The following is a 72,089-nucleotide window of genomic DNA, read 5'->3' on the forward strand; positions in this document are numbered from 1 at the left end:
AAAATCCAATACCAACTGTCATAATCATTGGGATATAAAAAGTTTCATCAACTGCAACAGTACTTATGTTATTTATATATTAATTTGTGGCTGTAATCAAAAATATGTGGGCCGAACAACCAGGAAACTGCGGGTTAGATTCCTAGAACACCGAAGGAATATTTTAAATCACACCTTGACACATAGTGTCTCGAAGCATTTCTTTGACCATCACAAGGGGGATCCAGGAAGCCTAAAAGTAATAGGAGTGGAACACATACCAGTTACCAGCAGAGGGGGGGATCGCTTTAAGAAATTATGTAAACAAGAAATTTATTGGATGCATAAAATAGGCTCTCTGTACCCTGAAGGGTTAAATGAAGCAATAGAACTAAACGTGCTTCTATAATATATATACATCAATATAATTCCCTTGGTTTGCTCTTCTCCTGTTTCTATCTTTTCCTTCTCCTCCACTAATAATTGGCAACAGAATAATAGTTTCTTTTATAACGATACATAATGTATAACTTTAAAACATCCCCTTCGATATGGGATTTAGACTGGTTTTATTATCTCAGATTCCCTTCTTCAGACAGCCCCTTCCTGGCCGCTGATTGACACCGGAACACGTGATTTATTCATGTGACCGACGCCAGCCACGTGACCAGGAAGGAAACAATAAATATTGTTTGGTGACGGCCCTGGTCATGTGACCACAATCAAAAAGACATGAGACAGTTTTTCTGTTTGAATATTAGGTCTAATTTCACTTTGTTAAATATATACAAAGATCCTCTCTTTCGTTATCATTGAAACGGGGCTCTCCAGCTTGGTTGAATGTTGGGATTATATTATTGAAATTGGTTGTGTGATTGATACACGTTACGTGACAGCGAAGAATTATGGGATATATTTCGTGGACACGTGATCGGCAAAGGTCACATGAGCCGGAAGTAAATATACAAAATAATGTTTAAGACACTAACGGTTATGTAACCATAATGGGAATATAGGATGACCCCTTATTTTGAGAAACAGGCTCATCATAATTCTATAAAAACTGTATATGGAAAACCTTCCTTTTTGATAAGTCTTCCAGGAGAGTCAGATGGTGAGATCGAGTCATGTGACTCGGTCACGTGACCGGTACTAGTCACGTGACCGGGATGAAATTCATGACCGGGATGGAAGTCATGTGACCCGGTCACGTGACCGGTGCAAGTCACGTGACCGGGATGAAAGATAAAATAGGAAGTATGCCTTCCAGTCCTCATTGGTTATATCCTCGGTCTATTAACATTTACAGCCAATTACAGGCGTAGGTTCCCATGTTACTATGGTAACATGAAACAAACAATGTTACCTATTGGTTAAAAACCGAAGTATATCTAGCTTGTTTTATATGTATAATGGAATATAATATTAGAATATGAAAAGGTCCATCAAATAAATATATTTAATCGGTCTGCCTCCGTTAGTTTATAATCGTGTGTTTATCTTTAACTGAAGTGATTGGATTGATTATCAGTACATGTGTTATGAATCCTCCTCATTAGATAGGGTATTTAAACCCCATTCATACACCACAAGGCATCCTTCGATAAAGCTGCACTTCGTTTTGGGGAGCAGCGAAACGCGTCAGGACCCCCTGCCATACACCACTTCTTGCTACAATTTTACCTTGGAGACCATCCACGTGTGTCTGAACCAACCTTCGGATCCACAAACAGTCCGCTGTGCATTAATAAGAGGACGATTCCAGCAATTCACCATTCTCAATGAGGACATTACAAGCATAACATGGATTCTCATGTATGGAAGCCTTTCCACCTCTAAAGTGGTGATCGGTAAATATATACTAACCGAACTGTGCTGAGATATATATACAAAACATATCCTCCATGGACTAGTGGACACTCTTGGGTACATTATATAGGAACAGACACCTAATGGTCTAACGATTCATAGAGAATTTTATTGAAAGTGGTGTATATGTATATCATTTAATTGTGAGGAGAGCCATAATTGTTTTTAATGGTTATATTGTTTTTAATAGAATAAATTGTTATATTTTTAAGACAATAGTGTTCAGAATCCAATCACTTCATTAGTAGCGCTGCCATTTGTATATATTTCTTAGGTTTGCTGAACGTCTGTTCCAGTCCTGCTGTGTCCGGTCATTCCTGTCCTCAGAGTTCCTGAATCTTGGAGTTGTCATCTCATTCCAAGAAGTCTTCTGGTCTCCTATTGTCCGCAACAGTCGCCAGAGAATCTCGTGTGGTGTTCGTGAGCTGCGGCTCTGCCGTGTGCTGCGGCTCAGCCCGCTTAATTTTGTATTCTGTGTCGGAGCATTTGCGGAGGTTTCCGCTTCCACAAGTCCTCTCCGGAACTCGGCGGTGCCGGGTAGGAGAGTGGACAAGTGGGTATTTTGGTTGTCCTTTTCCCTGGCGGTTTTTTCGCACATATTCTAGTTTTATGTTGGCTTGTAGCCCCTGGCTTTGTTGCTTAGTTAGAGGGCCCCTTGTTATCACCCTGTCTCGGATTTCTCTTTGTCTCCCATTAAGACCTAAGGGGGCATCGGAGTTGGGCAGACGTAATCCGCCCTTCAAACGCGGCTGCCATGGGCTCAAGCAACCATAGTCTCGCAAGAGATTTCTGACAGCACGGGCGAGACAACGGAGTTAGGGCGCCAGGGGCTATTTCCGTTCCCGCTCCCTTTCCCAGCATTACGTTCCAGTGCTCAGGTCCTTGCTATAAGACCTCCCCAGACCAGAGTGCTGGAATCATAACAGACGCATAGAGTTATCTGAGGAAGGAAAACAGGCTGTGGACCAGTTGAAGGTGGCTATACTCAGTGCCCCTTCACTCGCACTTCCAAACTATACTAAGCCATTCAGCCTGTTTTGTCATGAGCAGGAGGGACATTCTTTGGAGTACTTACTCAAAAGTATGGAGGGAAACAGAAGCCAGTAGGGTACTTCAGTACCAAACTGGACCCAGTGATTTCAGCAGGGGCCACATGCGTAAAGGCAGTCGCGGCGGCAGCCCTGCTAGTTGCAAAGGCTGCCGACATTGTCCTGGGGAATCGTATATTTCTCATGGTTCCCCACGCTGTACAAACAGTCCTCCATAGCCTGACAACCAGACACCTCTCTGCTGCCAGACTAACCAAATATGAAATTTCTCTGCTTGCACCATCCAACATCACCATACTTCGGTGCAATGTGCTAAACCCAGCCACCCTTTTGCCACTCCATGACAAGGGGAGTGAGCAGAGTCCGGAGCATGATTGTGAGCAGGAGGTAGAACTCTTCTACACCCCTCCCAGTCCTGTTCTGGATGACCCCATTCCAAATGCAGAAATGACCCTCTATGTGGACGGGTCCAGACTACAAAAGCCAGAGGGAGGGTTTGCTGCAGGTTTCGCTATAGCAGATGACACCTCTGTTTTGTACTCTGAGACACTTGATCCTGGTGTACATTCTGCCCAAAGTGCAGAATTGATTGCCCTGATCAAGGCATGTGAACTGGCAGAGGGAAAGACTGTAAACATATATACAGACTCTCGCTATGTTTACGGAATTGTACATGATTTTGGTTTCCTGTGGGAACACAGAGGCTTCCTGACATCTAGTGGGAAAGTTGTAAAACATGCAGATCTAATCCAGGACCTTTTAGAGAATGTAAAGTTACCTAAAGCCATAGCCGTTATCAAGTGCCAGGCACATCAGCGAGCAAATGATCCTATCACTATGGGTAACAACCGAGCAGAAGAAGCAGCTCGGCAGGCAGCCTTGTTGCTACTCCAACAGTCCTCAAAAGATACAGAGAGTATGTCAATGGATACTCTCATGACCCTGCAAAAGCAGGCAGGTCCCCAAACACTTGGCAAGTGGCGGAAGGCCGGTTGCAAATAGATAAACGATATTTGGAAACATGAGGATGGTCGATTGTGTGCACCTCCATCCCTGTATCCTATTCTAGCTCATCTGTCCCATCTCCCTTCACATGTTTCTAAAGGGGGAATGATTGCTAGTGTCAATAAATTTTGGTTTGCACCGGGTTTTCCACAATTTGCAACAGATTGGTGTAAGAAATGTATGATTTGTGCTAAACACAATCCAGGCAAAACTACTAAGGTAGAGATGAAACACCTTGTAAAACCTGACTACCCGTTTCAAAGGCTGCAGATAGACTACATCCAACTACCAAAATGTGGTATCTATGAATATGCCCTTGTTTGTGTAGACATGTTCTCCTCATGGATAGAGGCATGGCCTGTTGCCAAGGCAACAGCTGCAATAACAGCAAAGAAACTGATATCTGAAATTGTGTGCAGGTATGGCCTACATGAAACGATTGAGTCAGATAGGGGGACTCACTTTACAGGACAGGTATTTGCAGAGGTATTGAAAGGGTTACAAATGAACCAGCACCTACACACTCCGTATCGCCCACAGGCGTCAGCGAAGGTTGAGAGAGCAAATAGCATATTAAAAAACAAAATGGCTAAGATCTGTGAGCAAACAAAACTTACATGGGTACAAGCTTTACCAGTAGCTCTTTTTGCAATCAGGCATACCCCAAAGGGATTACATGGACTTTCACCATTTGAGATACTGTTTGGCAGGCCACCGCTAACAGGCCTTTTCTTTCCACAGGAATTGCATGGACAGTATGCTTCTCTTACAGACTACGTTGTTCAGCTTCATAAGCAACTGACTAATTTGCATGGCAAAGTGTTTTCTTCTTTACCAGATCCACAAGACACATCTGGAACCCACCACCTACAACCTGGAGATTGGGTGGTAATAAAAAGACACGTCAGAAAACATCTGGAACCCTGATTTGATGGCCCATACCAGGTGCTATTGACCACTGCGACCTCCGTCAAGGGGCAGTGCAAGCCTAATTGGTTACATGCTTCGCACTATAAATACAATTAGAGTAGGCACTTTATAAATAACTTGGTTCACCACTTAAGCAAAAATAGAGTGTATTATAGCCAGTGATGCGCACGCTGGAAACACGGAGCTGAATTATAATAGTGGTGACACAATCTTATTACACCTGGGAGCTGTCCACTCCCAGATATGAATGTATCATTAGAAAATGGGAGGCTGCGCTAAATGAATATATTGTGACAGCAATAATAATTGGTATGTTAATGGTACAATTTATTATTAAACGATAATATCACTAATTCTTATAATCAATATATCATAAAATGCATGCAACATAAATGAAGCTTAATAAAAACATACAATAAGGGTATAAAAAGGGGGTTACCCAATTGGCCAGAGATGAAGGAAATCGGTAAATGGAAGAGTCCGTTCCAAATTGTTCCCCCAGATCGATCTGAGTCCGGTATATGTAAATATTTAGGAGGTAAGCAGTGTCCCATATGATAGCAATTACCGCTAGAGGAATTGATGCTCCTGGATTTTGGATGGTGAGCTCCTCATGCAATGCGGAGTGTAGAGGTTATCGGTCCAATCTGCTATTTGAGTCCTCCAATTGTATATGATGTCCCGGAATTTGTATGGGGTGGTTCGGTCTTCCAATTAGTAGTATCTGGCTATGGGTCCCTTGTGCACCTGACGCGTTTCGCTGCGTTCAGCTAGCAGCTTTTTCAAAGGTATCAATAGCTAGAATGTGAGGGGTTTATATACCCCTTCCAATATGGTGGCTGATTAACACCTGGTCCCAATGTTGTATAATAATTGAACAATAAGTAGATAAATATCAAAATAACATAAAGAAGACAAACCTACTTTACATATGATGTGGACCTGGGAACTATAATTCATTCATTTTTATTCATAGTTTTAATCATAGATAAAATGTATTTTATTATTGAGGGAAGAAACAGGAAATACAAATGTAATTGTCAGCCAATCATTACATTTGTTTATATATAATGTTGCTATGGAGACTCGTTTTAGGTGGTATTATTGGGTAGGGACAGGAATAAGAGTGACACATTGTCCACCCCTTGGAGATCCGATCATGTGATTATTCTGTGTCACATGATCGGAGCGCTCGTAACAGGAATGCGAGTGACAGGAATGAGGGTGACGTGTTATCCACCCCTTGTAAATCCGATCATGTGACTGTTTTGTGTCACGTGATCGGGGCGCTAGTGATAACCGCTATTAGGGGAAAGTATCGCGGGGAAGCCGCCGGGTGTCGTCATGTGTTGTAATCACATGACTGCCTGATGTCGTCATGTGACCGGGACTGTTTCTGCACCTCGTATCAGTGCGGAAGTGGTCTCGAGGGCTTCCGCCAACCAATGAATTTACTGTGCACAGGACAACCAAGGGCGGTGCCAATTATGGCACTTCCGCCCTTACTTTGCGTGGCATTCGTAAATAGTCACAAATATCCAGTTTCTGCCCTCAATGGCCGAATCATGTATTGTATATGATAATTATAGATAGATTGGATTTATGAGAAGAACCTGACATAAATATCCTGTGTGAAATTTCTTTTGGGGAATTGCTAATAACTACAAGAGGACAATTGATTTCAAAAGAATATATATGAGGATTAGAAACGTAGTGGTAGCAATGATAAATGATAAATACAGGTTATAACCTAAATGTCAAAAAATAAAGAATACATATATACATATACAAGTAATAAATATGAGAATGAGCAGCATGGAATCAATGAATTTGTCATTGATATAACCATTAATTTTAATAACAGTAAAATATTGAAATAATATAACATATCCTATAATGGCATATGCATAAAATCAAATTGGGAAATTTGGAAATTACGGTTGTTTTTCAATGTTTAACTGATTAGCGATTGACTATCAGAATATATTCTGTTTCATTTCATTTCAGTTCACGGCTGTAGCTACCTCTGTGTCGGCACTCGGCAGTCCGTCCATAATTGTATACCACCTACCCGTGGTTTTTTTTTCTTTCTTCTTTATACATACATACTACTACTACATCTCTTTATCAACCAGTCTATATTAGCAGCAGACACAGTACAGTACGGTAGTCCACGGCTGTAGCTACCTCTGTGTCGGCACTCGGCAGTCCGTCCATAATTGTATACCACCTACCCGTGTTTTTTTTTTCTTTCTTCTTTATACATACATACTACTACTACTACATCTCTTTATCAACCAGTCTATATTAGCAGCAGACACAGTACAGTACGGTAGTCCACGGCTGTAGCTACCTCTGTGTCGGCACTGGGCAGTCCGTCCATAATTGTATACCACCTACCCGTGGTTTTTTTTTCTTTCTTCTTTATACATACATACTACTACTACATCTCTTTATCAACCAGTCTATATTAGCAGCAGACACAGTACAGTACGGTAGTCCACGGCTGTAGCTACCTCTGTATCGGCACTGGGCAGTCCGTCCATAATTGTATACCACCTACCCGTGTTTTTTTTTTCTTTCTTCTTTATACATACATACTACTACTACTACATCTCTTCATCAACCAGTCTATATTAGCAGCAGACACAGTACAGTACGGTAGTCCACGGCTGTAGCTACCTCTGTGTCGGCACTGGGCAGTCCGTCCATAATTGTATACCACCTACCCGTGGTTTTTTTTTCTTTCTTCTTTATACATACATACTACTACTACATCTCTTTATCAACCAGTCTATATTAGCAGCAGACACAGTACAGTACGGTAGTCCACGGCTGTAGCTACCTCTGTGTCGGCACTCGGCAGTCCGTCCATAATTGTATACCACCTACCCGTGGTTTTTTTTTTTTTCTTCTTTATACATACATACTACTACTACTACATCTCTTTATCAACCAGTCTATATTAGCAGCAGACACAGTACAGTACGGTAGTCCACGGCTGTAGCTACCTCTGTGTCGGCACTGGGCAGTCCGTCCATAATTGTATACCACCTACCCGTGGTTTTTTTTTCTTTCTTCTTTATACATACATACTACTACTACATCTCTTTATCAACCAGTCTATATTAGCAGCAGACACAGTACAGTACGGTAGTCCACGGCTGTAGCTACCTCTGTGTCGGCACTCGGCAGTCCGTCCATAATTGTATACCACCTACCCGTGGTTTTTTTTTCTTTCTTCTTTATACATACATACTACTACTACATCTCTTTATCAACCAGTCTATATTAGCAGCAGACACAGTACAGTACGGTAGTCCACGGCTGTAGCTACCTCTGTGTCGGCACTCGGCAGTCCATCCATAATTGTATACTAGTATCCATCCATCTCCATTGTTTACCTGAGGTGCCTTTTAGTTGTGCCTATTAAAATATGGAGAACAAAAATGTTGAGGTTCCAAAATTAGGGAAAGATCAAGATCCACTTCCACCTCGTGCTGAAGCTGCTGCCACTAGTCATGGCCGAGACGATGAAATGCCAGCAACGTCGTCTGCCAAGGCCGATGCCCAATGTCATAGTACAGAGCATGTCAAATCCAAAACACCAAATATCAGTAAAAAAAGGACTCCAAAACCTAAAATAAAATTGTCGGAGGAGAAGCGTAAACTTGCCAATATGCCATTTACCACACGGAGTGGCAAGGAACGGCTGAGGCCCTGGCCTATGTTCATGGCTAGTGGTTCAGCTTCACATGAGGATGGAGGCACTCAGCCTCTCGCTAGAAAAATGAAAAGACTCAAGCTGGCAAAAGCAGTAGCACCGCAAAGAACTGTGCGTTCTTCGAAATCCCAAATCCACAAGGAGAGTCCAATTGTGTCGGTTGCGATGCCTGACCTTCCCAACACTGGACGTGAAGAGCATGCGCCTTCCACCATTTGCACGCCCCCTGCAAGTGCTGGAAGGAGCACCCGCAGTCCAGTTCCTGATAGTCAGATTGAAGATGTCAGTGTTGAAGTACACCAGGATGAGGAGGATATGGGTGTTGCTGGCGCTGGGGAGGAAATTGACCAGGAGGATTCTGATGGTGAGGTGGTTTGTTTAAGTCAGGCACCCGGGGAGACACCTGTTGTCCGTGGGAGGAATAGGGCCGTTGACATGCCTGGTGAAAATACCAAAAAAATCAGCTCTTCGGTGTGGAAGTATTTCACCAGAAATGCGGACAACAGGTGTCAAGCCGTGTGTTCCCTTTGTCAAGCTGTAATAAGTAGGGGTAAGGACGTTAACCACCTCGGAACATCCTCCCTTATACGTCACCTGCAGCGCATTCATAATAAGTCAGTGACAAGTTCAAAAACTTGGGCCGACAGCGGAAGCAGTCCACTGACCAGTAAATCCCTTCCTCTTGTAACCAAGCTCACGCAAACCACCCCACCAACTCCCTCAGTGTCAATTTCCTCCTTCCCCAGGAATGCCAATAGTCCTGCAGGCCATGTCACTGGCAATTCTGACGAGTCCTCTCCTGCCTGGGATTCCTCCGATGCATCCTTGCGTGTAACGCCTACTGCTGCTGGCGCTGCTGTTGTTGCTGCTGGGAGTCGATGGTCATCCCAGAGGGGAAGTCGTAAGCCCACTTGTACTACTTCCAGTAAGCAATTGACTGTCCAACAGTCCTTTGCGAGGAAGATGAAATATCACAGCAGTCATCCTGTTGCAAAGCGGATAACTGAGTCCTTGACAACTATGTTGGTGTTAGACGTGCGTCCGGTATCCGCCGTTAGTTCACAGGGAACTAGACAATTTATTGAGGCAGTGTGCCCCCGTTACCAAATACCATCTAGGTTCCACTTCTGTAGGCAGGCGATACCGAGAATGTACACGGACGTCAGAAAAAGACTCACCAGTGTCCTAAAAAATGCAGTTGTACCCAATGTCCACTTAACCACGGACATGTGGACAAGTGGAGCAGGGCAGGGTCAGGACTATATGACTGTGACAGCCCACTGGGTAGATGTATGGACTCCCGCCGCAAGAACAGCAGCGGCGGCACCAGTAGCAGCATCTCGCAAACGCCAACTCTTTCCTAGGCAGGCTACGCTTTGTATCACCGCTTTCCAGAATACGCACACAGCTGAAAACCTCTTACGGCAACTGAGGAAGATCATCGCAGAATGGCTTACCCCAATTGGACTCTCCTGTGGATTTGTGGCATCGGACAACGCCAGCAATATTGTGTGTGCATTAAATATGGGCAAATTCCAGCACGTCCCATGTTTTGCACATACCTTGAATTTGGTGGTGCAGAATTTTTTTAAAAACGACAGGGGCGTGCAAGAGATGCTGTCGGTGGCCAGAAGAATTGCGGGACACTTTCGGCGTACAGGCACCACGTACAGAAGACTGGAGCACCACCAAAAACTACTGAACCTGCCCTGCCATCATCTGAAGCAAGAAGTGGTAACGAGGTGGAATTCAACCCTCTATATGCTTCAGAGGTTGGAGGAGCAGCAAAAGGCCATTCAAGCCTATACAATTGAGCACGATATAGGAGGTGGAATGCACCTGTCTCAAGTGCAGTGGAGAATGATTTCAACGTTGTGCAAGGTTCTGATGCCCTTTGAACTTGCCACACGTGAAGTCAGTTCAGACACTGCCAGCCTGAGTCAGGTCATTCCCCTCATCAGGCTTTTGCAGAAGAAGCTGGAGGCATTGAAGAAGGAGCTAAAAGGGAGCGATTCCGCTAGGCATGTGGGACTTGTGGATGCAGCCCTTAATTCGCTTAACAAGGATTCACGGGTGGTCAATCTGTTGAAATCAGAGCACTACATTTTGGCCACCGTGCTCGATCCTAGATTTAAAACCTACCTTGGATCTCTCTTTCCGGCAGACACAAGTCTGCTGGGGTGCAAAGACCTGCTGGTGACAAAATTGTCAAGTCAAGCGGAACGCGACCTGTCAACATCTCCTCCTTCACATTCTCCCGCAACTGGGGGTGCGAGGAAAAGGCTCAGAATTCCGAGCCCACCCGCTGGCGGTGATGCAGGGCAGTCTGGAGCGACTGCTGATGCTGACATCTGGTCCGGACTGAAGGACCTGACAACGATTACGGACATGTCGTCTACTGTCACTGCATATGATTCTCTCAACATTGAAAGAATGGTGGAGGATTATATGAGTGACCGCATCCAAGTAGGCACGTCAGACAGTCCGTACTTATACTGGCAGGAAAAAGAGGCAATTTGGAGGCCCTTGCACAAACTGGCTTTATTCTACCTAAGTTGCCCTCCCACAAGTGTGTACTCCGAAAGAGTGTTTAGTGCCGCCGCTCACCTTGTCAGCAATCGGCGTACGAGGTTACATCCAGAAAATGTGGAGAAGATGATGTTCATTAAAATGAATTATAATCAATTCCTCCGCGGAGACATTGACCAGCAGCAATTGCCTCCACAAAGTACACAGGGAGCTGAGATGGTGGATTCCAGTGGGGACGAATTGATAATCTGTGAGGAGGGGGATGTACACGGTGATATATCGGAGGATGATGATGAGGTGGACATCTTGCCTCTGTAGAGCCAGTTTGTGCAAGGAGAGATTAATTGCTTCTTTTTTGGTGGGGGTCCAAACCAACCCGTCATATCAGTCACAGTCGTGTGGCAGACCCTGTCACTGAAATGATGGGTTGGTTAAAGTGTGCATGTCCTGTTTATACAACATAAGGGTGGGTGGGAGGGCCCAAGGACAATTCCATCTTGCACCTCTTTTTTCTTTTCTTTTTCTTTGCGTCATGTGCTGTTTGGGGAGGGTTTTTTGGAAGGGACATCCTGCGTGACACTGCAGTGCCACTCCTAGATGGGCCCGGTGTTTGTGTCGGCCACTAGGGTCGCTAATCTTACTCACACAGCTACCTCATTGCGCCTCTTTTTTTCTTTGCGTCATGTGCTGTTTGGGGAGGGTTTTTTGGAAGGGACATCCTGCGTGACACTGCAGTGCCACTCCTAGATGGGCCAGGTGTTTGTGTCGGGAACTTGGGTCGCTGAGCTTAGTCACACAGCTACCTCATTGCACCTCTTTTTTTCTTTGCGTCATGTGCTGTTTGGGGAATGTTTTTTGGAAGGGCCATCCTGCGTGACACTGCAGTGCCACTCCTAGATGGGCCAGGTGTTTGTGTCGGCCACTAGGGTCGCTTAGCTTAGTCATCCAGCGACCTCGGTGCAAATTTTAGGACTAAAAATAATATTGTGAGGTGTGAGGTATTCAGAATAGACTGAAAATGAGTGGAAATTATGGTTTTTGAGGTTAATAATAATATGGGATCAAAATGACCCCCAAATTCTATGATTTAAGCTGTTTTTTAGGGTTTTTTGAAAAAAACACCCGAATCCAAAACACACCCGAATCCGACAAAAAAAATTCGGTGAGGTTTTGCCAAAACGCGGTCGAACCCAAAACACGGCCGCGGAACCGAACCCAAAACCAAAACCCGAAAAATTGCAGGCGCTCATCTCTAATTATAATGTATTTATATAATAGAGTGTAACATCAGATATATATGTATTATTGGAACGGAACAAGTTAATCACATCACGCTTAGTGTCAAAATGATCAGGAGAATGTGTGGATTAATTTGATTGCTATGGATAAATTGTAGCACATTGCAGCGATTAGTTATGATTAAATGTATGAAATCTAAAGTCACTCCTATTAGAACAAGGAAAGCATGAGTGTAGAAAACCAGTGGCTAACCCCTATAACTGCATCTTGAAACTGGACGTTGCTTGCTTATGAACTGACCAATAACACATCATGAATGAGACACCTCCCTCCCCTAGACCAATAGCAGAAGACTCAGCCCCAGACATGTACCTCCCCCAGTACACAGTATATAGGTATTTCCCCTCACCCAGGAAGCTCTGTATGTGCAGATTCTAAAATGGAGACGACTGTTCTCTGAGCATGGGGTGACGTATACTGGCTGTAACTAATTCTTATGTAACTGCAACTGCTTCTTTTATAACTAACTCTGTAACCATATTTATACATGTTATACTTAATGATATACTGTATGTAGCGCCCAGCGCTTATGACAGGCAGCAAATGTGAAATTGGACACCGTCCGTTTTGTGTTTAGAGACTACATCTCCCAGACAGCCTTGGGTTTCAGAGGATATACAGAGATACACGCAGAGGCTGTCGGGGGGTGGGGAAACAGGGGAGGGGGATGTGGATAATGGAATGCTTTTGTCCAGAGGAGTGGAGGAGGAGATGGGCCAGGAGAGAGAAGTAACCATGTCTTGGATATAGCTAAGATGCAGCTGACAATGACTGGTGAATACTGGGGAAGAAGTCAACGTGACTGCACAGAAAGAGCCCTACTGAAAGGGGGGACCCCAATCTGATGAAGTTAAGTGGCCTACAGAGGATAATGCATTTCAAACCTTCCCTTTTGACCCCGGGAGAGGACAGTTTGCAGAGGGACACACTTTGGAGGAATGTGAGATAAGTAACAGTTTACAGTGTTAAGTTTCTTGGTAAAGACTGATAAATAGTAGCTAACCAAGTGTGTGATTTCACCAAAAATCAGTTTGTGGAACTACAAGTACCAGCGTTGCTGAAAGTGCCAATTGGAACCTTTTAAAGTACAGTCTCCTTCAAGCAATAGCATGCAGAAGATAATGAACTCTGAAATAACAGTGCACTATAGTGGGGGATGTATTGTCTAATGCTGTGTGTGGTATGTGTGAAATTCCTTCTGATACTGCTGTTTAAGTTGTCATTACCCAGTCAGTGATTGCAAAGGCCAGGGTGTTATCTGTATACAAAAGGGAAGTTCAGGAAGGGACAGGCAGGAGAAAGCAGATTCATGTGTTATGTTCATTTTTTTCTTATTACTGCATTATAAACCCTTTAGATATGTGGGTGCATTACTGACCAATATGTTTCTATGCCTTTTTAGTATATGTCCTCTTTTATTGATCTACTATAGTACCTTGTATATAAATGCATAAAAGCAATTGCTATTCCAGACCCTTTAATAAATGTGCCAGGGTGGCTTTTGCAACATATCCGTGTGATATATTCCGTAGTGGGGGCGGTCTAAGCACGTGGTGGGCAGGGGGTTTCCCGATCTCCCTCTGGTGTTCCTGAAATTGGACACGTCCCAGAAGAGCACGTCACGTCAAGATTCGGGTGGAGGCACTAATACCAAAAGAGGTACAAGGTGAGAAGCATTGCAAAGCGGGAAGAGTTTAAATACACACCATTACCCAGAAAACCCAGGTAAAGGGGTGTTACGTGTACATGTGTTATTTTGTATGCATACCTCTTTTAATATCAAATATATATATAACCCTGAGCATTGGACCTCGGTATACAAATGTGTGCGACTGCTTTCTTTCTCTTAAGGGACATAGGGCTTCGACGTTCAGCGCACTTTTATCGTATATGGTAATAAGATGCGCCTTGCGTCCGTAATATATATTAACGCTGGCATTTAAAATGTTTATTTAAAATAATTAGACCTTCACACCTTTTAAAAAAAATTCAAGTTTCACAAATTTGGAAATAAAACCAGCAAATTACTCTCTAACTTGCTCAGAGGGCAACGTCCCCCAACCACTATGCAGCCTCTAAAACAACATAATGGCTCTCTTACCACATCTAATGAACAAATAGCACACATATTACAAAAATTCAATAAAATTATATTCAGCCCGACTTCTGATTTCCAAAAAGTTTTGTGGTTCTGGGACAATCTACCTATACCTTAATTAGATGAATCATTCAGCCAGGCTTTGATAGCAGATATTACCCCTCAAAAAGTAATGAAAATAACATCTAATCTTAAACAGGGGAAAGTCCCGGGGCCAGATGGCTTTTCCCCCGAATATTACAATTTATTAGCCCCAAAGATCGTCCCTGTTCTTGCTAAGGTATTCAATACCATATTATCTACAGGTATAATTTCGAATTACTTTAACTCAGCCATGTTGTATGTCATTCCTAAAACAGGCAGAGACCTGTCAGACCTGGGTTCATACCGCCCAATCTCTTTTTTAAATATACTGTAGATTACAAGATCTTGACGAAGATCTCGGCTGAACGTTTGAAGCTTTTTCTACCCTCTCTGGTACACGGAGATCAGACGAGTTTTATCACAGACAGAAATCCCATGACAAATATAAGACGCGTCTGATCGGTGGTGTGTGATTCTCAGCGCACTGTGTCAAACACGCCAAGAGCTATATTATCATTAAATGCAGAAAAGGCCTTCGACATGGTGCATTGGGATCACTTATATGGCTCCCTGCAACGTTATTCATTCCCGGAAAATGTATATCTTTGTTAAAAACCTTATACATGAACCCATCATCACGGATAATATGTAACGGGCTAATGTCAGATGCTTTCCCTATATTAAGAGGAACGTGACATGGGTGCCCCTTATCCCCGCTCCTATTTGCTTTAGCCCTTGAACCTTTGGCCATTGCTTTAAGACAGTGATACAAAAAAGGGGATGTGAACACCTTTTTACCGCACAATAAGGGAAATACTGAGCTGCCTCATATATACCAAGTTAGGAAAAGAGCACTCAATTCCACATGTAGCTCAAAAAAGACAAAGTAGGTATATATATGTAGACGCTGTTATCTCCTAGATATCTCAAATAGAGTACTCATATAAAAAAATATATACACTTTTTATTTGTAAACAATATAAATACAATCCAAAGAACAAGTTTGAATTGGATAAAGTTATCCTGAGCAGTCAGGTCCCTTATAATCTCACATTAAAGTGACATGCGCAAATAGGTAAAGTGACAGTGCAGTCTAATTCATCACCGTACCATATTCAAAGTGACACAGTGCATGGGGGCCATCAAATTTACATCAGTCTCACCAAAATCCAAAGTTTGGACTACTTGCATGAACACAGGAGGGGAAACATATAAATGGTCTGAATAAAGCTTTTTGCGGTGGTGCCGAGCTTTTCAGCCTGGAGGACCTGTATTGCCTCACAGCTAGCCCACCGCTATGGTTAGAGACTGATGTAAATTTGATGGCCCCCCTGCACTGTGTCACTTTGAATATGGGGGGTCATTCCGACCTGATCGCTCGTTGCAGTTTATCGCAGCGATCGGATCTGCGCCGGCGCCGCAGTTCCACGGCCACTGCTGGATGGCCGAAGGCCGTTAAACCGTAGCGATCACCTCTGCCTTATGGACAGGCAGAGGCGGTCACTGGTTGGGAGGGGCCTGGATGGCGGCATTAAGCCGCCATTTAGGGGGCGCGGTCTGGCCAACGCAGGCGTGGCCGGACCATTGGGGGGGGGGGGGGGGCTGCAGCAGCTGCGTGACATCACATGCAGCCGCTGCGACCCGGGGCAGCGAAGAGGTTCTCCCGGCCAGCCGCAAGAGCTGCTCTGGCTGGGAGAAATTCCTGAAATGCAAATAATCACCGCTATGCGATGCTTTTGCACTTCTGCGGGGGGAGGAGAAAGCTGGCACTGACATTCGGAGCGGACTATCCCTGATCTTAGCTGTGCTAAACTCAGCTGTGATCAACTCAGAATGATCCCTATGGTACTGTGATGAATTATACTGCACTGTGTCACTTTACCTGTTTGCGCATGTCACTTTAATGTGAGATTATAACGGACCTGCTCAGGTTCACTTTATCCATTGAAAGTTGTTCTTTGGATTGTATTCATATTGTTTACAATTAAAAAGTGTATATATTCTTTTATATGAATACTCTGTTTGAGATATCTAGAAGATACCAGCGCCTACATATATATATATATATATATATATATATATATATATATATATATATACACACATATATAACATGCAGTATCTCCACTATGTGGAAAAGACAGCACTCTCCAGATTACATTTTCAAAAATCAAAAAAGTGGATATTTATTATAAAGTCTATCTCACAGTTTTCCAGGAAATGTCCAACGTTTCGGTCCACACCGGGACCTTTTTCAAGGTATACAGCAACAAAACATCTGTTAGGTTCCTGATGCTCAGGACAGGGGAGATCTTATGCAGTGAGTCCTGAGCACCAGGACGGAATGCTGGGATGGGGAAATGGGAAGGAAATAGCCCCTGGCACCCTACCTCCATTGTTTTACCCGTGTTGTCAATTTACGCTTGCAGGACTATGGTTTCTTGGGCCCATGGCAGCCGTGTTTGAAGGGCGGATTAGGTCTGCCCAACTCCGATGCCCCCTCAGGTCTTAAAGAGAGACAAAGCGTGAACTGAGACAGGGTAATAACAAGGGGCCCTCTAACTGAAACAACCAAAGCCAGGGGCTACTAACTAGCCTAAAACTAAATGTATGTGCGGCTTACCGCCAAAGGAAAAGAACAACAAAGGAAATGCTGACCACACGCCGACACAATACTTTTGTGTACCGGCGGTGACAGCATAAGCAGAACCCTCTGCAAAACACCAGTGACAGAAATAACCAAGGAATACAGCGGCCTAGGCCGACGGACGCGGCAGAGCCGCTACTCACGGAACCGGTACAAATACTGGCAAACGGACAGGAACCCCCAATGCTGCCGACACAGACTCTCAGAACTGGAGGACAGGCAGAATCCCAAACAACAGACCAGTGGACACCAAGAAGCTAGCAACTCGACCAGGCACAGGCAACGCCACAGGACTTCAGGACAGGAACGCTTCACGGCAGGACATGGGATCAGACACAGGAATCAACACAGGAAACAGCTAGTCAGACACTGCTAGACAGGAGCTCAGGAATTGGCAGGAACAAGCTCAGAACTCAAACACTCTGGAAGACTGGAAACCTAGAAATATTACCAGCGTCTGTGAATTGCACTGAGCCAGCATATAACAGAGAGGCCTAATTAATTATGTCGTGCAGCTGCCCTGTTGCATGACTCCAAACTGACAAGATGCAATTAGCAGACAGGTGAGACCAACCACATGGAAACAGGCTGCAATTACACAGACTCACCACTGACAGCAAACAATAATCTTCTAAACCAGAGCAAAGGGAAATCCTGGCCTGCAAGAGAACTATAAACATAAAATAGGAATGAACCACTACCTGTGGTTCATAACAGTATCCTCTCCTTAAGGGAGAGCTCCAAGCACCCCATGACACCCACGGGGAACATAAACAGAAGTATAACATAAAATACATAACCAAAATGCAAAATAGGAATGAGCTACAGCCGTGGCTCATAACATTACCCCCCCCCCCCTTGAGGAGGGGTCAACGGACCCCAAAATTCAGACTTTCAAAACAAGGGATACAAAAAAAAAACCTGACACACTGGTATAACAGAAACAAGCTGTGGCAACAGCTTGTAACGGTGCCCTCCCCTAGACGGTGGCCACTGGACACAAGACAAGGAAAAAAGAAATTATTTTTTTTATATATCAAGGCAAGAGTCAAAAATTATTTATTTTTCTTCTTCTTCTTTTTACAAAGCTCTTTAGGTCTGACCAAGGTAATTCCCCAAACATTGTCTAAACTGATGGTACCACCCAGCAAGGCTGCGTTCAAATCAGAAATGGGTTTCTTACCCTTGGGAACTGAACTTTCAGGCAAAGTACTATTATTAGAAGAAGAGAGAAAAGCACATCCTGCAGTCAAAACAACGGGCTGAGACTCTTGTGCAAAGTCTACAGTATCCGGTGAACTCTCAGCAGACAAGATGAGTGACCTAGAGAAACCTGAACCAATTTCTTTGGAACCATATCTTTTAATAATTGCATCACTGAATGCTGGGGGATCCTGAAGAATGGGATCTTCAGCTTTCATTAGGCTGGTCGCCCACTCAAAAGGAATAAATCAGATAGAGCACAAGGTTCTCTGAAGTGATGCCCAGAAATGGTCTAGACAACATAATGATGTAATAGTGTTTGTAAAGCGCCAGAAATTGGACTAAGTCCCCATCAAAGATTATGGATGTTGAGATATCAACAGAGTCAGGATCTGTTTCCTTCCCATCTGACTGACTAGAGTGCTTTGCTAGGACTTGGTCACTATTGACCTTACTCGAGGCTGAGACTCTCTGAACCCCTCCTGGGGCTGTGACTTTCTGAACCCCACCCGGGGCAGTGACTTTCTGAACCCCACCCAGGGCAGTGACTTTCTGAACCCCACCCGGGGCAGTGACTTTCTGAACCCCGCTCGGGGCAGTGACTTTCTGAACCCCACCCGGGATAGTTACTTTCTGAACCCCACCCGGGGCAGTGACCTTCGGGAACCCCACTGGGGTCAGCACCTCGGATTCTTTTACTGGGACCGAGCCGTCGGCCTCCCCCACTGGGACCGAGCCATCGGCCTCCCTCACTGGGACCGAGCCATGGGCTTCCCTCACTGGGACTGAGCCATTGGCCTCCCTCTCTGAGTCGATAATTATCGAAACTTCTCCCGGGACTATGACTTCCGGGACTTTAGCTGAAGCTATAACCTTCAGAACCTCCACAAATGCTATGCCTCTTAAGTTCTTTCCTGGGGAAGCGACCTCTAGACCCTTTGAGGCTGCGTCTCTCGAGACCCCACTTGGGGATATTACTTCAAAGATCCCTTCTGGGGTTTTACTTCTCGAGTTCCCTTCTAGAACTATGGTTTCAGATACCCTTTCTGGGGTTGCGCTTTTTAAGTCCCTACCCGGGGTAACAGCTTCTGAGACCCCTTCTGGTATGGACACCTGAGCTATAAAATTTGATGTCCCTCTATAACCTAGAGCATCGGGTACCGCTCCAGCGCTCTGGGCATCGGGTACCGCTCCAGCACTCTGGGCATCGGGTACCGCTCCAGCACTCTGGGCATCGGGTACCGCTCCAGCACTCTGGGCATCGGGTACCGCTCCAGCACTCTGGGCATCGGGTACCGCTCCAGCACTCTGGGCATCGGGTACCGCTCCAGCACTCTGGGCATCGGGTACCGCTCCAGCACTCTGGGCATCAGGTACCGCTCCAGCACTCTGGGCATCGGGTACCGCTCCAGCACTCTGGGCATCGGGTACCGCTCCAGCACTCTGGGCATCGGGTACCGCTCCAGCACTCTGGGCATCGGGCACCGCTCCAGCACTCTGGGCATCGGGTACCACTCCAGCACTCTGGGCATCGGGTACCGCTCCAGCACTCTGGGCATCAGGTACCGCTCCAGCACTCTGGGCATCGGGTACCGCTCCAGCACTCTGGGCATCGGGTACCGCTCCAGCACTCTGGGCATCGGGCACCACTCCAGGGGTGTGCAACTCTGCTTGAACAGGAAAATCAAGAGAGGAGAGAAACATTCTCTTTTGATTCCTGAATCTATAATGGGGCTCCCTTGCCCAATGACCCCAATTATAGGACAGAGAGCTTTTTAGTGTGGGTTGTGTGACAAGTACCTCTGCCACAGTAGAGACAGGAGTAGGTCTTGTATCCTGACACAACTTGGCCAGAGGGCAGGACTTGTCACCACACTTTGGCTTGCGCAACTCACAGGTCTGCAGATAGTGGCCTAAACCCCCACAATATAGGCATAAGTTTAAGTTTCTGCGACGCAGACGCTCCTCTTCTGAGAGCCTGGGCCGCAGAAAACTTTTAAACCTTTTCTCTTCAATTAAACCAGAGGATTCTCTTGTCACCATACTGTGAACAAGAGTCTCTTTAGAGATAGATGTACTCTCAACGACTTCTGGCAAGATGAGCAAGATTTTAGTCAGAAGGTTTTGCAGTTGCTTTAAGGATTGCTGCAAAACTTCTAGTCGCTCAGGTTTCAAAGCACTGAAAGCAGAGTTCAGGGCTGAGAGAGATGCCTGCAGGGCTTGCATAGTAGACATAGGAGGATTTAAAACTAGACAAGGCAAGACTAGACAAGGCAAGACTAGACAAGGCAAGACTAGAAACTAGACAAAACAAGACTGGATTTTTTTAAATACCGGACTGGATTCTGCACACTGAGTTCTAGACTGGACTGGATTTCTAAACACCGGACTGGATTCTGCACACTGAATTCTAGACAGGACTGGATTTCTAAACACTGGACTGGATTCTGCACACTGAATTCTAGACAGGACTGGATTTCTAAACACCGGACTGAATTCTGCACACTGAATTCTAGACTAGACAGGACTGGATTTCTAAACACCGGACTGGATTCTGCACACTGAATTCTAGACAGGACTGGATTCTAAACACCGGACTGGATTCTAGACTAGACACTGGACTGGGCCAAAAAATAAAAAAGTTTTATTTCTTTTTTTGTGGTATGGCTGGTGATAATGTTAGGTTCCTGATGCTCAGGACAGGGGAGATCTTATGCAGGGAGTCCTGAGCACAGGACGGAATGCTGGGATGGGGAAATGGGAAGGAAATAGCCCCTGGCACTCTACCTCCGTTGTTTTACCCGTGTTGTCAATTCACGCTTGCAGGACTATGGTTTCTTGGGCCCATGGCAGCCGCGTTTGAAGGGCGGATTAGGTCTGCCCAACTCCGATGCCCCCTCAGGTCTTAAAGAGAGACAAAGCGTGAACTGAGACAGGGTAATAACAAGGGGCCCTCTAACTGAAACAACCAAAGCCAGGGGCTACTAACTAGCCTAAAACTAAATGTATGTGCGGCTTACCGCCAAAGGAAAAGAACAAAGGAAATGCTGACCACACGCCGACACAATACTTTTGTGTACCGGCGGTGACAGCATAAGCAGAAACCTCTGCAAAACACCAGTGACAGAAATAACCAAGGAATACAGCGGCCTAGGCCGACGGACGCGGCAGAGCCGCTACTCACGGAACCGGTACAAATACCGGCAAACAGGAACCCCCAATGCTGCCGACACAGACTCTCAGAACTGGAGGACAGGCAGAATCCCAAACGACAGACCGGTGGACACCAAGAAGCTAGAAACTCGACCAGGCACAGGCAAAGCCACAGGACTTCAGGACAGGAACGCTTCACGGCAGGACACGGGATCAGACACAGGAATCGACACAGGAAGCAGCTAGTCAGACACTGCTAGACAGGAGCTCAGGAATTGGCAGGAACAAGCTCAGAACTCAAACACTCTGGAAGACTGGAAACCTAGAAATATCACCAGCGTCTGTGAATTGCACTGAGCCAGCATATAACAGAGATGCCTAATTAATTATGTCGTGCAGCTGCCCTGTTGCATGACTCCAAACTGACAAGATGCAATTAGCAGACAGGTGAGACCAACCACATGGAAACAGGCTGCAATTACACAGACTCACCACTGACAGCAAACAATAATCTTCTAAACCAGAGCAAAGGGAAATCCTGGCCTGCAAGAGAACTATAAACATAAAATAGGAATGAACCACTACCTGTGGTTCATAACAACATCCAGTACAGCAGTGTAGCATAAGTCAAATGAAGTAGGGAAACTGGAGCACTGAATGGGCCTCACAGGCCCCTATTATATACCCTGAAAATGGCGCCAATCCCGCCTCCAATGTCACTGAAGGCGTGGTGGAACGCAAATATCACTTCCGGTAACACCGGAAGTGAGTCGCGCTATATTGACAAAACATATATGCTCTTTAAATGTCGAACTTCTTGTCTTTATGTACCCATGGTGATGCTCAAAAGTACCTGGAGCCCAAGGGGGAGCTACTCATGGTAGCACCCTCGCGCCGGGGCCAGGTGATGTGTCCGGCGGAACGCACGCTGAGGCGCAGGCGTCACTTCCGGTATTGACCGGAAGTGAGCCGCGCTAGCAGCCGGATAGTGGGGTTTAAATTATCATCTTTACAGAATAGGGCATCATAAGGGGACATGTATTGGGTACACAGCAGAGGGTGATGTATAATATTAAGTGACGCCACTTACATTGAGCTAAAGAAAGGACATAACATAGTGAACCGCAGACGTTACTGCTGCGTCATACTAGGTGTAGCAAGAGTAAATGTCCAAATTGCATTTGCTTTTTATAGGCAGTGGACTTAGAGATCCATATGTGTTTACCCATTAGTAATGGGTCTCCCAGTGGGGTCAATATGGATAGGGTATACATAGAGACCTGTGAGATCACTTCAGGATAAAACTTTCATGTATAGTGCTATAGCAGAGAAGCAGAAAAGTGCAAATAAATACAAAGGTGATGTTAAACTAATCATACTAAACACACTGAAAATATAATGTGTGTCCACAAGGGCACAGAGAATGGGATATTAAAGAACATTAAGGTTCAAGGTTATTTAAAAAAAATTGACAACGGATTATTTTCATTCATGCCCCTAGGGGCAATAGTGTCCAATCTGTAGATCCATGAACTTTCTCTCTTCTTGAGCAATAGGGTACGGTCTCCCCCTCGAGGTGGTGGGGGTATCCAGTCTATAAGCTTCGATCTGAGGTCCGATACCTGATGTCGTGATGTCATGAAATGCCAGTCTACTGGCAATGTAGCTGTGCCAGTTGTGATTGCTTGGTGGATGGAGGTTCTGTGGTTGGCCATCCTATCCCTGAACCGCCTGGAGATCATCCCAACATAGTAGAGTCCACACGGACAGGTTAGGATATAGATGAGGTGGTCCATCAAACAGTGTAGTCTGTATTTAATCGCTATCGGTCGTCCAGAATGGGGATGCGGAAAGGATGATCCTGTGAGCATACCTCTGCAGGTAGTGCAGCCTGTACATTTGAAGCAACCTGGGCATTGTTCATGAAGCCATGTATGTGTCGTGGAGGGACTGTGTTCAATCAAGGGTCTCATCAGTAGCTGTTTCAGGTTTGATGCTCTACGATAGGCCATCATCGGGGGAGTACTTTTTTCAGTTTAAGGTGATCATCTGTTGTAAGAAACGGCCAATGCTTACGGATTGATCTGGCGATCTTGTTTGATTGATTACTGTATGTGGTAGTAAATACCATCCGATTTGTAGTTGCTGTGCCCTGTGTGTTGATAGTCAGCTCGGCAAACTTCTTCCTGGCTTTCAACAGGCACCCGGATACTATTTCCTTCTTGTAGCCTCGTTGTATGAATCGCGTGGTCATCTCGGATAATTGGCTCTCCATGATGTCCTTTTCTGAATTGTTCCGCATCACCCTGAGGAATTGCGAAACTGGGAGGTTGTTTTTTAAGGCTGGTGGATGTTGGCTACTAGAGAGTAGCAGAGTATTTCTGTCCACGGGCTTTCTATACAGACTAGTGGTAATACGGCCCTCTACCAAGGTGACAGTTATGTCCAAAAAATTGATGCTATGCGGGTCACTCTGACAGGTGAATTTAACCGGGCTTTCAAGACCATTCAAGGAGCTCACCATCTGGTTAAATGTGTCTTTGCTACCTTTCCATATTAGAAAAATGTAATCTATGAAACGTTTATAAAATAATATCTCAGTCCCATAGTTGGACAGGATGTATGATTGCTCATATTCGGTCATGAAAATGTTCGCATAAGCCGGTGCCAGATTGGATCCCATGGCGGTCCCCTCTCGTTGTAGATAGTATTTTCCTCGATACAAGAAATGATTCTGTTTGAGGACTAGACTAGCTAGATCCAAAAGGAATCCCACTGGTGGTCCGGTGGGAGGTTGACGTAATAATGCTCCTTCCAGTGCTTGGAGGGATTCCCACTGTATATATATATATATATATATATATATATATATATATATATATATACCTATTTTGTATTTTTTGAGTTCATTGCTTTAAGACAGTCACCTTCTTATCAAGGGATTACTATAGGAGTAACAGATCTACGTATTTCACTATTTGCTGATGATATGCTTCTGTTCCTATGGAATCCCGAACATTCCATTCCATCAGCAATTGAAATAATATCCCAGTTCAGCAGTTTTTCAGGCTACAAAATTAATATAAACAAATCCGAGCTTTTAATTCTAAAAGGGACCATACCTCTCTTATCAAAGACAGATAAATTGAGTGCTATCAAGATAATAAAATCCCATATTAAATATTTAGGTATCCAGATAGTTACCTGATAAGATGGGAAACTTATATAAGTATAATTACACTCCAGCTATTACCCACATGGTGAAATCCATGGATAACTGGCATAACTTACCCTTGTCTCTTCTTGGTAGAATGGAACTTATCAAAACAATCATTTTCCCAAAGTTAACTTATACTATGCAAATGTTACCTATAAAATTAACCACTAAAGATATTAATCATATAATGAAATTGTGTACATGATTCTTATGGAAATCCAAGAAACCAAGGATTTCTCAACTTTGCTACACCTAACAAGACGGGACGGAGGTATGGGTTTTCCAAACTTATCTTATTATTCCCAGGCACTCCTATTTAGATATGCTTTGGGCTGGTTAATGGAACAGAGTACATACAGTATTCAGACTTTGAAATTGATTGTGCACTCTTTGCCCCATTTTCCAGAGGAGTGCTTCTCCATACCCCAAAATCGCATATTCCCAATTATATTTGTAACAATTTATTTAGTAAAGACACCTACGAAGCTTGGTGGTTGGTAAATGCTAGGTTGAACTGGAACTCACGGAGGCAGTGGAGTAAGTTTTGCATGGAGGTCTGATTGGATAACTTTTTGGAGTAATCCTATGTTCACTTTGGGCATGGATAATTCCGCCTTCTTGCGCTTCAGAACAAAAGGAATTAAGTCCATAGCTCATGTCTTCGACCCAGAGGCAACATATAACCCTTTTAAACCCTTCAAGAGAAATAACAGGATTTTAATTACCTACCGGTAAATTCTGTTCTCGTAGTCCGTAGAGGATACTGTGGTCCACCTTTGTACCATGGGGTATAGATGGGTCCACTAGGAGCTTTGTACACTTTAAGAAATCAATAGTGTGCACTGGCTCCTCCCTCTATGCCCCTCCTACCAGACTCAGTCTAGAAACTGTGCCAGAGGAGACGTACATATCCTGAGGAAGGATGTAACAGAACAGTGGCGAGATTCGAACCAGCACACACAAACAAGAGGAAAGCCATGCTAACCAAAACTGAACAGGAACAGCAATAGCTGAACCAACAATATTACTTAACAAAGTAACAGGGCAGGAAACACGAAGCACTGGGCGGGCGCCCAGTATCCTCTATGGACTACGAGAAAAGGATTTACCGGTAGGTAATTAAAATCCTATTTTCTCTTACGTCCTAGAGGATACTGGGGTCCACATTAGTACCATGGGGATGTACCAAAGCTCCCAAACTGGGTGGGAGAGTGCTGAGGTTCCTGCAGAACTGATTTACCAAACTGAAGGTCCTCAGAGGCCAAAGTATCGAACTTGAGGAACTTAGCAAACGTGTTTGAACCCGACCAAGTAGCTGCTCGGCAGAGCTGTAAAGCCGAGACACCCCGGGCAGCCACCCAGGAAGAACCCACAGATCTAGTAGAGTGGGCCTGTACTTTAGGAACCGGCAATCCTGACGTAGAATAAGTCGGATCCAGCGAGCAATAGACTCAGGCCCGGCGCTACCCGCTCAGCAAGGTCTGCAAAGCAGGGAGGCGCTGGGTGAGAGAGGCGCTCTCCCTGCTCTGCTACCTTGCTGATGTGCACTGTGTTACTGGCAGTCAGGCAGCTGAAGCAGCAGCAGCGCCGGCAACATACTGAAACTTTCGTCTGCTGATATCCTTCCTGACCTGTCTGTGACTGTGTCAGGGCCCCCCTTCCCTTGCCCCTTGCTCCTCCCGCTGGCTGCTGCACACATGTCAAGCAGGAGGACAGGCAGCAGTGTCGCGCCCCCCTTCCCTGTGACTCGTGGTTGAGTCAGGTATGGACACTGCCTCCAATACACAGGAAGTCATGTGCACTGGAGGAGCCAGCGGAGCGGACATGAGAAGAGGAGCAGCAAGCCACACACTGAGGGAGGACTGGAGCAGTGACTCTGGTAAATAGTGCTGCAGATAAATGTGTGATGAGGAAGTGTCATATTAATGTGTACTGGGGAGGGGTGTAGTTAATGTGTGCTGGGGGGGTCATTAATGTGTGCTGGAGGCCATTAATATGTTCTGGGGGGGTCATTCATGTGTGCTGGGGGGTGTAATTAATGTGTGCAGGGGAGGGGGGTGTCATTAATGTGTACTGGGGAGGGGGGTGTAGTTAATGTGTGCTGAGGGGGTCATTAATGTGTGCAGGGGAGGGGGGTGTCATTAATGTGTGCAGGGGAGGGGGGTGTCATTAATGTGTACTGGGGAGGGGGGTGTAGTTAATGTGTGCTGGGGGGGTCATTAATGTGTGTTGGGGGGGTCATTCATGTGTGCTGGGGGGTGTAATTAATGTGTACTTGGGGGTGTAATTAATGTGTGCAGGGGAGGGGGGTGTCATTAATGTGTACTGGGGAGGGGGGTGTAGTTAATGTGTGCTGGGGGGGGGTCATTAATGTGTGCTGGGGGGTGTAATCAATGTGTACTGGGGTGGGGGTGTAATTAATTTGTGCAGAGGAGGGGGGGTCTCATTAATGTGTGCTGGAGGGTGTCATTAAGTGTGCTGGGAAGGTGGTCTGTGCTGGGGGGTTGTGTCATATTAAAGTGCTGGGGAGTGGCATACTAACAATGTGTGCTGGGGAGGGGAGGAGTGGCCTATTAATGTGTGCTGGGGAAGGGGGTCATATTAATGTCTGCCTGGGAGGGGAGTGTCATATTAATGTGTGCTGGGGAGGGGGGGGGTCATATTAATATGTGCTGGAGAAGGGGGGCTCATAGTGATGTGTGCTGGGGGGAAGTGGCATATGTAAAAGGGTTCTCTGCCTGGCACAAAGTGTAAAAGGGAACGACCTGGCTCAGTGTGCAAAAGGGTGCTCTACCTGGAATAATGTGTGACTGGCTCTGCCTGGTACGATATGTAAAAGAGGGCTCTATCTTACGTAATGTATATAAGGCGCTCTACCTGAGAAGTGGTACTACTGTGTGGCGTAATTTTGAATAATGGAGACTGTGTACCATACTTATTTTACGCCCCTATATTTTTGCGCCGTACCTGTGGCACACACTGTCCATGTTATAGATCTTGGGGGGGAGGGGGCACCAAAATGTCTACTTACAGTTCTGAGGATGAGATCGGTCACATTTGTATTTGTAGAAAGGCGCAAAATTGATAGTTTGCAGGAGGGCGCTGGACACCCTAGCACCGGCCCTGAATAGACTGCTTTGAATCAGGAATTTTCTTGGGATCATAGAGAACAAACAGCGAGTCAGATTTTCTGTGACAAGCTGTCCTCTTCACGTCGATTTTCAAAGCCCTCACAACATCTAGGGACATTGAGGTAGCAGAGGTGTCAGTAAGCACTGGAACCACAATAGGTTGGTTGATATGAAACGCAGACACCACCTTGGAAAGAAACTGTGGACAAGTTCTGAGTTCAGCTCTATCCTCATGAAAAATCAAATCGGGGCTTTTGTGAGACAACGCCCCCATTTCGGACACATGCCTTGCGGATGCCAAGGCCAACAGTGTACAGTCTTCCATGTAAGAAACTTAACGTCAACCTCTTGTAAAGGTTCAAACCAGAAACTGCAACACCATGTTAAGATCCCAAGGTGCCGTGAGAGGCACAAAGGGCGGTTGGATGTGCAGAACACCCTTCAAGTACGTCTGAACCTCAGGGAGGGAAGCCAATTGTTTCTGGAAAAAAATGGACAAGGCCAAAATCTGGACTTTCAAGGAGCCCAAACGTAGGCCCACATCCACACCTGACTCTAGAAAAAGGAGAAAACGTCCCAGTTGAAATTCCACTGCAGGAAATTTCCTGTTTTCACACCACAAGACATATTTTTTCCAAATACGTTGGTAATGTTTAGACGTTACCCCCTTCCTAGCTTGGATCAGGGTTGAAATAACCTTGTTCGGAATGCCTTTCTGGGCTAAAACTTGACGCTCCACCTCTATGCCATCAAACGTAGCCACGGTAAGTCTTGATAGATGGATGGCTCCTGTTGCAGAAGATCCTCTCATAGAGGCAAAGGCCACGGGTCCTCCAGGAGGAACTCCGGTAGATCCGCGTACCAGGCCCTTCTCGGCCAATCTGAAGCAATGAAAATTGTTTGAACCTTTTCCCTTTTTATTGTTTTGAGAATTCTTGGAATCAGAGGAAGAGGTGGAAACACGTAAATCATCTGGTAGACCCATGGAGTAACCAGAGCGTCCACCACCACTGCTTGTGGGTCCCTCAACCTGAAACAATAGCGTTTTAGCTTCTTGTTGAGACGAGAGGCCATCATGTCTATCTGTGGAATTCCCCACCGGCTTGTTAAGGACTGGAACACCTGTGGGTGAAGGCCCTATTCTCCTGGGTGGAGGTCATGTCTGCTGAGGAAGTCCGCTTCCCAGTTGTCTACTCCTGGAATGAAGATTGCCGACAGCGCCACTGTGTGTCTTTCTGCCACGAGAATAATTTTTGTTACCTCTGACACTGCAGCTCTGCTCTTCATTCCGCCCTGTCGGTTTATGTACGTTACTGCCGTCACATTGTCCGACTGAGCCTGAATGGCTTGATCTTGAAGAAGACGCTATGCTAGAAGAAGGGCGTTGTATATGGCCCTTAGTTCCAGAATGTTGATCAGCAGAATGGCTTCCTGATTTGACCATTTTCCTTGGAACTGTTCCCCTTGGGTGACTGCTCCCCAACCTCTGAGATTTGTGTCCGTGGTTAGCAGAATCCAGTTTTGAATCCCGAACCATCGACCCTCGGTCAGGTGAGAAGTCTGTAGCCACCACAGAAGAGAAATCCTGGCTTTTGGCAACAGACTTATCTTCTGGTGGATGTGAAGATGCGATCCGGACCATTTGTCCAACAGATTCAGCTGGAATGGCCTTGCATGAAACCTTCCGTACTGCAGAGCCTCGTAAGAGGCTACCATCTTTCCCAGAAGATGAATGCACAGATGCACCGATATCCGGGTTGGTTTTAGGACATCCCGCACCATTGACTGGATTAACAATGCCTTTTCCAACGGAAGGAAAACCCTTTGTTCCTCCGTATCCAGGGTCATTCCTAGGAATGGAAGCCTCCGTGTTGGTTCCAGGTTGGATTTTGGCAGTTTCAGAATCCACCCGTGATCCTGGAGAAGTAGGGTTGAGAGGGCAATGCTGTCCACCAACCTCTCCCTGGAAGGTGTTTTTATCAGCAGGTCATCCAGGTATGGATTTATGTTCACTCCCTGCTTGCGGAGGAGAAACCTCATCATTACCTTGGTGAATACCCTTGGTGCCGTGAAGAGGCCAAATGACAGGGCCTGAAACTGGTAGTGACAGTCCTCCAGTGCAAACCTTAGATACGCCTGATGAGGCGGCCAAATTGGAATGTGAAGGTATGCATCCTTGATGCCCAAAGACACCAGGAATTCCCCCTCCTCCAGACCTGAGATCACCGCTCTCAGAGACTCCATCTTGAACTTGAACACCCTTAAATACGGGTTCAGAGGTTTGAGGATGAGAATAGGCCTCACCAAACCGTCCGGTTTCGGAACCACAAACAGGTTGGAGTAATAACCCTTGTTTTGTAGTTGAAGTGGAACTGGGACAATGACCTGAGTCTGAACCATTTTCTGAAATGCTGCCTGTAAACTCACACTTGCTTCCGGAGAAGCTGTTAAGCCTGATTTGAAGAATCTGTAAGGTGGGAGTTCCTGAAACTCCAGTCTGTATCCCTGGGCGATAAGATCTATGACCCAGGGATCCTGGCAAGATGTTGCCCAAACGTGATTGACATAACGTAACCAAGCTCCCACCTGCCTGTCTTCCACGCAGTGTGGACCACTGTCATACTGAAGGCTTTGAGGAAGCAGATCCGGGGTTCTGTTCCTGAGAACCTGCAACGGACGGTTTTCTGGGTTTACCTTTACTACCTTTGAAGGCTGCAGAAGAACCCTTGGATCTGCCTTTGAATTTTGCTGTCCAAAAGGACTGCAGGGTCAGAGCAGAGTAGGTTTTTCTAGCTGGGGGTGCTGTGGAAGGAAGGTATGTGGACTTACCCGTCGTAGCCTTGGATATCAACTTATCCAGTTCATCTCCAAACAGGACTTCACCTGTGAAAGGTAGATTTTCCACTCCTTTCCTGGAATCCGCATCCGCCGTCCACTGGCGCAGCTACAAGCCCCTGCGTGCTGAAACTGCCATGGCAGTGGTGCGTGCGTTGAGCAAACCAATTTCCTTTAAGGCCTCGACCATAAAGTTAGCAGAGTCCTGAATATGCTGCAGGAGTAAAACAATCTCCCCCCTGAGTAAGGTATCCGATCCATCAATTAAGTTACCTGACCACTGTACAATGGCTTTAGTGATCCATGCGCAATAGTGGGCCTCCCAGAAGCAGTGTACGGTGATTTGAGAGTGTTCTCAATCTTGCGGTCAGCTGTGTCCTTTAAAGATGGTGCCCCAAGAACAGGTAAGACTATCTTACGCGACAGCCTAGATACCGATGCGACCACCATCAGCGGGTTTTCCCATTTCTTTCTATCATCCAGAGGAAAGGGAAAGGATGTAATTAATCTTTTAGGAATCTGACATTTTTTGTCAGGATTAGCCCAAGTTTGTTCAAACAAAGTATTTAATTCCTTTGATGCCGGAAAAGTAGCTGAGGATTTATTTTGTATATTAAAATAAGATTCCTCCTCAGCCGTCTTATCAGGAATGTGCAGAACATTTCTGACAGCTTCTATCAAGGCCTGTATGCCCTGTGACAGGACGGCATCCCTCCCCCCCCCTCCCCATCCCACTCGCATCTAATTCACCCTCCTCTGGATCTGATGTATCGTCATCAGTATCACCCTGCATGAGTTGGGCCAGAGTACGCTTTTGAGGGCAAATGGCAGGGGTGTGAGACGCTGGTATGGGGACTGAATCTTTATTCATTAGGTCATCCATAGACTGTCTTAAAAATTGCGTCTCTTTCTCATTATGGGATAATTTTGTAGAAATATTAGATATCATTCCTTTAATGGAAGATAACCATGGGGGTTCTGGCCCACTAGCCTGAGTACAGGGTAGTGAGTCCCCAGGGGAGGAAAGACATTCCGCTGTGCATGACACGCAGTCCCTGGACATGGTTGTGAAGGGACACCCACACACACAAAGAGAACACAGATTATCCATACAGAGTCTTAGGGAGACACAGAAGTCAGAGCCAGCCACACAGCGCCCCTTTAGGAAAAGCAGAACATTTTTAGCTGGGTCGCGATACTAGCACCTTAATAGGGCTTAATATACTATCACTGCTCTCCCCCCCCCCCCCCTCCTCATTAAGACCCCTGGTACCGCTGAGGTGACGAGGAGTCCTTGTGGAGCAGCTGCGCTTCCCTGTATATGCTGCTTGTACAATCTGCAGAGGGAAAATGGCACTGGTGAGCTGCTGGATCTGCTCAGTGAGAAGCCCCGCCCCTTAATGGCGCATGGCTTCCCGCACTTTATTGAAACTGACCTGAGGTAATTTTTGTGAATAACAGCTGGTTAAAACCTCTGTTATGTCTGTAGTCAGTGTGGGTAACAGTGGTGGCTCAGCGCGCCCCTCAACAGCGGGACACCTATATGAAAATGTCCTTTTGAGCCCCCTGAGCGCAGCATGTACTCAGAGCTGCGCTCCTACCCTTGTGCCGCCATTCCCGCCGGTGGCCCGCTTACCAGGACGCCGGCGCTGTACTCACCAGTCTTCTGGCTCTATTAGGGGGTGGCGGCGTGCCTTGGTGTGGCTCATGAATGGCTCCCTCAGGAGCTCAGTGTCCTGTCAGCAGAGAAACAGGACCATTAACTCTGAGGAAGTTGGGCCGTTCTCCCCCCTAAGTCCCAAGAAGCAGTCAGTCTGTTACCAAGCAGCCCTGACTGAAAATAACAAATAGAAAAATAAATGTAGAAAACTCTTCAGGAGCTCTCCACAGCTTGACCGGCTCCTCTGGGCACATTTTCTAAACTGAGTCTGGTAGGAGGGACATAGAGGGAGTAGCCAGTGCACACTATTGATTTCTTAAAGTGCCCAAGGCTCCTAGTGGACCCGTCTATACCCCACGGTACTAAGGTGGACCCCAGTATCCTCTAGGACGTAAGAGAAATGGTCTTTCTGACCATAGCTATTTTTCAATCATGCAATTAAGACACTATATTTCGTCACTCCCCGCACCAACGTTATCTCAAGCTACTCCTGATCTGTCAAAGGATATCTTTTCCAAGTTTAAACAGGAACACTATAAGCCTAGACAATTATACACTGTTCAAAAAAATAAAGGGAACACTAAAATAACACATCCTGAATGAGTGAAATATTCTTATTAAATACTTTGTTCTTTACATAGTTGAATGTGCTGACAACAAAATCACACAAAAATTATCAATGGAAATCAAATTTATTAACCCATGGAGGTCTGGATTTGGAGTAACACTCAAAATTAAAGTGGAAAAACACACTACAGGCTGATCCAATTTTGATGTAATGTCCTTAAAACAAGTCAAAATGAGGCTCAGTAGTGTGTGTGGCCTCCACGTGCCTGTATGACCTCCCTACAACGCCTGGGCATGCTCCTGATGAGGTGGCGGATGGTCTCCTGAGGGATCTCCTCCCAGACCTGGACTAAAGTATCCGCCAACTCCTGTACAGTCTGTGGTGCAACGTGGCGTTGGTGGATGGAGCGAGACATGATGTCCCAGATGTGCTCAATTGGATTCAGGTCTGGGGAACGGGCGGGCCAGTCCATAGCATCAATGCCTTCGTCTTGCAGGAACTGCTGACACACTCCAGCCACATGAGGTCTAGCATTGTCTTGCATTAGGAGGAACCCAGGGCCAACCGCACCAGCATATGGTCTCACAAGGGGTCTGAGGATCTCATCTCGGTACCTAATGGCAGTCAGGCTACCTCTGGCGAGCACATGAAGGGCTGTGCGGCCCCCAAAGAAATGCAACCCCACACCATTACTGACCCACCACCAAACCGGTCATGCTGGAGGATGTTGCAGGCAGCAGAACGTTCTCCTTGGCGTCTCCAGACTCTGTCACATGCTCAGTGAGAACCTGCTCTCATCTGTGAAGAGCACAGGGCGCCAGTGGCGAATTTGCCAATCTTGGTGTACTCTGGCAAATGCCAAACGTCCTGCACGGTGTTGGGCTGTAAGCACAACCCCCACCTGTGTACGTCGGGCCCTCATACCACCCTCATGGAGTCTGTTTCTGGTCGTTTGAGTAGACACATGCACATTTGTGGCTTGCTGGAGGTCATTTTGCAGGGCTCTGGCAGTGCTCCTCCTGTTCCCCCTTGCACAAAGGCGGAGGTAGCGGTCCTGCTGCTGGGTTGTTGCCCTCCTACGGCCTCCTCCACGTTTCCTGATGTACTGGCCTGTCTCCTGGTAGCGCCTCCATGCTCTGGACACTACGCTGACAGACACAGCAAACCTTCTTGCCACAGCTCGCATTGATGTGCCATCCTGGATGAGCTGCACTACCTGAGCCACTTGTGTGGGTTGTAGACTCCGTCTCATGCTACCACTAGAGTGAAAGCACGGCCAGCTTTCAAAAGTAACCAAAACATCAATTAGAAAGCATAAGAGCTGTGAGAAGTGGTCTGTGGTCACCACCTGCAGAACAACTCCTTTATTGGGGGTGTCTTGCTAATTGCCTATAATTTTCACCTGTTGTCTATTTCATTTGCACAACAGCATGTGAAATTGATTGTCAATCAGTGTTGCTTCCTAAGTGGACAGTTTGATTTCACAGAAGTGTGATTGACTTGGAGTTACATTGTGTTGTTTAAGTGTCCCCTTAATTTTTTTGAGCAGTGTATATACACTGTGTATATACAGTGTATATCCGTCTGTACCTGGGCGTGCCCGGCGAGTCAGACCGCTGGGAGCGAACGGTGCGTGCGTATGTCGTAGACGCGCACGCACCCCATTCAAAGTGAATGGGAGCATCTGTGTACACTCGGCGGCGCGCCTAGGCACGCCGCTCGCCCCCCTCCTGCGATGTAGCCACACTCAATGAGCGTGGCTCCATCTGTAGAATTACTGAAACCTTCATTAGATAAAATTTGGAAAATTTGTAGAGGCATGGTGTAAAGATATTCCTTTATTGCTTCGAGATAGCATATTATTTAAATATTTTTTCGTACAGTTCAAAATAAAACTCCTCTGACGTCCTAGTGGATGCTGGGACTCCGTCAGGACCATGGGGATTATACCAAAGCTCCCAAACGGGCGGGAGAGTGCGGATGACTCTGCAGCACCGAATGAGAGAACTCCAGGTCCTCTTTAGCCAGGGTATCAAATTTGTAGAATTTTACAAACGTGTTCTCCCCCGACCACGTAGCTGCTCGGCAGAGTTGTAATGCCGAGACCCCTCGGGCAGCCGCCCAAGATGAGCCCACCTTCCTTGTGGAATGGGCCTTGATAGATTTAGGCTGTGGCAGGCCTGCCACAGAATGTGCAAGTTGAATTGTGCTACAAATCCAACGAGCAATCGTCTGCTTAGAAGCAGGAGCACCCAGCTTGTTGGGTGCATACAGTATAAACAGCGAGTCAGATTTTCTGACTCCAGCCGTCCTTGAAATATATATTTTCAATGCCCTGACAACGTCCAGCAACATGGAATCCTCCAAATCGCTAGTAGCCGCAGGCACCACAATAGGCTGGTTCAGGTGAAACGCTGAAACCACCTTAGGCAGAAACTGAGGACGCGTCCGCAGTTCTGCCCTGTCCGAATGGAAAATCAGATATGGGCTTTTATACGATAAAGCCGCCAATTCTGACACTCTCCTGGCTGAAGCCAGGGCCAGTAGCATGGTTACTTTCCATGTAAGATATTTCAAATCCACCGATTTGAGTGGCTCAAACCAATGGGATTTGAGAAAATCCAAAACTACATTAAGATCCCACGGAGCCACTGGGGGCACAACCGGGGGCTGTATATGTAGTACTCCTTTTACAAAAGTCTGGACTTCAGGAACTGAAGCCAATTCTTTCTGGAAGAAAATCGACAGGGCCGAAATTTGAACCTTAATGGACCCTAATTTGAGGCCCATAGACAATCCTGTTTGCAGGAAATGTAGGAATCGACCCAGTTGAAATTCCTCCGTCGGGGCCTTCCTGGCCTCACACCACGCAACATATTTTCTCCAAATGCGGTGATAATGTTGTGCAGTCACCTCCTTCCTGGCTTTTACCAGGGTAGGGATGACCTCTTCCGGAATGCCTTTTTCCCTTAGAGTTCGGCGTTCAACCACCATGCCGTCAAACGCAGCCGCAGTAAGTCTTGGAATAGACACGGTCCCTGCTGAAGCAGGTCCCGTCTTAGAGGTAGAGGCCACGGATCTTCCGTGAGCATCTCCTGAAGTTCCGGGTACCAAGTTCTTCTTGGCCAATCCGGAGCCACGAGTATCGTTCTTACTCCCCTTTGCCGTATAATTCTCAGTTCTTTTGGTATGAGAGGCAGAGGAGGAAACACATACACTGACTGGAACACCCACGGTGTTACCAGAGCGTCCACAGCTATTGCCTGAGGGTCTCTTGACCTGGCACAATACCTGTCCAGTTTTTTGTTGAGGCGGGACGCCATCATATCCACCTTTGGTTTTTCCCAACGGTTCACAATCATGTGGAAGACTTCTGGATGAAGTCCCCACTCTCCCGGGTGTAGATCGTGTCTGCTGAGGAAGTCCGCTTCCCAGTTGTCCACTCCCGGAATGAACACTGCTGACAGTGCTATCACATGATCTTCCGCCCAGCGAAGAATCCTTGCAGCTTCTGCCATTGCCCTCCTGCTTCTTGTGCCGCCCTGTCTGTTTACGTGGGCGACTGCCGTGATGTTGTCCGACTGGATCAACACCGGCTGACCCTGAAGCAGGGGTTTTGCCAGGCTTAGAGCATTGTAAATCGCTCTTAGCTCCAGTATATTTATGTGAAGAGACATCTCCAGGCTTGACCACACTCCCTGGAAGTTTCTTCCCTGTGTGACCGCTCCCCAGCCTCTCAGACTGGCATCCGTGGTCACCAGGACCCAGTCCTGTATGCCGAATCTGCGGCCCTCTAACAGATGAGCACTCTGCAACCACCACAGAAGAGACACCCTTGTCCGTGGAGACAAAGTTATCCGCTGATGCATCTGCAGATGCGATCCGGACCATTTGTCCAGCAGATCCCACTGAAAAGTTCGTGCGTGGAATCTGCCGAATGGAATCGCTTCGTAAGAAGCCACCATTTTTCCCAGGACTCTTGTGCATTGATGCACAGACACTTTTCCTGGTTTTAGGAGGTTCCTGACAAGTTCGGATAACTCCCTGGCTTTCTCCTCCGGAAGAAACACCTTTTTCTGAACCGTGTCCAGAATCATTCCCAGGAACAGCAGACAAGTCGTCGGGGTCAATTGAGATTTTGGAAAATTCAGAATCCACCCGTGCTGTTGCAGCACTACTTGGGTTAGTGCTACTACGTCCTCCAGCTGTTCTCTGGACCTTGCCCTTATCAGGAGATCGTCCAAGTAAGGGATAATTAATACGCCTTTTCTTCGCAGAAGAAACATCATTTCGGCCATTACCTTGGTAAAGACCCGAGGTGCCGTGGACAATCCAAACGGCAGCGTCTGAAACTGATAATGACAGTTTTGCACCACGAACCTGAGGTACCCTTGATGTGAAGGGCAAATTGGGACATGCAGGTAAGCATCCTTGATGTCCAGGGACACCATAAAGTCCCCTTCTTCCAGATTCGCTATCACTGCTCTGAGTGACTCCATCTTGAACTTGAATTTTTGTATGTACAGGTTCAAAGATTTCAGATTTAGAATAGGTCTTACCGAGCCGTCCGGCTTCGGTACCACAAATAGTGTGGAATAATACCCCTTTCCCTGTTGTAGGAGGGGTACCTTGACTATCACCTGCTGAGAATACAGCTTGTGAATGGCTTCCAATACCGTCGCCCTGTCTGAGGGAGACGTTGGCAGAGCAGACTTTAGGAACCGGCGAGGGGGAGACTTCTCGAATTCCAACCTGTAACCCTGAGATACTACCTGCAGGATCCAGGGGTCCACCTGTGAGTGAGCCCACTGTGCGCTGAAATTCTTGAGTCGACCCCCCACCGCCCCTGAGTCCGCTTGTAAAGCCCCAACGTCATGCTGAGGGCTTTGCAGAAGCCGGGGAGGGCTTCTGCTCCTGGGAGGGAGCTGCTTGGTGCACTCTCTTACCCTTTCCTTTGCCTCGGGGCAGATATGACTGTCCTTTTGCCCGCTTGTTCTTATAGGAACGAAAGGACTGCGGCTGAAAAGACGGTGTCTTTTTCTGTTGGGAGGGGACCTGAGGTAAAAAGGTGGATTTCCCGGCTGTTGCCGTGGCCACCAAATCCGATAGACCGACCCCAAATAATTCCTCCCCTTTATACGGCAATACTTCCATATGCCGTTTCGAATCCGCATCACCTGACCACTGTCGCGTCCATAAACTTCTTCTGGCAGATATGGACATCGCACTTACTCTCGATGCCAGAGTGCAAATATCCCTCTGAGCATCTCGCATATAAAGAAAAGCATCCTTTAATTGCTCTATAGTCAATAAAATACTGTCCCTATCCAGGGTATCAATATTTTCAGTCAGGGAATCCGACCAAACCACCCCAGCACTGCACATCCATGCTGAGGCGATGGCTGGTCGCAGTATAACACCAGTATGAGTGTATATACTTTTCAGGGTAGTTTCCAGCCTCCTATCAGCTGGATCCTTGAGGGCGGCCGTTTCAGGAGACGGTAACGCCACTTGTTTTGATAAGCGTGTGAGTGCCTTATCCACCCTAGGGGGTGTTTCCCAGCGCGCCCTAACCTCTGGCGGGAAAGGATATAATGCCAATAACTTCTTTGAAATTAGCAGTTTTCTATCGGGGTTAACCCACGCTTCAACACACACTTCATTCAATTCCTCTGATTCAGGAAAAACTACAGGTAGTTTTTTCAGACCCCACATAATACCCCTTTTTGTGGTACTTGCAGTATCAGAGATATGCAAAGCCTCCTTCATTGCCGTGATCATATAACGTGTGGCCCTACTGGAAAATACGTTTGTTTCTTCACCGTCGACACTAGATTCGGTGTCCGTGTCTGGGTCTGTGTCGACCGACTGAGGTAAAGGGCGTTTTACAGCCCCTGACGGTGTCTGAGACGCCTGGACAGGTACTAACTGGTTTGCCGGCCGTCTCATGTCGTCAACTGATTTTTGTAACGTGCTGACATTATCACGTAATTCCATAAACAAAGCCATCCATTCCGGTGTCGACTCCCTAGGGGGTGACATCACCATTACCGGCAATTGCTCCGCCTCCACACCAACATCGTCCTCATACATGTCGACACACACGTACCGACACACAGCAGACACACAGGGAATGCTCTTATCGAAGACAGGACCCCACTAGCCCTTTGGGGAGACAGAGGGAGAGTTTGCCAGCACACACCCAAGCGCTATAAATATATAGGAACAACCCTACAGAAGTGTTGTTTCCTTTATAGCAGCTTAATATATCAATATCGCCAAAAAAGTGCCCCCCCTCTCTGTTTTTTTTACCCTGTTTCTGTAGTGCAGTGCAGGGGAGAGTCCTGGGAGCCTTCCTCGCAGCGGAGCTGTGCAGGAAAATGGCGCTGTGTGCTGAGGAGATAGGCCCCGCCCCCTATTTCGGCGGGCTCTTCTCCCGGTGTTTGTGAGACCTGGCAGGGGTTAAATACATCCATATAGCCCCAGGGGCTATATGTGATGTATTTTTAGCCAGAACAAGGTATTATCATTGCTGCCCAGGGCGCCCCCCCCCAGCGCCCTGCACCCTCAGTGACCGCTGGTGTGAAGTGTGCTGACAACAATGGCGCACAGCTGCAGTGCTGTGCGCTACCTCATGAAGACTGAAAAGTCTTGTGCCGCCGGTTTCTGGACCTCTTCACTTTTCGGCATCTGCAAGGGGGTCGGCGGCGCGGCTCCGGGACCGGACTCCATGGCTGGGCCTGTGTTCGATCCCTCTGGAGCTAATGGTGTCCAGTAGCCTAAGAAGCCAATCCATCCTGCACGCAGGTGAGTTCACTTCTTCTCCCCTAAGTCCCTCGTTGCAGTGAGCCTGTTGCCAGCAGGACTCACTGAAAATAAAAAACCTAATAACTTTTTCTAAGCAGCTCTTTAGGAGAGCCACCTAGATTGCACCCTGCTCGGACGGGCACAAAAACCTAACTGAGGCTTGGAGGAGGGTCATAGGGGGAGGAGCCAGTGCACACCACCTAGTCCTAAAGCTTTTATTTTTGTGCCCTGTCTCCTGCGGAGCCGCTAATCCCCATGGTCCTGACGGAGTCCCAGCATCCACTAGGACGTCAGAGAAATGCTGTAATCCCGATTGGTGCCTCTTTGGATGTAACTATTCAATTTTGCACCAGACTCATGCTAGTTGCAGAATCTCCCACAGACTATGGCCTCCAATATTGGTGATTAAGCATCTTAGGGGGTCTTTCTGATCTGATCACTGCTGTGCATTTTCACAACCCCATATCGCTCGCCACTTCCCATTCAGTAGCGTACAATAGGCCCTTCATAAATGTCAGCTCCAGGCCCTATCTGGCACTGATTTCACATGATGCTGATGCTTTAAGATAGATGCCTACCTGTCATTAATTTTCGCCAAATACCTTTTCTGTAAGATTCAACTTATCAAGAAGAGACAAGCCCCCCCAATAAAGTATCCCTAACCCACCTTTCCTATTCTTGTTATACCATCTTATTTCCCCCTATTTTTATTTTACTGTGTACTTTGACCTATTTCATTGTTCAAGGCCAAGATATTAATTTCAGGGTGTGGTTCATACTCACTATGGACATTGGGGCAGATGTATGAAAAACGTCCTAACAGATGTTATGTGCCTGGGGCCGTATCACCACATTATCTCCACTGTCAGCTGCTCCACCTTCCTGCATGATTGGAGGTGGAGTTTCGCAGATTCAGACCCGCCGCCGCCACTGAGGGACAGCGCACCACCAGCCCACCCAGACACAGCGCACCAACACTGTCGCCGAGGGTCCGGGACAGCGCACTGCCGCCGAGAAACAGTGCACCGCCAGCCCCTGAAGTTACACCACCGCCCGCCGCTGAGGGTCCGGGATATGATCGCACGTACTCCCAGCCAGGGCAGACACCAAGAAAGAAGATGCACGCTGCGCAGGTGCTGCGGACCGGACACCCAGGCCAGCAAGCAAGAAGACGCCTGGCCCTGTATTCTTCACTGGTGGTCAGTGTGTGTCTGGTGAGCGCCGCTGTGTTTTGCTGGGTGACTACATAAGCTCCTTTTCAGGTTTTCTGGATGAAACTCGTATTTATCTTTGCGGGCAGAAATATAACTGAACCTCAAAATAACGTAACTAGCAATAGGCCCTGATTTTGCCACAATCGATACAGGCCACCTTACTATTTATTGCAAGTTAAGTAATTTGGGTAGAGGGGCTTGCTGTGTATAATCCATAATTAGTTAGGAGAACATATTAAAGAATTATGAGCATTTGTTGGGTGGTATTCTACAATTGCATGGCTACTTTTGGGACTCTTGTTTACTAGAGATGAGCGCCTGAAATTTTTCGGGTTTTGTGTTTTGGTTTTGGGTTCGGTTCCGCGGCCGTGTTTTGGGTTCGAACGCGTTTTGGCAAAACCTCACCGAATTTTTTTTGTCGGATTCGGGTGTGTTTTGGATTCGGGTGTTTTTTTCAAAAAACCCTAAAAAACAGCTTAAATCATAGAATTTGGGGGTCATTTTGATCCCATAGTATTATTAACCTCAATAACCATAATTTCCACTCATTTTCAGTCTATTCTGAATACCTCACACATCACAATATTATTTTTAGTCCTAAAATTTGCACCGAGGTCGCTGTGTGAGTAAGATAAGCGACCCTAGTGGCCGACACAAACACCGGGCCCATCTAGGAGTGGCACTGCAGTGTCACGCAGGATGTCCCTTCCAAAAAACCCTCCCCAAACAGCACATGACGCAAAGAAAAAAAGAGGCGCAATGAGGTAGCTGTGTGAGTAAGATTAGCGACCCTAGTGGCCGACACAAACACCGGGCCCATCTAGGAGTGGCACTGCAGTGTCACGCAGGATGGCCCTTCCAAAAAACCCTCCCCAAACAGCACATGACGCAAAGAAAAAAAGAGGCGCAATGAGGTAGCTGTGTGAGTAAGATTAGCGACCCTAGTGGCCGACACAAACACCGGGCCCATCTAGGAGTGGCACTGCAGTGTCACGCAGGATGTCCCTTCCAAAAAACCCTCCCCAAACAGCACATGACGCAAAGAAAAAAAGAGGCGCAATGAGGTAGCTGACTGTGTGAGTAAGATTAGCGACCCTAGTGGCCGACACAAACACCGGGCCCATTTAGGAGTGGCACTGCAGTGTCACGCAGGATGTCCCTTCCAAAAAACCCTCCCCAATCAGCACATGATGCAAAGAAAAAGAAAAGAAAAAAGAGGTGCAAGATGGAATTGTCCTTGGGCCCTCCCACCCACCCTTATGTTGTATAAACAAAACAGGACATGCACACTTTAACCAACCCATCATTTCAGTGACAGGGTCTGCCACACGACTGTGACTGATATGACGGGTTGGTTTGGACCCCCCCCAAAAAAGAAGCAATTAATCTCTCCTTGCACAAACTGGCTCTACAGAGGCAAGATGTCCACCTCATCATCACCCTCCGATATATCACCGTGTACATCCCCCTCCTCACAGATTATCAATTCGTCCCCACTGGAATCCACCATCTCAGCTCCCTGTGTACTTTGTGGAGGCAATTGCTGCTGGTCAATGTCTCCGCGGAGGAATTGATTATAATTCATTTTAATGAACATCATCTTCTCCACATTTTTCTGGATGTAACCTCGTACGCCGATTGCTGACAAGGTGAGCGGCGGCACTAAACACTCTTTCGGAGTACACACTTGTGGGAGGGCAACTTAGGTAGAATAAAGCCAGTTTGTGCAAGGGCCTCCAAATTGCCTCTTTTTCCTGCCAGTATAAGTACGGACTGTGTGACGTGCCTACTTGGATGCGGTCACTCATATAATCCTCCACCATTCTATCAATGTTGAGAGAATCATATGCAGTGACAGTAGACGACATGTCCGTAATCGTTGTCAGGTCCTTCAGTCCGGACCAGATGTCAGCATCAGCAGTCGCTCCAGACTGCCCTGCATCACCGCCAGCGGGTGGGCTCGGAATTCTGAGCCTTTTCCTCGCACCCCCAGTTGCGGGAGAATGTGAAGGAGGAGATGTTGACAGGTCGCGTTCCGCTTGACTTGACAATTTTGTCACCAGCAGGTCTTTCAACCCCAGCAGACTTGTGTCTGCCGGAAAGAGAGATCCAAGGTAGGCTTTAAATCTAGGATCGAGCACGGTGGCCAAAATGTAGTGCTCTGATTTCAACAGATTGACCACCCGTGAATCCTTGTTAAGCGAATTAAGGGCTCCATCCACAAGTCCCACATGCCTAGCGGAATCGCTCCGTGTTAGCTCCTCCTTCAATGTCTCCAGCTTCTTCTGCAAAAGCCTGATGAGGGGAATGACCTGACTCAGGCTGGCAGTGTCTGAACTGACTTCACGTGTGGCAAGTTCAAAGGGCATCAGAACCTTGCACAACGTTGAAATCATTCTCCACTGCGCTTGAGACAGGTGCATTCCACCTACTATATCGTGCTCAATTGTATAGGCTTGAATGGCCTTTTGCTGCTCCTCCAACCTCTGAAGCATATAGAGGGTTGAATTCCACCTCGTTACCACTTCTTGCTTCAGATGATGGCAGGGCAGGTTCAGTAGTTTTTGGTGGTGCTCCAGTCTTCTGTACGTGGTGCCTGTACGCCGAAAGTGTCCCGCAATTCTTCTGGCCACCGACAGCATCTCTTGCACGCCCCTGTCGTTTTTTAAAAAATTCTGCACCACCAAATTCAAGGTATGTGCAAAACATGGGACGTGCTGGAATTTGCCCATATTTAATGCACACACAATATTGCTGGCGTTGTCCGATGCCACAAATCCACAGGAGAGTCCAATTGGGGTAAGCCATTCCGCGATGATCTTCCTCAGTTGCCGTAAGAGGTTTTCAGCTGTGTGCGTATTCTGGAAAGCGGTGATACAAAGCGTAGCCTGCCTAGGAAAGAGTTGGCGTTTGCGAGATGCTGCTACTGGTGCCGCCGCTGCTGTTCTTGCGGCGGGAGTCCATACATCTACCCAGTGGGCTGTCACAGTCATATAGTCCTGACCCTGCCCTGCTCCACTTGTCCACATGTCCGTGGTTAAGTGGACATTGGGTACAACTGCATTTTTTAGGACACTGGTGAGTCTTTTTCTGACGTCCGTGTACATTCTCGGTATCGCCTGCCTACAGAAGTGGAACCTAGATGGTATTTGGTAACGGGGGCACACTGCCTCAATAAATTGTCTAGTTCCCTGTGAACTAACGGCGGATACCGGACGCACGTCTAACACCAACATAGTTGTCAAGGCCTCAGTTATCCGCTTTGCAGCAGGATGATTGCTGTGATATTTCATCTTCCTCGCAAAGGACTGTTGGACAGTCAATTGCTTACTGGAAGTAGTACAAGTGGGCTTACGACTTCCCCTCTGGGATGACCATCGACTCCCAGCAGCAACAACAGCAGCGCCAGCAGCAGTAGGCGTTACACGCAAGGATGCATTGGAGGAATCCCAGGCAGGAGAGGACTCGTCAGAATTGCCAGTGACATGGCCTGCAGGACTATTGGCATTCCTGGGGAAGGAGGAAATTGACACTGAGGGAGTTTGTGGGGTGGTTTGCGTGAGCTTGGTTACAAGAGGAAGGGATTTACTGGTCAGTGGACTGCTTCCGCTGTCGCCCAAAGTTTTTGAACTTGTCACTGACTTATTATGAATGCGCTGCAGGTGACGTATAAGGGAGGATGTTCCGAGGTGGTTAACGTCCTTACCCCTACTTATTACAGCTTGACAAAGGCAACACACGGCTTGACACCTGTTGTCCGCTTTTCTGTTGAAATACCTCCACACTGAAGAGCTGATTTTTTTGGTATTTTCACCAGGCATGTCAACGGCCATATTCCTCCCACGGACAACAGGTGTCTCCCCGGGTGCCTGACTTAAACAAACCACCTCACCATCAGAATCCTCCTGGTCAATTTCCTCCCCAGCGCCAGCAACACCCATATCCTCCTCATCCTGGTGTACTTCAACATCTTCATCTTCAATCTGACTATCAGGAACTGGACTGCGGGTGCTCCTTCCAGCACTTGCAGGGGGCGTGCAAATGGTGGAAGGCGCATGCTCTTCACGTCCAGTGTTGGGAAGGTCAGGCATCGCAACCGACACAATTGGACTCTCCTTGTGGATTTGGGATTTCGAAGAACGCACAGTTCTTTGCAGTGCTTTTGCCAGCTTGAGTCTTTTCAGTTTTCTAGCGAGAGGCTGAGTGCTTCCATCCTCATGTGAAGCTGAACCACTAGCCATGAACATAGGCCAGGGCCTCAGCCGTTCCTTGCCACTCCGTGTGGTAAATGGCATATTGGCAAGTTTACGCTTCTCCTCCGACAATTTTATTTTAGGTTTTGGAGTCCTTTTTTTACTGATATTTGGTGTTTTGGATTTGACATGCTCTGTACTATGACATTGGGCATCGGCCTTGGCAGACGACGTTGCTGGCATTTCATCGTCTCGGCCATGACTAGTGGCAGCAGCTTCAGCACGAGGTGGAAGTGGATCTTGATCTTTCCCTAATTTTGGAACCTCAACATTTTTGTTCTCCATATTTTAATAGGCACAACTAAAAGGCACCTCAGGTAAACAATGGAGATGGATACTAGTATACAATTATGGACTGCCTGCCGAGTGCAGACACAGAGGTAGCCACAGCCGTGAACTACCGTACTGTACTGTGTCTGCTGCTAATATAGACTGGTTGATAAAGAGATGTCATAGTAACTATGTATGTATAAAGAAGAAAGAAAAAAAAACCACGGTTAGGTGGTATACAATTATGGACGGACTGCCTGCCGAGTGCAGACACAGAGGTAGCCACAGCCGTGAACTACCGTACTGTACTGTGTCTGCTGCTAATATAGACTGGTTGATAAAGAGATGTCTATGTAACTATGTATGTATAAAGAAGAAAGAAAAAAAAACCACGGTTAGGTGGTATACAATTATGGACGGACTGCCTGCCGAGTGCAGACACAGAGGTAGCCACAGCCGTGAACTACCGTACTGTACTGTGTCTGCTGCTAATAATATAGACTGGTTGATAAAGAGATGTCGTAGTAGTATGTATGTATAAAGAAGAAAGAAAAAAAAACCACGGTTAGGTGGTATACAATTATGGACGGACTGCCTGCCGAGTGCAGACACAGAGGTAGCCACAGCCGTGAACTACCGTACTGTACTGTGTCTGCTGCTAATATAGACTGGTTGATAAAGAGATGTCGTAGTAACTATGTATGTATAAAGAAGAAAGAAAAAAAACCCACGGTTAGGTGGTATACAATTATGGACGGACTGCCTGCCGAGTGCAGACACAGAGGTAGCCACAGCCGTGAACTACCGTACTGTACTGTGTCTGCTGCTAATATAGACTGGTTGATAAAGAGATGTCTATGTAACTATGTATGTATAAAGAAGAAAGAAAAAAAAACCACGGTTAGGTGGTATACAATTATGGACGGACTGCCTGCCGAGTGCAGACACAGAGGTAGCCACAGCCGTGAACTACCGTACTGTACTGTGTCTGCTGCTAATATAGACTGGTTGATAAAGAGATGTCTATGTAACTATGTATGTATAAAGAAGAAAGAAAAAAAAAACCACGGTTAGGTGGTATACAATTATGGACGGACTGCCTGCCGAGTGCAGACACAGAGGTAGCCACAGCCGTGAACTACCGTACTGTGTCTGCTGCGACTGGATGATAAATGATATAAAAAATATATATATATCACTACTGCAGCCGGACAGGTATATATTATATATTATATAATGACGGACCTGCTGGACACTGTCTGTCAGCAGAATGAGTTTTATTTTTATAGAATAAAAAAAAAAACAACACACAAGTGAAGTCACACGACGAGTGTTTAACTTTTTCAGGCAATCACAATATAAGTATACTACTAACTATACTGGTGGTCAGTGTGGTCAGGTCACTGGTCAGTCACACTGGCAGTGGCACTCCTGCAGCAAAAGTGTGCACTGTTTAATTTTAATATAATATTATGTACTCCTGGCTCCTGCTATAACCTATAACTGGCACTGCAGTGCTCCCCAGTCTCCCCCACAATTATAAGCTGTGTGAGCTGAGCAGTCAGACAGATATATAATATATATAGATGATGCAGCACACTGGGCTGAGCCTGAGCAGTGCACACAGATATGGTATGTGACTGAGTCACTGTGTGTATCGCTTTTTTCAGGCAGAGAACGGATATATTAAATAAACTGCACTGTCTGGTGGTCACTCACTATATAATATTATGTACTCCTGGCTCCTGCTATAACCTATAACTGGCACTGCAGTGCTCCCCAGTCTCCCCCACAATTATAAGCTGTGTGAGCTGAGCAGTCAGACAGATATATAATATATATAGATGATGCAGCACACTGGGCTGAGCCTGAGCAGTGCACACAGATATGGTATGTGACTGAGTCACTGTGTGTATCGCTTTTTTCAGGCAGAGAACGGATATATTAAATAAACTGCACTGTCTGGTGGTCACTCACTATATAATATTATGTACTCCTGGCTCCTGCTATAACCTATAACTGGCACTGCAGTGCTCCCCAGTCTCCCCCACAATTATAAGCTGTGTGAGCTGAGCAGTCAGACAGATATATAATATATATAGATGATGCAGCACACTGGGCTGAGCCTGAGCAGTGCACATAGATATGGTATGTGACTGAGTCACTGTGTGTATCGCTTTTTTCAGGCAGAGAACGGATATATTAAATAAACTGCACTGTCTGGTGGTCACTCACTATATAATATTATGTACTCCTGGCTCCTGCTATAACCTATAACTGGCACTGCAGTGCTCCCCAGTCTCCCCCACAATTATAAGCTGTGTGAGCTGAGCAGTCAGACAGATATATAATATATATAGATGATGCAGCACACTGGGCTGAGCCTGAGCAGTGCACACAGATATGGTATGTGACTGAGTCACTGTGTGTATCGCTTTTTTCAGGCAGAGAACGGATATATTAAATAAACTGCACTGTCTGGTGGTCACTCACTAGTAAACTCTCTGCACTCTCTACACTTCTACAGTACTCCTCCTAGTCCTAAACTCCAGTAAATCTCTCTCTCTTATAATCTAAATGGAGAGGACGCCAGCCACGTCCTCTCCCTATCAATCTCAATGCACGTGTGAAAATGGCGGCGACGCGCGGCTCCTTATATAGAATCCGAGTCTCGCGATAGAATCCGAGCCTCGCGAGAATCCGACAGCGTCATGATGACGTTCGGGCGCGCTCGGGTTAACCGAGCAAGGCGGGAAGATCCGAGTCGCTCGGACCCGTGAAAAAAAACATGAAGTTCGGGCGGGTTCGGATTCAGAGAAACCGAACCCGCTCATCTCTATTGTTTACTGCCTGCCCAGACCTTGGTTTTGGACGATGTGACTATGTTTTGAGACCCTGATTTATTGTATTTCCTGTGTGTTCCTGACCTCTGCTTTGGACTTGACACTCCTTATGTTTTTTTATTTACACTACCTCTGTGTAAATGGCCCCATACACTACCGCGACATGTCGCGGGCGACCATCACCAGCTGCCTCCCAGGAGGCAGGATCGCCCAAGATACATCGTATGCTGTCCTTTTGCATACGATGTATCTTGGGCGATCCTAGCCATGCCCCCATGTCGGGCCAGATCGAATGTGCAGCACATTCAAACTGGAGGATCTGATCCAATGCTCACGGGAACGCGCATCGGATCGGAAACACCTCCAAAATGCCCGAAATCGGGCATTATTGTCCTAGTGTATGGGGCCCTTTAGACTTCGCTGTAACATGGATAGTGACTGTGTCTTTGCTGTTACCCCTCACACAATTGGTCACACCCACTGAAACTTGGTCACGCCTACTCCACTTCTAACTCCACCCCTCCTTGATAGCCCAACCACTTATGGTGCCCCCCCCCCTCCCCCCCTGTAATATTTTTTGGGGATCCGCCCCTGGGTATACCCTTCATGTTCATAAAATGCGTTCTTATTGTTGCCCATTCATATTATTATGATCTGTTGAATGGAACTTGTCCTCCATGTTGTATCTCTGAAGAGACTTTCCCGAAAAGATTGAATGAAGCTTTCACCTTTTTAGCAGCCTTCATTTGACTCTTTACTTTTACTATAAAAGTGATATATGAATCTGCCTTACTGTTCTTTTACACTCATTTAAGTACATGTTTACTTTTGAAAACCCCAATAAATACATTTACAAACAAAAACAACAACAAAAAAACATTTATTAAGTCCTGGAGATGTATAGTTTTGACCCAGGGGCGTAGCCAGAACTTTGTGCGCCCCATAGGAACATTTTGAAGGGTCCCCCATCTCAATGCTTCTAGAGACACTTCTCTGCAGCAGTTGTTACTTTTATGCCCTATAATAGTGACGTAGTTAATTTTCTGAAACATAGTAGAGCCTTATTTAATGTTATGCCCCATAGTAGTGCCCTAGTTTCTTTTATGAATCACAGTAGTGCTTAATTTCACCCTGTCACATTTCAGAGCTGCCAGTACACATTATGCCGCACAGTACCCCCAATTCACATTATTATATATTATTATTATTACCAATTATTTATATAGCGCACACATATTCCGCAGCGCTTTAGAGAATATTTGGCCATTCACATCAGTCCCTGTCCCACTGGAGCTTACAATCTATGGGGGTAATTCTGAGTTGATCGCAGCAGGAAATTTTTTAGCAGTTGGGCAAAACCATGTGCACTGCAGGAGAGGCAGATATAACATTTGCAGAGAGAGTTAGATTTGGGTGTGGTGAGTTCAATCTGCAATCTAAATTGCAGTGTACAAATAAAGCAGCCAGTATTTATCCTGCACAGAAACAAAATAACCCACCCAAATCTAACTCTCTCTGCACATGTTATATCTGCCTCCCCTGCAGTGCACATGGTTTTGCCCAACTGCTAAAAAATTTCCTGCTGCGATCAACTTGGAATTACCCCCCATATTCCCTATCACATGTACATGCACACACATTCACGCTAGGATTAATTTTGTTGGGAGACAATTAACCTACTAGTATTTTTTTGGATTGTGGGAGGAAACCAGAGTACCCGGAGGAAACCCACGCAAGTATGGGGAGAATATACAAACTCCACACAGTTAGGGCCATGGTGTGAATCGAACACATGACCTCAGTGCTGTGAGGCAGTAATGCTAACCATTACACCATCCGTACTACCCTAAATATATAGTGCTCCCCGTTCATATTGTGCCTCATTACAGTGCCCCAGTTAATATTATATAATATTAAAATGCCCTGCAGTTCATTTTATACCACATTACAATGAGCAAGTCCAGGAGCATACCTAGATATATTGCAGACCCAATGAAAAAGTTTGAAAGTACCCCTAGGTACCACCCAATGGCAAAAAATGTATATTACACATGTAACTGTGACAGGGAAGGTGGGCCCCTCTCAGCTCTGGGCCCCATAGCAGCTGCACAGCCTGCACCTATGGTAGCTATGCCACTGTATATAACACATGTAACTGTGACAGGGAAGGTGGGCCCATCTCAGCTCTGGGCCCCATAGCAGCTGCACTGCCTGCATCTATGGTAACTATGCTCTTGTTTTGACCCCTATATCTCATTGTACCCTCTGCAGTGACAAATATTAAACTTGCTGTCCCTCAAGTAGCTTCAGCATGGGGACTCTGACTGGAACTTAATACCTGCATTCTCTAACCCCTGACAGACTTTGTTTACTGGCTATTCTTTAGTCACTTATTCTTGTCATAAAGGGAATAAATGAGTGATTCCTCATAAATAAGTTTACTGCTGTTGACTGTTTTACAGGGAAGGCAGTTATGGCTCAAACTTGTTTTTATTTTACTAGCTTGAAGTGGTTACTTCTAGCATAGATCACAGCTTCCTCCACTGAGATGGAGAGAAATCAGCTACTCCTTGGCTGTTAAGGAATGTGCCTGTTGATTAGCAGAAGCAGAGTAGTGTTCTAAGGTGCAGATTAAACTGTCAGAAATGGTCCTCTTTGGTAGAAAACGTGTAGTACAGCATTATCAGAGGCTGGGACAGCATTCCCTCCAGAGCATGACGATGCAGCTATCAGGGGCGTCACCAGGAACAGTTGTATAACTTCTGCACAGCGTGTATATTGCAAAAAGCATGGGAGATAGTATAGAACTCTGTGGTATCAAATGCTGCAGGGAGATTGAATAGTAACCTCTGTCTCTCGCCATCAAAAAATCATTTAGCACATGCACCAAAGGGCTGTTTCAATTAGATTTTTTAGCACATATCGCTCTTTTTGTAAAAATGAGAAAAAGCTAAAATTATGAGGCATGTCACAACTGAGGGCTGAGGCTGAACTGGGGAGGCTTCAGTTGTAGGGGCTGGAGTGTAAGTGAACCGGGATGGTTGGATAGGGTTCTTAGACATGCAGAGGATTAGGCACCAAAGCCCAAAGGCGTGACAAAGACAACATGGTAAAATAAAGTCTGTTTATTAAACACACAGTTCTGCTACAACTAGGCAGTTCAGGTAATTCAATGGTAGACTGGTCAATGCAAACAACAGTACAGTTCCTTTAGCACAGTGGTAGAAAGATACTGTGGCAATAAAGAATGAGTTGGTATAAATGAAGTCACTGCAAGACCCAGAGATGTAATGTCCGTTGGCCAAAACTAACCTCTGTAGAGGGAAACAAGCAGGTACTGACCAGCAGGTTATACTCTGAGAGCTGGAGTTGAGATAGATGCCCAGAGGTTGAGAAGAACACAGGAGAACTGCCGGGAATGCCAGATGGAACCGGACCAGACTGGAAAGTGTAGTAGAACTCACCGATGATGTTAGAGTCCGATGGTGAGTACCGATGGTGCTGAATATCGATATGGAACACTGATGAAGCTGAAGATCGATGGTGGAACACCAGTGGAGCTAGGGATCGATGGCGGAACACTGATGGAGCTGGAGGTCGATGGCAGAACATCGATGGCGGAACACCGATGGAGCTAGAGAGCTGCAGACAACGGGAGTGGAGAAATGCCAAACACTGCTGGAAGCGGAACAGAGTCCAATGCTGGAAGCTGAAAGCTGATGTAGGTATCACAGCAGATAACCAGGAAGCAGAGCTGGAACACGGCTGAAGTCAGGCTGCACCGCAAGCTGGTAACCGGTGCGGGTCTCTAAGTGGAGCTGAATCACAAGAGTTGAACACAGGAGCTGGAATACCTGGAGACTCGAACTGTAGATTCCACAAACAGGACAGACATGTGTACAAGGATTGACAACCAAAGCACTGACAATTAGGCAGCCTTGATGCAGGATATTTATACCAGCTGGGAAGCAAGTATTGGCTGGGTAATCAGGCAGAGTCCGAAGTGCAGCTGCTGGGTAATCAGGCAAAGTCCAGAGTGCAGCTGATAGGCTGTAAAGCAACATGTGATGAATCCAAACATGGCTGCACCCATGTTTGAATCTGGAGGGTAAGTCTGTTTGAACTTTAGCATGTGAGAGACCGGGGCCATGTTACACAGTATGCTGCACGCAGACAGCGCAGGTGGAATCCAGGCTTGGAGCACTAGGCCAGTCTCAGGAGACACTTGGAAGGTAAGAAATGGTGATGATTTACCCGGATCGTGACAGCACCCCCCCCCCCGCCCCCCTTTAGGAGTGGCCCCAGGACACCTCTTAGGCTTGCGAGGATATCTGGCGTGGAAAGCCTGGACCAACTTGGGAGTATGGACATCTGATGCATCTGTCCATGAGCGTTCCTCAGGGCCATAGCCCTTCCAATCAATCAAGTATTGTAGGTGACCATACCAGAAACGTGAGGCCAGAATCTTAGCGACCTCATACTCAACACCTCGTTGAGTCTGGACCTTGGGTGCAGTAGGGAGCACTGAGTGAAAACGATTCAGAATCACTGTCTTGAGGAGAGAAATATGAAAAGTTCTCGGGATTTTCAGAAACGGAGGCAATTTGAGTTTATAAGCAACAGGATTAACAACTTGTTCAATCTGGAGGGGCCTGATATACCGAGGAGCAAACTTCATACTAAGAACCTTCAATCTCAGATTTTTGGTGGACATCCAAACACGATCTCCTGGTTTGAGGGCAGGGATAGCCCTGCGCTTCTTGTCCGCGAACCTCTTGTACCTTGATGAAGCTTTTAGCAGAGCTGCTTGAACATTCTTCCAGTTTTGGGAAAACTGACGTGATATCAGCTGCAGGTACTGATGTTGCTGGAAGTGGTTTTAACTCAGGGACCTTGAGATGGAACCCGTAGTTGGTAAAGAATGGAGTGTAAGTGAACCGGGATGGTTGGATAGGGTTCTTAGACATGCAGAGAATTAGGCACCAAAGCCCGAAGGCGTGACAAAGACAACATGGTAAAATAAAGTCTGTTTATTAAACACACAGTTCTGATACACCTAGGCAGTTCAGATAATTCAACGGTAGATTGTGCAATGCAAACAACAGTACAGTTCATTTAGCACAACGGTAGAAAGATACTGTGGCAATAAAGAATGAGTTGGTATAAAGTCACTGCAAGACCCGGAGATGTAATGTCCGTTGGCCACAACTAACCACTATAGAGGGAAACAAGCATGTACTGACCAGCAGGTTATACTCTGAGAGCTGGAGTTGAGATAGATGCACAGAGGTTGAGAAGAACACAGGTGAACTGCCGTGGATGCCGGATGGAACCGGCCCAGACGGGAAGGTGTAGTAGAACTCACCGATGATGTTAGAGTCCGATGATGAGTACCGATGGTGCTAAGTATCGATAGTGATGAGTATTGATGGTGATGAATATCGATGGTGGAATACTGATGAAGCTGAAGATCGATGGTGGAACACCAATGGAGCTAGGGATCGACGGCGGAACACCGATGGAGCTGGAGATCAATGGCAGAACATCGATGGAGCTGGAGATCGATGGAGCTAGAGAGCAGCAGACAACGGGAGTGGAAAGATACCAAACACTGCTGGAAGCGGAACAGAGTCCAGTGCTGGAAGCTGAAAGCTGATGTAGGTATCACAACAGATAACCAGGAAGCAGAGCTGGAACACTGCTGAAGTAAGGCTGAAAATCTCTTGCATGAAACTTGAGCCAGCTTGGAAGCTGACGGAAGACCGGTGAGAGGGACGAAGTGAGCCATCTTGGTGAACCGGTCAACTACCACCCAGTGTCACGATCCGGGTATCTGGACGCCATTTCTTACCCATCAGATGCCTCCTAAGGCTGGCTCAGCGCTCCAGGACCGGATCCCATCTGTTATCCTAATGTTCACATTCCTGCATCCTCTCCTGTCTCTCTGAGACGCTGTCACAGTAACGCCTTATTACATCTGGCATGGCGTCTCCCGCGGCCTCCGCCGCCGTCCCTGAGCTTCTGCATGCAGAGTGTCAGAGTGGCGATTACGTCAGCCGCGGCCTCCGCTGTGTCCGCGTGGTTGGATGTGCACTTGTCAGCCTGGCGTCTCCTGTCTCCAGTGGCCGGCGCCGCCATTACTGTTTTCATTACCACATGGATTACAAACCAAACTTCCCTCCAAGTGTCTGCATGGGCGCAGCCATCTTGGATTCTGTCAGCTGATCATTTCCTCCAATCTGTTGTCAGTATTGTTAATCTGCATAATTGCCTAGCCAATCCCTTCCTTGCTGCAGGTATAAATACACTGTGCCTGAGCAAGGAAGGCGTCAGTGCTTTGGTTGTCAAACCTAGTTCCTGTTTGTCTCTCTCCTGTGATTGTCTTCCAGGTTCCAGCTCCTGTCTCAAGACTTCCACCATAGAGACCCGCACCAGCATTCCACCTGCGGTGTAGCCTGACTCTCCAATCCATTGTGGATTCATCTGTTTCCAGCTACAACATTACCTGCTTCCAGCTCAGCTTCCAGCAGAGTACAGCTTCCCTTAAAGGGCCGGTGTCCTTTCTACACTTTACCACTCTCCACCGGTATTATTATTTCTCCGCTCTCAAGTTCTACATTTCAGTTCATATTTCATCGCTCCCAAGTTCATTTATTATTTAACTGGTTCCAGCCAGTATCCACTCCGTGCTAACAACAGTCTGGTTCCAGCCAGTATCCACAGCAGCTGTTTTATCTTCAGCAACCCAGCTTTTCCTGGAACACCAGCTGGCACAATCCTGGGTTATCTCCATTGCTACAGTCGGGCCTGGTAAGGACTTTCCATCTAGAAGATCATAAGAACTATCTCACACTACCAGTGCCCTGTGGCTCCTGCCATCCTGTATTACCCAGGAACTGTATTTATTCTTTGCTGACTTTTACGTTTTCTTTTACTGCTGCTGTGTTGCGGAGTTGTCATAATAAACATCATTGACTTTTATCCAAGTTGTCGTGGTCACGCCTTCGGGCAGTTATTATTCATGTTACTTACATGTCCAGGGGTCTGATACAACCTCCCAGGTTCCGGTACATCTCAGCCCCTACAACTGAGGCTGCCTCCCGTCAGCTCAGGCCCTCAGTTGTGACAGTAAGCACTGACCTAATGAATCCAGCCGGAGACCAGGATCAAGCGGCCAGGCCGATGCAAGAACTGGCAGCCCGACTAGAACATCAGGAGGCTGCACAGGGCCACATCATCCGCTGTCTCCAGGATCTCTCTACTCGGCTGGATGGGATTCAGACAACTCTCCGTGGATCAGGCGCGTCTGGTGCGTCAACCACAGTGACTCCAGCTATAACCCCACCCACCTTACCCATTTCTGCTCCACGTCTTCATCTTCCAACGCCAGCAAAATTTGACGGATCTCCAAGATTCTGCAGGGGATTTCTCAACCAGTGTAAGATTCAGTTTGAGCTACAACCTGGCAATTTTCCCAGTGACCGTACAAAAATTGCCTACATTATTTCTCTTCTCAGTGGCTCAGCCCTTGATTGGGCATCACCGTTATGGGAGAGGTCCGACACCCTGCTATCTTCCTACACTGCCTTCGTGTCAACATTCAGGCGCATCTTCGACGAGCCAGGCCGGGTAACCTCAGCTTCATCCGAGATTCTCCGTTTACGCCAGGGGTCACGTACTGTAGGACAATATCTGATACAGTTCCAGATCCTGGCATCCGAACTGGCATGGAACGACGAGGCCCTGTATGCTGCATTCTGGCATGGCTTATCTGAGCGTATTAAAGATGAGTTAGCTACCAGAGACTTACCTTCCAAGTTAGATGAGCTAATCTCACTCTGCACGAAAGTTGATTTACGTTTCAGAGAGAGAGCAACTGAGCGTGGAAGATCATCTGCTCCAAAATCTTCTGCTCCTCCTCCTCGTCAACTGTCACCATCTAAAGATGAGCCCATGCAACTTGGCCAGTCCCGTTTAACTCCTGCTGAGCGCCGAAGACGTCTCTCCGAGTTTCTCTGTCTCTATTGTGCAGCTCCGTCTCACACCATTAATGCCTGTCCCAAACGTCCGGGAAACTCCAAATCCTAGCTCGCCAAGGAGAGGGCCGGCTAGGAGTAATGATCTCCTCTCCATCTCCTCAAGATTGTAATCTCCCAGTCTCGCTTCAAGTTGCTCAACGTTATCGGAACGTCATTGCCCTCCTTGATTCCGGAGCAGCTGGGAACTTTATTACCGAAGCCTATGTTAAACGGTGGTCCCTACCCACCGAGAGACTTCCTTCGTCCATTTCTTTAACTGCCGTGGATGGCAGCAAAATTTTTGATGCAGTTATTTCTTTAAGGACTCTACCAGTTCGTCTGAGAGTGGGAGTTCTTCATTCCGAACTTATTTCTTTTTTAGTGATTCCAAGAGCCACACATCCTGTGGTCCTGGGCCTTCCATGGCTCCGTCTTCACAATCCTACAATTGATTGGACGACTACGCAAATCCTGGCATGGGGTTCCTCCTGTGCTGAGACATGTTTGTTTAAAGTATTGCCTGTCTGTTCTTCCTCCCCCAGGTCGTCTGATGTTCCACCTCCTCCATATCAAGATTTCACGGATGTGTTCAGTAAAGCTTCTGCTGATATCCTTCCTCCTCATAGAGAATGGGACTGTCCGATTGATCTCGTTCCAGGGAAGGTTCCACCTCGAGGCCGAACTTATCCGTTGTCTCTGCCTGAGACGCATTCTATGGAGGAATATATTAAAGAGAACCTAGCAAAGGGGTTCATTCGACCTTCTTCTTCTCTAGCCGGCGCAGGCTTCTTTTTTGTAAAAAAGAAAGATGGTGGTCTGCGGCCGTGCATCGACTACAGAGGTTTGAACGACATTACCATCAAGAACCGTTATCCTTTACCCCTGATTACTGAGCTCTTTGACAGAGTTAGCGGAGCTACCATCTTTACAAAGCTGGACTTGCGAGGTGCATACAATCTCATCCGGATCCGTGAGGGTGACGAGTGGAAGACCGCCTTTAACACCCGTGACGGACATTATGAGTACCTCGTCATGCCCTTCGGATTGAGCAATGCTCCAGCTGTCTTCCAGCATTTTGTCAATGAGATCTTCAGAGACATTCTATACCGTCATGTCGTGGTCTATCTAGACGATATCCTCATTTTTGCCAACGATTTAGAGGAACATCGTTTTTGGGTTAAAGAGGTTCTGTCCCGTCTCCGTGTCAATCATCTCTATTGCAAATTAGAAAAATGCGTCTTTGAAGTCAAGTCCATTCCGTTTCTAGGGTACATTGTGTCCGGTTCCGGACTAGAGATGGATCCTGAGAAACTACAAGCAATCCAAAATTGGCCGGTACCCTTAACCCTCAAAGGGGTCCAGAGGTTCTTAGGGTTCGCCAACTATTACCGAAAGTTTATACGAGACTTTTCCACCATTGTGGCGCCTATTACTGCTTTCACTAAGAAGGGTGCTAACCCGTCCAAGTGGTCTGAAGAAGCCATGCAAGCATTTCATCTTTTAAAACAAAGGTTCATCTCTGCGCCTGTTCTGAAACAGCCTGACATCGACTTTCCTTTCATCTTAGAGGTGGATGCCTCCTCCGTTGGAGTAGGAGCGGTGTTATCTCAGAGGGCTAAAGATGGCCATTTACACCCTTGCAGTTTCTTCTCCCGGAAGTTCTCCCCAGCTGAGCGCAACTATGCCATTGGCGACCAGGAGTTGCTAGCCATCAAGCTCGCTCTAGAAGAGTGGAGGTATCTGTTGGAGGGAGCTTCTCATTCAATCACCATACTTACAGACCACAAGAACCTTTTATACCTGAAGGGCGCACAATGTCTCAACCCTCGTCAGGCCAGATGGGCACTTTTCTTTTCCAGGTTCGACTTTAAACTCCAGTTCTGTCCGGGCTCTCAGAATCGCAAGGCCGGTGCCCTTTCCCGCTCATGGGAGCAAGAAAATGAGTCAGAGTCTTCAGACAAGCATCCTATTATAAATCCGTTGGCATTCTCCACGGTAGGGATGGACTCTACGCCCCCATCAGGGAAAAGTTTTGTGAAGCCGATGCTAAGGAAGAAGCTCATGCATTGGGCCCATGCTTCCCGTTTTGCCGGACATACAGGTATCCAAAAAACCCTGGAGTTTATCTCTAGGTCCTATTGGTGGCCAACTCTGAAAAAGGACGTCTTGGAGTTTATTGCATCTTGCCCAAAGTGTGCCCAACATAAAGTATCCCGCCAGTCGCCTGCGGGGCAACTGGTTCCACTATCCATTCCCCGTCGACCATGGACCCACTTGTCGATGGATTTCATTACAGACTTACCCATGTGCAACAAGTTCAATACCATCTGGGTGGTAGTTGACCGGTTCACCAAGATGGCACACTTCATTCCTCTCACCGGTCTTCCGTCAGCTTCCAAGTTGGCTCAAGTATTCATACAAGAGATCTTCCGACTCCACGGTCTTCCTGAAGAAATTATCTCAGATCGAGGAGTTCAATTCACAGCCAAATTCTGGCGAAGTTTATGTCAAGTCCTCCAAGTCAAGCTAAAGTTTTCCACGGCTTACCATCCTCAGACCAATGGTCAAACCGAGAGGGTGAATCAGGACTTGGAGGCCTTCCTCCGCATCTATGTGTCCTCCTCTCAAGATGACTGGGTTCAATTACTTCCCTGGGCCGAGTTCTGTCATAACAACCAGTATCATTCTTCATCTGCTTCAACACCATTCTTCACTAACTTTGGATTCCACCCTAAAGTTCCTGAGTTCCAACCGCTTCCAGCAACTTCTGTTCCCGCAGTGGATATCACCTTGCATCAGTTTGCCAATATCTGGAAGAGCGTACGATCAGCTCTGCTCAAGGCATCGTTCAGGTACAAGAAGTTTGCGGATAAGAAGCGTCGAGCAGTTCCTGCTCTCAAGGTGGGTGATCGGGTATGGTTATCCACGAAGAATTTGAGGTTAAGAGTTCCCAGTATGAAGTTTGCACCTCGCTATATCGGTCCTTTCAAGATTGAACAAGTCATCAATCCTGTTGCTTACAGACTCCAGTTGCCTCCCTTCTTAAAAATACCCAGGACATTCCATGTTTCCCTGTTGAAACCGCTGATCTTGAATCGGTTTCATTCCTCACTTCCTCCAACTCCGAAAGTCCAAACTCAACGAGGCGTTGAGTATGAAGTGGCCAAGATCCTGGACTCACGTCACCGTTACGGTCAACTACAGTATCTTATTGACTGGAAGGGTTACGGCCCTGAGGAACGTTCATGGACCAATGCTTCTGATGTCCATGCTCCTGCCTTGGTCCGGAGATTCCATTCCAAGTTTCCTCAAAAGCCAAAGAAGTGTCCTGGGGCCACTCCTAAAGGGGGGGGTGCTGTCACGATCCGGGTATCTGGACGCCATTTCTTACCCATCAGATGCCTCCTAAGGCTGGCTCAGCGCTCCAGGACCGGATCCCATCTGTTATCCTAATGTTCACATTCCTGCATCCTCTCCTGTCTCTCTGAGACGCTGTCACAGTAACGCCTTATTACATCTGGCATGGCGTCTCCCGCGGCCGCCGTCCCTGAGCTTCTGCATGCAGAGTGTCAGAGTGGCGATTACGTCAGCCGCGGCCTCCGCTGTGTCCGCGTGGTTGGATGTGCACTTGTCAGCCTGGCGTCTCCTGTCTCCAGTGGCCGGCGCCGCCATTACTGTTTTCATTACCACATGGATTACAAACCAAACTTCCCTCCAAGTGTCTGCATGGGCGCAGCCATCTTGGATTCTGTCAGCTGATCATTTCCTCCAATCTGTTGTAAGTATTGTTAATCTGCATAATTGCCTAGCCAATCCCTTCCTTGCTGCAGGTATAAATACACTGTGCCTGAGCAAGGAAGGCGTCAGTGCTTTGGTTGTCAAACCTAGTTCCTGTTTGTCTCTCTCCTGTGATTGTCTTCCAGGTTCCAGCTCCTGTCTCAAGACTTCCACCATAGAGACCCGCACCAGCATTCCACCTGCGGTGTAGCCTGACTCTCCAATCCATTGTGGATTCATCTGTTTCCAGCTACAACATTACCTGCTTCCAGCTCAGCTTCCAGCAGAGTACAGCTTCCCTTAAAGGGCCGGTGTCCTTTCTACACTTTACCACTCTCCACCGGTATTATTATTTCTCCGCTCTCAAGTTCTACATTTCAGTTCATATTTCATCGCTCCCAAGTTCATTTATTATTTAACTGGTTCCAGCCAGTATCCACTCCGTGCTAACAACAGTCTGGTTCCAGCCAGTATCCACAGCAGCTGTTTTATCTTCAGCAACCCAGCTTTTCCTGGAACACCAGCTGGCACAATCCTGGGTTATCTCCATTGCTACAGTCGGGCCTGGTAAGGACTTTCCATCTAGAAGATCATAAGAACTATCTCACACTACCAGTGCCCTGTGGCTCCTGCCATCCTGTAGTACCCAGGAACTGTATTTATTCTTTGCTGACTTTTACGTTTTCTTTTACTGCTGCTGTGTTGCGGAGTTGTCATAATAAACATCATTGACTTTTATCCAAGTTGTCGTGGTCACGCCTTCGGGCAGTTATTATTCATGTTACTTACATGTCCAGGGGTCTGATACAACCTCCCAGGTTCCGGTACATCTCAGCCCCTACAACTGAGGCTGCCTCCCGTCAGCTCAGGCCCTCAGTTGTGACACCCAGATGGTAATATATTTGTTACACTCAGGAAGATCTGTAATAAAGTCCATTGATAAATAGGTCCATGGACGATGAGGACTAGACAAGGGTACCAGGTGTCCAGCGGGCGACTGGCGTGGTACCTTGTGCCGGGCACACTTGGGGCAGGATGCAATAAATTCTGTAATGTCCTTTAGGGTCGGCCACCAGTATGATCTGTAAACAAATTCGAAGGTCTTCTGAATAACTGCGTGTCCGGCGAAGAGAGAGGAATGTGCCCATTGCAGGAGCTTCCTTCGAAGAGCCGGTTTAACAAGGCTTTTCCCTAGTGGAGGCATAGAGTCCACTCACACGGCGGAGAATGCCACTGGATCGATTATAGGATGTTTACCAGTGGATTCAGACTCATTTTCTTGCTCCCAGGAGCGGGAAAGAGCATAAGTCTTGTGATTCTTTGACCCTGGACAAAACAAGAGTTTAAAGTCAAATCTGGAAAAGAACACTGTCCATCTGGCTTGACGAGGATTGAGGCATTGAGCAGCTTTCAAATACAGAAGGTTCTTGTGATCTGTCAGAATAGTGATGGTATGAGAAGCTATCTCCAATAAGTATCTCCATTCTTCGAAAGCGAGCTTGATGGCTAGAAGTTCTTGGTCACCAATGGCATAGTTGCACTCAGCTGGAGAGAATTTCTGTGAGAAGAAGCCACAGGGATGTACAAGGCCATCATCGGCTCTTTGAGACAGAACTGCGACGACTCCAACTGAAGAGGCATCCACTTCAAGGATGAAGGGTGAACTGGTATCAGGCTGTTTCAGAACTGGAGCAGAGACAAACTTCTGTTTAAGAAGATGGAAGGCTTGGGTAGCTTCTTCGGGCCACTTGGTAGGATTGGCACCTTTTTTTGTTAGAGCAGTGATTGGTGATACCACAGTAGAAAAGCCCCGAATTAACCTTCTGTAATAGTTGGCGAATCCCAGGAAACGTTGAACACCTTTAAGTGACGTGGGTATCGGCCGATCACGAATAGCTTGGAGTTTCTCAGGATCCATCTTTAATCCGGAACTGGACACAATGTAACCTAGAAACGGAATCGATTTGACCTCGAGGTATTGGCTGGGTAATCAGGCAGTCCAGAGTGCAGCTGCTGGGTAATCAGGCAGAGTCCAGAGTGCAGCTGATAGGGTGTAAAGCAACATGTGATGAAGCCAAACATGGCTGCGCCCATGTTTGAATCTGGAGGGAAAGTCTGTTTGAATTTTAGCATGTGAGAGACTGAGGCCATGTTACACAGAGTGCTGCACGCAGACAGCGCAGGTGGAATCTAGGTTTGGAGCGCTAGGCCAGTCTCGGGAGACACTTGGAAGGTAAGAAATGGTGATGAATTACCCGGATCGTGACAAGGCATCAGTGATGTTCACAATTCATTAAAGCAGTGGTTCTCAAACTGTGTGCCGTGGCATCCTGGGGTGCCTTGGGACACTTGCAGGGGTACCTTGGTTTGGTGGTCCAGGACAAATTAAAATTATTTATGGTCAATGTAATAAGCAAAACCAGCTGTCAATCATAAAATATGTGGACAAACAGAAGCAAATCTTGTCCCTCACCACACAATTGAACCTAAGGATGACATATAAACACAATTTCTCTGACGTCCTAGTGGATGCTGGGGACTCCGTAAGGACCATGGGGAATAGCGGCTCCGCAGGAGACTGGGCACAGCTAAGAAAGATTTAGGACTACCTGGTGTGCACTGGCTCCTCCCACTATGACCCTCCTCCAGACTTCAGTTAGAATCCTGTGCCCGGCTGAGCTGGATGCACACTAGGGGATCTCCTGAGCTCCTAGAGAGAAAGTATATGTTAGGTTTTTTATTTTACAGTGAGATCTGCTGGCAACAGACTCACTGCAGCGAGGGACTAAGGGGAGAAGAAGCGAACCTACCTAACTGGTGGTAGCTTGGGCTTCTTAGGCTACTGGACACCATTAGCTCCAGAGGGATCGACCGCATGGAACCGGCCATTGGTGTTCGGTCCCGGAGCCGCGCCGCCGGCCCCCTTACAGAGCCAGAAGCAAGAAGAATCCGGAAAATCGGCGGCAGAAGACATCAGTCTTCACCAAGGTAGCGCACAGCACTGCAGCTGTGTGCCATTGCTCCTCATACACACTTCACACTCCGGTCACTGAGGGTGCAGGGCGCTGGGGGGGGGGCGCCCTGAGAAGCAATAAATACACCTTGGCTGGCAAATATATCACAATATATAGCCCCAGAGGCTATATATGTGATAAATACCCCTGCCAGAATCCATAAAAAAGCGGGAGAAAAGTCAGCGAAAAAGGGGCGGAGCTATCTCCCTCAGCACACTGGCGCCATTTTCTCTTCACAGTGCAGCTGGAAGTCAGCTCCCCAGGCTCTCCCCTGTAGTTTTCAGGCTCAAAGGGTTAAAAAGAAAGGGGGGGGCACTAAATTTAGGCGCAATATTGTTTATACAAGCAGCTATTGGGGGGAAAATCACTTAGTTATAGTGTTAATCCCTGCATTATATAGCGCTCTGGTGTGTGCTGGCATACTCTCTCTCTGTCTCCCCAAAGGACTTTGTGGGGTCCTGTCCTCAGTCAGAGCATTCCCTGTATGTGTGCTGTATGTCGGTACGGCTGTGTCGACATGTGGGATGAGGAAGGTTACGTGGAGGTGGAGCAGAGGCCGATAAATGGGATGTCGCCCCCTGTGGGGCCGACACCAGAGTGGATGGATAGGTGAAATGTATTAACCGACAATGTCAACTCCTTACATAGAAGGCTGGATGACGTAAAACAGATGTGGGACAGCCGGCTTCTCAGCCCGCGCCTGCCCAGGCGTCTCAAAGGCTATCAGGGGCTCAAAAAAGCGCCCGTTACCTCAGATGGCAGACACAGATGTCGACACGGAGTCTGACTCCAGTGTCGACGGGGTTGAGACATATACACAATCCACTAGGAACATCCGTTACATGATCTCGGCAATGAAAAATGTGTTACGCATTTCTGATATGAACCCAAGTACCACATAAAAGGGGTTTTATTTTTGGGGAGAAAAAGCAGCCAGTGTTTTGTTCCCCCATCAGATGAATGAATGAAGTGTGTAAAGTAGCGTGGGTTCCCCCCGATAAGAAACTGGTAATTTCTAAAAAGTTACTGATGGCGTACCCTTTCCCGCCAGAGGATAGGTCACGTTGGGAGATATCCCTTACGGTGGATAAGGCGCTCAAACGTTTGTCAAAAAAGGTGGCACTGCCGTCTTAGGATACGGCCACCTTGAAGGAGCCTGCTGATAAAAAGCAGGAGGCTATCCTGAAGTCTGTATATACACACTCAGGTTATATACTGAGACCTGCAATTGCCTCAGCATAAATAGTGCTGCTGCAACGTGGTCTGATACCCAGTCAGATAATATTAATACTCTAAGACAGGGATAATAGTTTGCTAACATAGGAGCATATTAAAGACGTCGTCTTAGATATAAAGGATGCACAGAGGGATATTTGCCGGCTGGCATCCAAAATTAATGCAATGTCCATTCTGCCAGGAGGCTATTAGAAACTCGGCAGTGGACAGGTGATGCTGCCTATAAAAGGCACATGGAGATTCTGCCTTATAAGGGTGAGGAATTGTTTGGGGATGGTCTCTGGGACCTCGTATCCACAGCAACAGCTGGGATAAAAAAAAATTACCTCAGGTTTCCTCACAGCCTAAGAAAGCACTGTATTTTCAGGTACAGTCCTTTCGGCTTCAGAAAAGCAAGCGGGTCAAAGGCGCTTCCTTTCTGCACAGAGACAAGGGAAGAAGGAAAAAGCTGCACCAGCAGCCAGTTCCCAGGATCAAAAATCTTCCCCCGCTTCCTCTGAGTCCACCGCATGATGTTGGGGCTCCACAGGTGGAGACAGGTGCGGTAGGGGCACGTCTCGGGAACTTCAGGGACCAGTGGGCTTGCCCACTGGTGGATCCCTAGGTTCTGAAAATAGTATCACAGGGATACAGGCTGGAGTTCGAGGCGACTCACCCTCGCCGTTACCTCACATCAGCCTTGCCTGCTGCCCTCGGAAGGTAGTGCTGGCGGCAATTCACAAGCTGTACTTCCAGTAGGTGAAATCAAGGTACCCCTCCTTCATCAAGGCCGGGGTTACGATTCCAAAATGTTGTGGTACCGAAACCAGACGGTTCGGTGAGACCCATTCTAAAATTGAAAGCCTTGAACACTTATATACGAAGGTTCAAGTTCAAAATGGAATCGCTCAGGGCGATTATTGCAAGCCTGGAGAATTTCATGGTATCACTGGACATCAAGGATGCTTACCTGCATGTCCCTATTTACCCTCTTCACCAGGAGTACCTCAAAATTGTGGTACAGGATTGTCATTACCAATTCCAAACGTTGCCGTTGGTCTGTCCCCGGCACCGAGGTATTTACCAAGGTAATGGCCGAAATAATTATCCCGTACTTGGACGATCTCCTTATAAAGGCGAGGTCCAGGGAGCAGTTGTTCGGCGGAGTAGCACTATCTCGAGAAGTGCTACAACAGCACGGCTGGATTCTGAATATTCCAAAATCGCAGCTGGTTCCTACGACGCGTCTACTGTTCCTGGGTATGGTTCTGGACACAGAACAGGATAAAAAGGGTTTCTCCCGGAGGAGAAGTCCAAGGAGTTGTCGTCTCTAGACAGAGACCTCCTAATACGTATACAGGTGTCGGTGCATCCATGCACGCGAGCCCTGGGAAGGATGGTAGCTTCTTACGAAGAAATTCCATTCGCCAGGTCCCATGCAAGGATTTTCCAGTGGGATCTGTTGGACAAGTGGCCCGGGTCGCATCTTCAGATGCATCGGCGGATAACCCTGTCTCCAAGGGCCAGGGTGTCGCTGTTGTGGTGGCTGCAGAGTGCTCATCTTCTAGGGGGCCGCAGATTCGGCTTACAGGACTGGGTCCTGGTGACCACGGATGCCAGCCTTCGAGGCTGGGGGGCAGTCACACAGGGAAGAAACTTCCAAGGCTATGGAAAAGTCAGGAGACTTCCCTACACATAAATATTCTGGAACTAAGGGCCATTTACAATGCCCTAAGTCAGGCTAGACCCTGCTTCAACACCGGCCGGTGCTGATCCAGTCAGACAACATCACGGCGGTCGCTCATGTAAACAGACAGGGCGGCACAAGAAGCAGGATGGCGATGGCAGAAGCCACAAGGATTCTCCGATGGGCGGAAAATCATGTGTTAGCACTGTCAGCAGTGTTCATTCCCGGAGTGGACAACTGAGAAGCAGACTTTCTCAGAAGACACGACCTCCACCCGGGAGAGTGGGGACTTCATCCAGAAGTTTTCCAAATGATTGTACACCGTTGGGAAAGGCCACAGGTGGACATGATGGCGTCCCGCCTCAGCAAAAAGTTACAAAGATATTGTGCCAGGTCAAGGGACCCTCAGGCGATAGCTGTGGACGCTCTGGTAACACCGTGGGTGTACCAGTCGGTGTATGTGTTCCCTTCTCTGCCTCTCTTACCCAGGGTAATGAGAATAATAAGAAGGAGAGGAGTAAGAACTATACTCATTGTTCCGGTTGGCCAAGAAGAGCTTGGTAACCAGAACTCCAAGAAATGATCTCAGAGGACCCATGGCCTCTGCCGCTCAGACAGGACCTGCTGCAGCAGGGGGCCTGTCTGTTCCAAGACGTACCGCGACTGCGTTTGACGGCATGGCGGTTGAACGCCGGATCCTGAAGGAAAAGGGCATTCCGGAGGAAGTCATTCCTACGCTTATTAAAGCTAGAAAAGATGTAACCGTACAACATTATCACCGCATATGGCGAAAATATGTCACGTGGTGTGAGGCCAGGAAGGCCCCAACGGAGGAATTCCAGCTAGGTCGATTTCTGCACTTCCTACAGTCAGGGGTGACTATGGGCCTAAAACTGGGTTCCATTAAGGTCCAGATTTCGGCTCTGTCGATTTTCTTCCAAAAAGAACTGGCTTCACTGCCTGAAGTTCAGACATTTGTCAAGGGTGCTGCATATTCAGCCTCCTTTTGTGCCTCCAGTGGCACCGTGGGACCTCATCGTGGTGTTGGGTTTCCTAAAGTCACATTGGTTTGAGCCACTCAAAACCGTGGATTTAAAATATCTCACGTGGAAAGTGGTCATGCTTTTGGCCTTGGCTTCGGCAAGGCATGTGTCAGAATTGGCGGCTTTGTCATGTAAAAGCCCCTATTTGATTTTCCATATGGATAGGGCAGAATTGAGGACTCGTCCCCAGTTTCTTCCTAAGGTGGTATCAGCTTTTCACTTGAACCAACCTATCGTGGTGCCTGCGGCTACTAGGGACTTGGAGGACTCCAAGTTACTGGACGTAGTCAGGGCCTTGAAAATTTATGTTTCCAGGACGGCTGGAGTCAGGAAGACTGACTCGCTATTTATCCTGTATGCACCAAACAAGATGGGTGCTCCTGCTTCAAAGCAGACTATTGCTCGCTGGATTTGTAGCACAATTCAGCTTGCGCATTCTGTGGCTGGCCTGCCGCAGCCTAAATCTGTAAAAGCCCATTCCACGAGGAAGGTGGGCTCTTCTTGGGCGGCTGCCCGAGGGGTCTCGGCTTTACAACTTTGCCGAGCTGCTACTTGGTCAGGGGCAAACACGTTTGCAAAATTCTACAAATTTGATACCCTGGCTGAGGAGGACCTTGAGTTCTCTCATTCGGTGCTGCAGAGTCATCCGCACTCTCCCGCCCGTTTGGGAGCTTTGGTATAATCCCCATGGTCCTTACGGAGTCCCCAGCATCCACTAGGACGTCAGAGAAAATAAGATTTTACTCACCGGTAAATCTATTTCTCGTAGTCCGTAGTGGATGCTGGGCGCCAGTCCCAAGTGCGGACTGTCTGCAATACTTGTATATAGTTATTGTTAACTACAAGGGTTATTGTGGAGCCATCTTTTGAGAGGCTCTGTTGTGTTCATACTGTTAACTGGGTATATTATCACGAGTTATACGGTGTGATTGGTGTGGCTGGTATGAGTCTTACCCGGGATTCAAAATCCTTCCTTATTGTGTCAGCTCTTCCGGGCACAGTATCCTTACTGAAGTCTGGAGGAGGGTCATAGTGGGAGGAGCCAGTGCACACCAGGTAGTCCTAAATCTTTCTTAGCTGTGCCCAGTCTCCTGCGGAGCCGCTATTCCCCATGGTCCTCACGGAGTCCCCAGCATCCACTACGGACTACGAGAAATAGATTTACCGGTGAGTAAAATCTTATTTTTACTTAATTTAATATTGCTTTCTAAATTTCTCAATAAGAAACTTTTGGCCTAGGGGTGTCGCGAAAACAATTCTGATACTCTAGGATGCCGTAAGTCCAAAAAGTTTGAGAACTATTCCATTAAAGCACAGGTTCTCAAACTCGGTCCTCAGGACCCCACACAGTGCATGTTTTGCAGGTCTCCTCACAGTATCGCAAGTGAAATAATTAGCTTCACCTGTGGACCTTTTAAAATGTGTCAGTGAGTAATTAATACACCTGTGCACTTGCTGGGTTACCTGCAAAACATGCACTGTGTGGGGTCCTGAGGACCGAGTTTGAGAACCACTGCATTAAAGCATTCATTTCTGAATTGCACAAACTTTTGGCCTGTAGTAAGGGACACAATGACACAGATTTAGATAGTGTGCAACTAGGATCAAGGGCCCTTATTCCGAGTTGATTGCTCGCTACGGATTTTCGCAGCGCAGCGATCATGACAAAACAGGGCTAATCTGTGCATGCATATGCACCGCAATGCGTACGCGCGTCGTACGGGTACAACGGCCGATGTGGTTTTGCACAGTGTCTAGCGTTGCTTTCAGTCGCTGTTCCGAATGCAAGGAGATTGACAGGAAGTGGGAGTTTCTGGGTGACAACTGACCATTTTCTGGAAGTGTTTGGAATAATGTAGGCGTGGTCAGGCATTTGCAGGGCGGGTGTCTGACGTCAATACCACGTCACAGCAATCGCACAGAATAAGTAACTACATGGCTGGTCTTGTTTTGCACAAAATTTGTTTTCAGGCTCTCTGCTGCACAGGCGTTTGCACTCCTGCTATGCTAAAATACACTGCCCCGTGGGCGGCGACTATGCATTTGCACAGCTGCTAAAACTAGCTAGCGAGGAAACAACTCGGAATGAGGGCCAATATTTTAAAGGGACTCCCACCCTGATATTGTATTTGTCTATCTTATGGAATGTTTGTTTTCAAATATTCTTGTTATTGGACTTTGGGGGTCATTCTGAGTTGTTCGCTTGTTGCCGATTTTCGCTATGCTGCGATCTGTTGCTAACTACGCATGCGCATGGTACGCTGAGCGCATGCGCTAAGTTATTTAACACAAAACTTAGTAGATTTGTTGGTGTTCGAGCGACGATTTTCAGTTGCACTGCTGATCGGTGAATGATTGACAGGAAAGGAGGCATTTCTGGGTGGTAACTGAGCGTTTTCCGGGAGTGTGCTAAAAAACGCAGGCGTGTCGGGGAAAAACGCGGGAGTGTCTGGAGAAACGGGGGAGTGGCTGGCCGAACGCAGGGTGTGTTTGTGAAGTCAAACCAGGAACTAAACGGACTGAGCTGATCGCAATCTGTGAGTAGGTCTAAAGCTACACAGAAACTGCAAAGAATTATTTAGTAGCAGTTCTGCTAATCTTTAGTTCGCAATTCTGCTAAGGTAAGATACACTCCCAGAGGGCAGCAGCCTAGCGTGTGCAATGCTCCTAAAAGCAGCTACCGAGCGAACAACTCAGAATGACCCCCTTTATGTACTGTAATTCCTAAGATGATGCTACTAAATTTGCTTGCCAAAGTTACCCTTTACTGTACCGAAAGGTTCTCCTGCACTGATTAAGATACTGATACTTATTCAGGATTATGTAAATGTTGTCGATATCCATCAGGTTAATATTCATAATGTCAACATGAGAATGTTGACATTGCCGTAACATCGACATGTAGTGTGTGAAAATGCTTGGCATGTTTCATAGCCCACGTCGACACTTATAAAATGTCGAAATGATTGTAATGTCAACACAATGTTCATGGTGGCCTAGCGTTACATTATTTGGTTTTTCATGTCCGATGCTCCAGTGGTGTCTTCCGGGTTTGACATTAGGCTGCCGAAGACTTCCAGCTGTTCCTGAAAAGGTTCTGTTGGTATCATTAGTTACCCCTAATCCTCCCCTAGTGCATAACCTTAACTTCCTCTCCCGCAGCCTAACCCTTGCCCTCTACCTAATGACTAACCCTAACTTCCCCTCCATAGTCTAACTCTTCCCCTTCCCCTAATGGCTTGCCCTAGCCTTCCACTCCCATAGTCTAACCCTAACTCTCCATCGCTGCAATTTAACCCTAACTTTCTGGTCCGTGTATAATGTCAACATTTCACATGTTGACATTGTGAATAGGTCAACATTCTGCAGATGCCAACATTTCAACGATGTTATCATAACTGTTGCTTGACGACATTGTAAATATTGACATAATGACTGCAACCATAATTTAATCAAGATAAAAATTCCACCATGTTATGGTGCTTAGATTGTAGAAGTGTAGGCTACAACCAGAATTGGATGGATGGATGGATGGATATATACTCACTAAGGGGAGTTATATCAGACCTGCTAAAGAGAATAACCAATCAGCTTCTAGCTATAATTTATCAAGTACATTCTAAAAAATGATAGCTAGAAGCTGATTAGTTGCTTTGTGCAACCTCTCCACTTGTCCTCTTCAGAAGGCCTGTTATGTCACTACTGAACATATTTATAGTGGGAAATCCCCTGAAAAGAGCTGTGTTGTGGGGGACTTCAACAGAAGGTAAGAATCCCCAGGATGTAGGAATGAGGGACACAGCAGATATCTGCTGCAATTCATCTATTTCCAACTGCAACAGCAACTTCTATAGGTTTCCATGCAAGCTACTAACTGGTTAGTTTTACCAAGCCAAGCTTGGTCCTGGCAGTAAATGCCATCTTCAGGTGGTATTAGCCCATATTAATCTAAGTGCTCCTCTCATTGGCATATCTCTAATGGGTGCTCTGTATATGATTCTTATGGGCCCCTGGGTCCAGGAGGGGCCCACACTGCACACCAAGCACCCATGTTTAATTACTTACCATTCCAGAGTCCCATGATGGTGCTGCAAAAATCACAGGGAAAATTCCCACTGCGCATGCACAGTAGTGTTTTGAAGCCATAACATGGCAGGTGCCATGTTTCCAGTGTCAGGATTCTTATTTAGTCTGTCCCCGGAGGGGGCACTAGTGGGTCAGTGTAGGTGTGATGTATTACAAGAGGAGACTGAAGAATAGTCCTGCGCATAGGCGCTGATATTTATTATGTCACAGGGATCACAAAGCAATTGAATAACAGGTGCAGTGGAATGCAATTGCAGTGGAATGCAAAACCAGAAATAACAGGAACTGGAATGTAATGATGGATGATAACTGGATGATAACTGGTACAACTGATAATAGGAATAATGAATGGTAACTTAATCCAAGGAAATAAATATTCAAAAGTCACTGGTAACTATGATTGAAATAAACAGAACTCCGGTAATTGTAAAAAGCACACAGTCTCTGTAACATAACAGTTCTTTAGCCAAGCAAGGCCCAGGCAGGAGACAGTCCTAACTCAGCATGTTTGTTAAGTGCTGGATGCAATGCACAGAATGGAATGCTGGTAACAAGGTGCATAGGTTAGGCAATGAATAACACCTGAGGAGAGTCTCTTACTGCAGATGATTAGTAGCAGGCTGTGGCTGGAGTCTGAAGCAGGCAGGAGAACTGAAGAATGAGACGATGAGAGTATCCACGGGAAACCATGGGGAACCACTGGAGACAGGAACACGGGGAACCAGGAGAACTTGACTCACCAAATGTGACTCGTAGGAAAGCTGGAATGGATACTGGTACTTGTAGTTCCACAGGAACACTGGAACAGGGAAACAAATTGGAAATGCCAGAAAATAAGAATTTACTCACCGGTAATTCTATTTCTCGTAGTCCGTAGTGGAT

The sequence above is a fragment of the Pseudophryne corroboree genome, chromosome 6 (assembly GCF_028390025.1).
Source record: "Pseudophryne corroboree isolate aPseCor3 chromosome 6, aPseCor3.hap2, whole genome shotgun sequence".
Taxonomy (NCBI): Eukaryota; Metazoa; Chordata; class Amphibia; order Anura; family Myobatrachidae; genus Pseudophryne; species Pseudophryne corroboree.